The following is a 72,089-nucleotide window of genomic DNA, read 5'->3' on the forward strand; positions in this document are numbered from 1 at the left end:
ATGGGGGTATGAGAGATAGATGGGGAGTATCGCAAAGGTTGATAGTGTTGGGTGCTGGAGGGATGATGATTGATGATGATGATGATGATGATGATGATGATTTTACCCGTGCGGCCCAATTTTTTTTTCCTTGGATCAGTTCGGCCCTTCGCACTTTACGAGTTGTGCAGGCCTGGTTTAAACATTCAGAAATACATCGAGCTAATACATGATACTTATAAAACATATGGTTGGGATGAGCATAGTACAGATATGACAAGGGGATCAAGCGCAAATTGTCCTGTAACCCCATTTAAAACTTTGGGAATAAGAATATTCACCTATGGCGGCTGCGCATGATTACACCGGAAACATTGTCTCCCTTTAGGAAAGGGCTGGGTTGGCAGCCTTCCAGTCAACCACTGGGAAATGTCAAGAAAGGGGACTGCTGGGATTTTAACCTGAAATTATGCACAAGGGGAGGAGAATGTAAGTATGGCCACACAGGTTCAAATGGTGGCAGGAACGACGCAGCAACCAAATGTTTAAAAAATATTCCAAATGCGAATGCCACAACTGGAATCAACTTCAGATCTTTTACCTGCTTAATTGATGATGAAATAACGAAGGAATAGCCCACACCTGTCCATGAAACAGCTTGAGTCAATTGTCCAATTACTTTTGGTCCCTTGAAAAAGAGGGGGCTACATATTAAAGAGATGTAATTCCTAAACCCTTCCTCCAATTTGGATGTGAATACCTTCATTAAAGCTGATAGACTGCACTTTAAGCCCCATATTCATTATTTAACTGTAACTTGAATTTATTTTGGTACACAGCCGAAATAACAAGACTTGTATCGGTGTCCAATTATTTCTGGACCAAACTGTATATATATTTTGTGTGTGATTTAACAGTTTGCGCTCTATATTGTTTTTTTATGCCTCCGTCTCCACTTGTGGAGCAGGGGCTCAGTCCTGGAAGCAGACACTGAAACCTGTAATCAACATCTGGAGTGCGCACTCCTTCGCTGATATCATGCTCTCCTCGTCAGCTGTGCCGCCCGCCTCCCCCACCTAGTCCAGCTTCTGCTTAAAACAACATTTGGCTGCTTTGCTTTCTTTTGAAATTGAGTTTGGATTTATTTCTGTGTGGGAGCACTTGTTAATCAAGTGTTTATTTGTTTTGCCCACAGGCAGGGCTACAGATTAAGATAAGTGCGGCCTAAGGCTCAGTTATAGTGCCGGGTGCAGCGTCAAAGCAAGTAGATGTCATCCGCCTAGTGGGTGCTACCGCGACAAAAAATTGCTGAAATCAATAGATTGGTATTTACCGCGATGGCCACACCACGTGACTGCAATAAGCCAATCACAGACTCTACCTGACGTCACCACCCCTTGCAGCCAGCGACAATCGCAAAAACTCAATTACAGCTTTGGCGACGGGTGATGTCACCGGTCACGTCACCATCACTGTAGCCTGCACTATAAGCTCAGCCTTACATGTACAAACTCATTTTCGGCACAGTGTTTTCACAAAAGGTAGCAGATAAAGGAAATTAAATTCCCATGCGCTCTTATGTCAGTTTTACAAATTAACTTTACTGACTAAAAATCATTTCTGGTTTTTGCTTGTTGGTTTTTTTTTGTAATTATTACAATAGTATTGATGTAAAGCCCCTATAAGTCTCTTAATTTACACAGCCATGTTTCATTTGTAATCTTTTTCTTATTCTTTCACCCCCCATTGTACTGCCCTGCTGAATATTGTGAATCATATCCAGATATGTGGCAGCTAACAGCTCATTCTAGTCAATGGACAAACATTGCACACAGTCCCCTTTCTGGTGCTGGAAATAAAGATATTAGATTTTCGGGGGATGGGGGGTTGCGTTAAAACTAAAATGTTTAGTAGTACAAACTTTCATTAAATATGCTTATGTATGAATGCTTCACACAGTATTTGATTAATAATTTATTGATTGACACATTGCATCATGTTGAATAATTTAACAAAAAAAGTAACAATTGATACAATTTTTATTTAGTGTTGGTAAATAACATTAGTTTATAATAGCCGTACCGTGAAAGCAATACATTTTGTTAATCTCTGTAATGAAACATTGGTGCAGTGTCATGACATTTTGGTTCATGCATACCAACCGAATTGTACGCCAAGTTGAATTTTGCAGACTATTTTGATGCTACCGTTTATTTCTGTTACTCTTGAAAATATTTGTGAATACTAGACAAATATGGCAATTGAAATCATTTAAAAAAATTGCTAGGTTAACAAACTTAAGATGTCAAATGTGCAAGTCTACCATTAAAAATTTAATTTTGTTGTATTATTAGTCTATATGAAAAAGTAGTTCCAAGCTGTAAGAGTAGTTGCTTTGCCTATCTTCACACATCAGCTGTGTATAATATTTGTACATGGCAGGAGGCTAATAATTGAAGAAGTAGTGTGATGAGCAGTATCAGGCTAATGACTGATTATAATTACCCAGCACAGTGCAGCAAGCGATACACAGAACCTTCCTCAACTCTGGCAGTGAAGTCCTCATTCGGCTTTTCTTTTTCTCTACATTATGATGCTGGATGTATTTATAAAAATATATAACACTACTTGCTGATACACTGATGTTTAAATATACTGTAGTATAGTGTTCAGCTCAAACGAATAGTAAGTCACTGTGCTTCAGAAAAGCACACACCTGCTCTAATCAACCCAAATATTTTTTCCAAAAGCAAATCAGGCATATTTAGCAACATTCCCTACAACCAGGAGATGATTAAAAAAAGAGGCACTTCAATTCTTTGTTTAAATAATGTTGCACAGTTTGCAATCAAAATATCAGCACATTTATATTTGCATCAAACAATGTGAAAACGTGCCTGAATATTGGATGGTACTTCATGATACAGTACAAATCACAATAGCTTTTGGCAAAAATACATCAAGGGTGAAACCTTTTTTTTGGCTTTGATTACTTTTACGCAGGAGGCCGATCTTTTCTTGAGCCTTTATATGGGAGATGTGGCAGTAGACAAGGGGGTATATTTCAGCTTGTGATACTTTGTCCGTACTGTGATGTAAGGGCTTTTTCTAATTCAAGACTAAACTATTCCAGCACCCAACCTCAAGTTTATGAAAGCAAGTTTTTCTTACAATGTTCAGACTATGCCCGTTCATACACCAATTATTTTACCCCTTTAATTACTAGAAAAGCCACCATTTGTTTTGCAATGCATTGCTGACCTCCAGCCATTACGGTGCAAGTGTGTACAGCCAACACCAGGTAAGTATCAACTAGTCCTGTACTAGGTTCCCCTCAAGAAGCCGACCATGAACCTACAGTATCTGACATTTAAGTAGTGCAAGTAGTTCAGCGATTTGCCATGACAGAGAAGAGTAGCGTCTGGCAGCCTTAACATTCAGCACTGAACAATGTTTTTAAGCTGTCTGTGCCAAGAACTGAACATATTTTTCGCGAGCCTCGTGTTTGTCAGCAGGGCGGTTGTACGGTGTCCAGATGGGTTTCCCCACAAACAGCCTCATTGCTTTCACGTAGTCCTGCGAGAAGAAAAATAAATATAGCAGTTAGCAGAGCAGCAATAGGTAGCCATGCCTGCTGTGCAATTACACATGAACAGAAGGGAGCACCAGAGCCACGTTGCAGGTTATTTGCAAAGGTCTTCTGGCTGCAAAATAATTGCACAGGGTTTATCCGAGGAAACAACACCAATTGCTTGCAGTGGGATTCCTTTTCTTTTAGAAATATCATCGTGTTTCTTACACTCCTGTTTAAAACAAAAAATGGGTAGGAGGAGACTTTTATAAAACAAAATCAAACGGGGATAACTATTAAAAAGAAAAAAGGGAGAGATGCGCCCATTTTTTATTTTTTTTTAATTTTCATCCCCATTTGATTTTGGTTTACTATTATCAAGATCTATAGATAGACACATTCAATATAGCTGCCAACGCAGTTTAACCCTTTAATGTTAAACAATAAATAATTACAAACACTGGACATACATTTGTAGGGATAAAACAAACCGCCACTGCTGCAAGATGTGTGTCAGCTGGGAAGCGAACTGAGGAAGAGATATTGGTGCATATATGCAAGTTGCATTCATTTATTGCACAACTGACCCGCTGAACAATGAAAGAGAACATAAAATCAAGCATGAAGTGTGAAAATGACTTGGTCCACCTATTCTGGCCAATGTCCCCTATTACATGATGTTGGCTGCATTCCCCAATCCAGGTTACCTGGTTCCTATCGCAAGTATATTTTACATTCCTTTATTTATCCCAAAGGCCTCGGCATGAAGAAGATTACCCTGGGCCCCAACAATTATTTTAGAAAATTACTCCAATTAAACTTAACTGTGCCTCCTATCTGTCTAACTGGAGATGTGGCCCCGAAAACTAGTCCAGGTCATATTTGGCCAATTGTCTGCGAAGAAACAGCATTATCTTTAATATAACCTACTACTACATATTCAAGCAGTTAAACTAAGGCCAGGGCCATGGTTACAAATACAGCTCTGACGCTCATGCTCTCCTGCTCAAGCAGGAGCTTTTTTGTATCCTTGCAGGACAGTCAACGAGCACGCTTGTGAGGCAGGTGGGAGCCGGGGCTAGTGTGTCACGGCGCCGACGTCACAGACTGCCATTGTCTTTTGGCGGTCACGTGACCAGCCCTCCGCGTCAAAAATTAAATTGGCTGCCGGCTGCAATTCCACACGCCTCCTCAAGCGTCTACCAAAGCCCCACACATGCCGGATGAAGGAGATAATTTTCCTGTCTCAGCGCGGCTTAGCGCTGTATTTTTAACCATGGCCCCGGCCTAAGAATAAATGAAAATATTAAACAATTGAATAATCACAATAACCCACTTGAAAGTGCAATTAATAGTCTATGATGAGCACTTTTGGATACAAAGGACACATGCTTCCTGGGCCCTTTAATTTTGTATCTTTACCTGGCCATAAACAAGTGTACGTGTGTGTGTCATATATAGACTTGTATGCCAAGCACCTGATTACAATACAATTAACTGTACGTGATAATCAAGTTGATGCCATCAGTAAAAATACTCAAAACAACTTTAAGAGCATAAATAAAAAAGGCCCGTATACTTACATTTTCGTCCAGTGTGAAGCGGTGATAGATGCCGGCGGGTAGAGTTATCATGTCTCCTTTCTCCATGGAAATTCGGATCCATTTGTCCTCCTTGTCTCGTACATCAAAGTAACCACTTCCATCAAGGATATAGCGAATTTCATCATCTAGGTGTAAGTGTTCTTCATAAAATATTTTGAGCTAAGGAAAAAAAGTGTCAGTTTAAGAAAAATACATTAATTATTTGACTCAATTAGAAACTTGTTGCTTCTTAGATCATGTAAAACTAGTAAAAAAAAAAAAGAAGAAAAAAAAACTTTTTTTTTTTTAGCGGGTGTTGTGCGGTACTGGACATGGCCGACATTGAGAGACAGATACATAGAGTATCATAAGAGGTATATGTTTACACACTATTATATTAATGTAGCCAGGTCTCTCTGGGCTACTTTTCTTTGCCTTAAGTTCCACTGTAAGTCCCCATAGGTTGTGTGCAGGATTCCTAAAGGGGAATCCATCCTAATGTTCAGTGTGTGAAGTTACATTGTTCAGCAGGTATGAACAATAAAGTTATAGTGGCCTCTCACTAAAGTAAGGGGGGGCATATGACAAGAATAGGCTGCTTACTAGCCACTCCCCAGGGAAAGGAGGGTGAGCAGTCTCCACAGTGAAGGAGAAGAGTGAGGAGCATAGTAAGAGAGCTCCAGAGAGATCTTGAGCTAACAGACTGATCGTAGCCAACTACTACCCAGCATAAAAACAACAAAAAAGGTAGCGCTAACCAAAAGAAATGACAATAATAGCATGATGTGTAGTACCCTATGTAGAGACAGTTAATCACACATAGGGGGCTGCCTAATGATACAAAAAACTGACCCCCTGGTCAGAGCTAGAGCATGGAAAAAGATATGTATCTGGAGGCGCCTAGGATGACAATAAATGCAAAAAGGATATGTGAAAACCAAGCCTGTTGGCAGATGGAACGTAGCTCCTCACGATGTGCTTAAAAAAAGGGAGAAAGCACAACACATAGCATAATACTGTTGGTGTCTTAAGTGTTGTTTGTCTCATCACCAACAGTATTATGCTATGTGTTGTGCTTTCTCCCTTTTTTTAAGCACATCGTGAGGAGCTACGTTCCATCTGCCAACAGGCTTGGTTTTCACATATCCTTTTTGCATTTATTGTCATCCTAGGCGCCTCAAGATACATATCTTTTTCCAACTACTACCCAGCGCCACCGGGGGGTAGGAGCGCCCATGAAGGTATCATCATAAGTGCACCAACATTCACGTGGGTAGCACTGTCTCACACTTGTGAGTGGGAAAGACCTTTGGGGGTCTGGACACTGAGACTCCTGCACACAAGTACTCTGGGGCTATTCCGCGGGTTGGTATATATATTTCTATTGGTGTTCCCGTTATGATCATTGTTTAATATCGCCCAGTAAATACCGTTCCCCTTACTCAGTGTGTGTGTGTGTGTGTGTGTGTGTGTGTGTGTGTGTATTACTGGGCCTGTTGTCTTGGGAGGGGCTATCCTACTATGTGACACGGCATGCAAGTTCTCATTTCATGCACATTTTCCAGTCCCCTGGACACACGGCATAAAACTCCGCTCTAAATTACAATTCCAAGATACATATGAAAACATGGATTTTAAAAATACTTCTACTAAATTATTTTAAGGCAATTACAGTATAACAAGGACCTATTAAACATGTCACTGTTGTCAGGTCCATTTAGAGGTATGTGGGAAGGGATATTTTCCTAAAATATAGATTTACTTTATTGTTAGTACATCTGCATGTTACTCATGCTTTGACATTACTAATCTTCAGCCTCTTGAGAAGGCAAGTATGGCAATTTACCTTCTCCTCATAATTTGGCAGTGTGTCCTTATGTATGGTGATTATATCCATCCAAGAATAACTTCTTTCTTTGCGAATCTTGGCCAGTTCTGGATCAGTCTCATAATTATCAGGATTCAACTGTAGGGGGAAAAAAAAAAACACATTATAGATATACTGTACATACATATACCCGCAAATACACAAATAAGGTTTCTAAACAAATTGGCACTCATGGCCACCAATGAGAAGCACTGCAAGATTTACTGTAAAAGACGCATCCATAGAGCTATATTTAAGCTTTCTATAAGGCAGGGGTGCGCGGCAGTTACAGAGGTCCCGCGCTTCCCCGAAGGCATTTAAATGAAATGCCGAAGGACCGCGCAAGGTATCTGTAAATTTCCTTACCATGGCTTCCAGCGACGCGTCTACATAGCAACCCGGCATCAAATGACGTCATGAGGTCATTTGACATTGCGTTGCCATGGCAACGTGACGTCACATGACCCCGCGACGTCACTTGATGCCGGAGGCGATCAGGGGGAGAGCAGACTGAAAAGTTTGCACACCCTTGGTATAAGAGACTCTTTATGTAATACTACAGCTGCATTGTCATTACTTTGTTTTTCAATAGAAATACTCTCTAGACCAGGGGTGCTCAACTCCAGTCCTCAAGCCCCCAACAGTCAAAGACTGAGCCTTTGATTGAGCCACCTGTGCTGAAGCAGGGACTGAAAACCTCACCTGTTGGGGGGACCGGAGGACTGGAGTTTAGCACCACTGCTCTAGAAGGAACTTCAATAGAACTATAATTAGCAGAGTCATTTCCATTCGCTTTCATGATAAAAACAATGGATCTCTATTAGATCGCCTGAGAGATGCATCATGTGTTATTAATGTATATGTGCCATACATATATTAGAAAGCACATTTTATATATATATATATATATATATATATATATATATATATATATATATATATATATATATATATATATATATATATATATATATATATATATATATATATATATATATATATATATATATATATATATATATATATATAATAACATTCCGGACACGCAAGAAAAGAGCTGGCACCAGAGAGAGGATTGGCAAATATATTTGCCGTTAAATGGAGCGTAAATTACTGAACTCAACCCGTCTCTGCCTCCAGCAACGTCCACGTTCTCCAACCAAACGCACAAGGAAAACTGACAGCGCCAACAGTGAAAACCAGTGCAACATACAGAGAGCTAAAGAGGATATGGCATGTCTTACATAGATACATAGATTTTAATGAATCCATTTGATACCAGGTGGACCTGCAACATTTCAAGACAACGCAGTGCTGGGCATTCTGGCAGGGAACGATTCAATGGGCTGGACGTTGTCTCATAGCAGAAGACTGCTTAGTAAACATGGGCCTTAATCGTTTCGTGACATGGCCAGGAGTTATTGGGAGACGGCAACTGAATACAGAGAGCGGTGCAACAAAGATTCGCTACATGACCGAGACAACACCTGAACCAACTAAAAAGATAACTGAAATAATGTTTTCCCCCATTGATAATTCCAGAGCGGTTGTTGAGCATACTGCACTAGTTTAGCACAAAGGAATCTGATACAAAGGTTTTATAGTCTGATGGAAAAATGGGATGTGTGTGTCACCCATATACTGTATATACTATATATCTGCCTCCTCCCTTGAAGACCATTTTCCAACAATACCAATAATTCTTCAAAAAGCCCTAAAACGTGACTTGTTTTCTGGCACATTAGAATCTGGAGAGGAATGTTCTGCAATTATAAATTACATGTTTGCTGAAACTGAACAATTTAACAAGAATTACAAGTATCATATTAATATTTTACTGTTTTACTGTTGTGTCTCTTGCCCGCAGGCAATAAGCCATTATTCTCAACATGAGAGGGGCATTCATATCAGTGTTAAGTGAAAGGAGAACACGGCTTTTTTTTTTTTTTTTTTTTTTTTAAACTGGAAAAAAGGAAAAAAAAAAAAAAAGTGAAAAGCATGAAAGATCTCCGTCAAAATCCTATTGGGGTTGATGTCCCAATCCGCCTTGGAGACACATTTTATTTGTACATTTTATTTGAACAAATTGCAGAAGGAACGTCATCGGTAAATTATGCTGGTGCCAAGATGCCAGGTAACTGGGAACTTCAACTAATGAGGCATCAAAAAGGAAAGTCATTTATTACATTAGGTTTTCACAGTCAATTTACTTTCCCTCCTGCAGCAAAAGCAAGAAGGTTGTTATAAATGAAGTAGATTTTCCAAAATCGGATTTGTATTTCTCTCATGAAAGCAGATGTCCTAATTTATATGATCGAAATATATTCGCCTTCATTATGATGCAGTTCTATCAATGCTGAGTGAATATGCAAGACTGATCTTTGGCCCTTCTGACTCATGGGGGGGGGGTGTCAGCAATGTGATTGTGTCACACTCACAGAAAGGTGCCCTAATGTTCATACCGCCAGTTGTGTCAGAACCATTTAATATGCTAGATATATAGACCTGGCTTTTACACCTCTCAAATAAATAGTATTTTAAAGTCTATTATGGATTACACATGTAAGATTTAGAAGCTTTCATTGATCCACAAAACACATTTGCACTGCATTGTTCCTTGCACTCTCAACACAAGTCACATGCTAACTCTTTCTTGCACACTTCAACACCCTTCTAATGTGGTGTTTGCCACACAGCTACGTACCTTTCTTATGCCTATTTCTCTACTAATGGTTTTCTCCAGCATTTGTGACCTTGTGGCCTCCTCCTCACACAGCCTTCTCTGAATTGCTCCAGCTAATCCGGACACACATTTTTTCCCTACAAGGAAGGGACCAAGACACTCATGATAGCCATCTCCCATAGCCATCTCCCCCTCCCTCCTCTCTGAAAGGGTTAAACTATTACTAAAGCATTATAAGTCTTAAATAAATTGCTAGCTCACGCAGGTGTTACAAAAATTCTGGCCAAAATGCCAGTAATGTACAAAAATTCTGAGAAAAGGTTATTTTGACCCTTTCTCTTCCATGTTGTTTTTCTGGTACTTTGACCAGTGGCGCAAGATATGCTGATCCACATTTTTGTTGAAGGGACATTTACATTATATTCTAGCCAAAATCAATTTTAACTTCCTATGTTGTGTAACGGGAACGCCTCCTGCTCTGTGCATAAAACTGTCTCTCACGCTATAATAAATCGAAGTAAGGAAACGGAACAACTTGTCTGTGTCTAACCAGTGCTGTCAGAATCTCCCCCGGTAGAGTGGCATAAAAGGTGTTGCCGGTCCTACCAGAAACAGGAACCTTTCACTCTCTCTCACTCCTCAGGTGCATGACTCCAATACTGTATTGTATTGTATGTCTTTATTTATATAGCGCCATTAATGTACATAGCGCTTCACAGTAGTAATACACGGGGTAGTCAAATAAATAACAGATAATATAAATAACAGGTCATGGGAATAAGTGCTTCAGACATAAAAGTAACATTCAGGAAGAGGAGTCCCTGCTCCGAGGAGCTTACAATCTAATTACTGTACTATGCTTTGTATGACTTTTTAAAAAGCCATAACACACACACACACACTAAGTTATGGTAGGGTGAAAAAGGCAACAAGAAACCTCCACCGTATTGCATATAGCAAATAAAGAGATTACTTGTGAGCACATTTACTGCAACCCTGCCTTTCACCATTATCCCCAGCATACAGTGCTTCCACTGCAGCAAGGACTCTGGGAAATGACATGCAAATGAGTACACAATGTGTCACCTTGTGCTGGGTGATAATGGTGAAAGGCAGGGTTGTAGACCTGTCTAAGACTTGCAAATGAGCATACAGTAATATTTCCATTTGCTCTATGCTTTACTGTGGAGGGTTTGTCACTTTTTTTACCCACCATAACTTAACTAAGTGTGGTGAAACCAATAGTTAAAACGGCTTCTCGGCCTTTTAGCTAAGATCAGAGTTCACTTCTCGGCTTGTGGCTAAGACCAAGACCAAGTGCAATACTAATCCTACCTGGGGCTTAAGTAGGATGGTCAATTAATAATAATAATAGCATGTTCTTGTATAGCGCTGCTGATTGTACGCAGCGCTTTACAGAGACATTTTGCAGACACAGGTCCCTGCCCCGTAGAGCTTACAATCTATGTTTTTGGTGCCTGAGGTACAGGGAGATAAAGTGACTTGCCCAAGGTCACAAGGAGCCGACACCAGGAATTGAACCAGGCTCCCCTGCAGCAATCTCGGTGTCAGTCAGTGTCTTTACTCACTGATCCACTCCTTCTCCACTCAATTACACGCACTTGGTCTTAAAGTCAGTCGAGAGGTGGGATAAGCCCCAGGTCCACATCTCTCCTACGCCTTCTGGCTAAGGAGGGATGCTATTCTTACAACCGGCCCTTTTGGGCTGGGGTGCTCCGGCACAACCCACGGGCTAGTCACCATCCCTCGAAAGAGAGAAAACGAAATGACGTGAACTCCTTTGCGGTCCGGTTGGCCAGAGGGAGGAAGAGCCGGATGTCCTGAATCCTAATGGAGGAAGGCATCAATGTACCCGAGGACCTAGGCCTTCGGGCTGAAATCAAATCCTCGGGGAAACGAACGGAGGACCGGTCCGACTTCGGAAGGACGGTCCAAGGGCTTGCACCCTTGCCACTGAAGTGGCTTGGGTACTGAACGGGAGGGTACTGACCCCCCCCCCCCCCCCTCAAAAAAAAAAAAAGCCTGTCTGTGGGTGGGTTTACTGGCTATGCATCTTAACCCAGGCTGTGCTCAAAGCTGTGAAATGCAGCAAGCTTAAGCCTATAGCGGACCATGTTAAATGGTTTTGAAGCAAAGGGATATGATGGTGATGTGATGTGTATATACATACATACATACATACATACATACATACATACATACATACATACATACATACATACATACCATATCAAAGTACAAAAGGCAGCAACAATGGGTGAAATTTAACCATAGATCTCACTATAAAAAGTCAGTGGAGATCCCGCTGTATTAGGAGCTTGACAAAGGGCCACATGGTCCAACAGATCAGCAATTTTTACTGTATTGTGTTTTGATGGATTAAACAAACTTTATCTTTAAACTGTGAAGGAGTGCTGTAGAGTTTTTTCGGTTTATATACTACCTTGGGGCTGAGTTGGTGATTCTGGCCCTTCCACTTGCACCAGGCTAAGCTAAGTATTGCTACAAATCTATTTCTATTTTTGAGTGCCAAAGTCAATGTTTTTTGTATATAATGTACTGTATATAACCATTTGTGCTACCTAGTCATCTCACACATTGTTGAAAAAAAACACTTCCCAACAGTACATTTCAGGAATAGCGTTAGATTGTCTGATGTCTACAGATATTTTTCTGAAATTAATTCTGCTCGTATCACCTGCATTATAATCGCACACACAAAAAGGTCATTAATAAATGAAAAGAGGAGTTTGCAAGCCTATTCTTAGGACCACTTGTGTGAGGAACAACCAATACATATGTAAAAACAAAAATCGTGTGCGGGAGTATGCAGGTAAAGCAAGGAAAAGTGCCCCAGGGGGAGCACTAGAATTCTCACTCAGCCCAGCAATAAGGGGATGTATGTGCTAGCAGGGGTTATATAATGGTAGTAAGCAAAAGGGAGAAAGAAAACCCTGTAAATGCTGCACACTTAAAAGAGAAAATACAAGGAATGATAAGATCATAAAAATTAACTTTTAATATGTAATGTAAATAAAATAGGTATACTTATCAATTGAATATATACAACAAGCGTGTGTGTTGATACTATGCCATATATATTTATAGAAGGACAGGACATGCCAAAACTTGGTAGTTTAAATTAAGTCCCAAAGATTGTGGAAAAAAGTGGCTAAATGACACAATGAATATGGCAGTGGTTTGAACACATCATTAAAAAGTAGCAAAAAGCTTTTATAAAAGAATCCCAGTCTCGGGATGGTGGATAGCAGAGAGTCTGTAAAATACGGTAGAAAAAGATGTGTGATGTAAAATACGGTAGAAAAAGATGTGTGATGTAAAATACGGTAGAAAAAGATGTGTGATGTAAAATACGGTAGAAAAAGATGTGTGATGTAAAATACGGTAGGCAACAGACCTTATTGCTAAATACAACTGCAAGAATTATTTCCTTTGAGATACAATGGGTTAATCCTTAAATATCTTGTAGGGCAAGTAAGTGACCCGCCAGTATACCGTTATGCTACCGAGGGCTACACCTGACAGATCTGCTTATCCCTACTTTAGGGACCCTCCAGCTTTCTCTGTTTCATTTGTGCCAACATGTATCAAGATCAGTGGGTCAGTCCCAGCACCTCTCAACATTCTGTCTACCTGATCCGCTACCACCACAACCTTTCTTGTTCTCCAAGTGCCTCGAGTCCCTTCTGTGCTGGAACTATTCCCCTGGCTGCTAGAGGAACTAGTCTCCCCCAGCCTTGCCATTCCTGCCCTGACACTCCCAATATCTTCACTCAATCTGGCAAATCTATTGGGATGAGTCAGCTCAGAAGTGGCCTACCTCTTCCCCTTCTCATTCATAGCTCCACCCTCTGCACCACTAGTCCCAGCCTGGGCCTGCTCAGTGAGCACTAAACTCCTTTCAGGATTGTCAAGGTCCCTCAAAATTGCAGGTTTCCTCTTCAGATCCGCAATCTGAGCCTCCAAAGAGACCACCTGCTCACCTTCTCACAGCAGTATGCTCCCTGGAACAGCTGCTCCAAGTGCACTTACATATGGCAAGATGTGCATTGAGTGGCATTTTCAATCCTGCTCATTGTTGCACTATGGAGTATAAAGTGCTAACATTTTACTGTAGTTCTATATACCTTGTTTCACACCTTCCTTGTTCCAACTCCTGGTTCTAACTCCACACTTACTACAAACAGCACTTGAAATCAAACACTAATTTAGTCACACAGATCAGGACATGCCTATGATAAAGAAACACTGAATTATGGGAGATGGACATGGGAAAGAAGGGCCAGGTAGTAAAGAGACAAAAATTGTATAACTCAGAAGCAAAGAGAACCCCTTCTTGTACTGTACAATTAAGTTTCCATTCCAAGTCTCAGTGAGACTGCCTCAGACCTGTTATGCAGTGTGTGCATGTGTGTGTAATTACATTTAGTTTCCAGGGTCCAATAGGTCTGAGTTTACCCTCCAAGCTAAAAATTGCAGGTGTGTGTATAGGGGGTCAGTCGGCACGCTGTGTGTGTGTGCAGTCTATGTATGTGAGTGTGTGGCAGTGTGTGTGTGTGTGCGCGCGCATGTGCGTGAGGGGTCAGTGTGTGTGCGAGGGGCAGTGTGTGTGCGTAGGGGGGTGGGGGTCAGTGTCTGTGTGTATTTAAGGGAGCTGTGGGTGTATGTGCGCGCAGGTGCGTGTGGGGGGGTGTCAATGTGGGTGTGGGTGTGTCTGTGTGTGTATATGTATAAGTATAAGGGGGGCCAATGTGTGTGTATAAGGGGGGAAGTCAGTGTGTGTGTAGGGGTGGGCCAGTGAGTGTGTCAGTGGGGAGCAGTCGGTGTAACAGATCCAGTGACAGTCGCCAACAGGAGGGGGGAGAGGGGTAGGCGTAACGCCCCCAACCCCAAACAAAACACTGGCTGGCTCCTAAGGATTTTACCTTTTTGTCCACCCCTGTGTATGTGCCTCAGAGTAAATATGTATCAGTATGTATGGGTATCAGTGTATGCAGTATGTGATGTGTACATATAATGTACAGGTATCCTTAGCGCACACACACTTGTTAGGGAACGTGGAGGATCTGAGTTCCAGTATGCTGTGAAAAACTGCTACCCTGTGGCATTTTCCTACCAGTGAGAGCATTTCACAAACTAAGCTGTGAGAAAATGCCACCAGTGAGAAGGTCATAACGGGCCCGGCATCTCACAGGCAGCAATATCTTAACTGGCCAAGATGTGCAGAAATGTTACCTGTGAGAATGTCATACCCCAAACAGAATCTTTTGGCCTCGATTTTCTGCCTAGTCCACTGAAGTAAAAATGTCACAGATAGTGATGTCCAACAAGCACACTGTGAGAATGTCATACCGGGTCCAGCATCTCCTGCCCCTTAATTTCCTGTCTTTTCCAGGGTAGCAAAAAAGGTCACAGTAATGGTGTATAACAGATGAAAGCGGTGGTGAGAAAGAAAGAGGTGGTGAGAAAGAAAGAGGTGGTGAGAAAGAGGTGAGCAGACACTTCCATGGTCTTTCCCACACTGTTTTGTTTTACACATTCCCTTTCACCATTGTATCCGGCTACCTTTTTTAGTTACATTTGTTACCCTATTCCTATAATTGCTGTCCTCTGCCCCACTAACCTCCCCACTGCTTCCATGCTGGTCATCCCCACATTGCTGTACCCCAACTCTGGTCCCTGTGCTTCTAAATTCATCACTTGAATCTGCATAATCTCCGGCAATAACTGCTTCTAGCGAACTCTCTCAGAATACGAGGTGTGATAACGATCATTTCCCAGCTCTCTGTTTTTATTACCCATGAACCAAGTGAATCTCACCTCTAAACAGGGCCAGATGAAATGAGCATTCTGGCTGGGCACTTGCCTGGGGGCCAATCGAAAAGGAACCGCCAGGCACCTGGCGCACTCCAGCACCGTCTATAAATGTCCAAGTACTGTACAGCCTCATCAATGTCGAGGGAAATTTAAAGATGGCGCAGCAGGCGCGCAGAACTCTGAGCAGCAGCAAGGGAGATTGGCGAGGGCGCTAGGCCACGCGTACATTGACAGAGCGGCGGCGCAGGACCTGTCCCGCGCCACCGCTCCGTCAATGTCCCTTGCTGCTGCCACTCCGAGTGCCGCCAAGCCATCTTTAAATGTTCCTCGACAATGGCGATGGTGCGCAGGACTTGGACAGTTAAAGATGGTGCTGGGGTCGAGCGCGTGCAGCGGAACGCCGGTTTTAGAATGTTGCTGCACTTTCCTTTTTGCCGCCCTGGCCTCCTCCTCTTGCAGCATCCGGACATCATGTGGCGGCGCGTTTCCATGACAACGGGACGTTGCGGCCTCACGGTGTCATGGCAACGCATCGCAAGGTGGCGTTGAGATGCTGCAGGAGTTGGGGCGTCTAATATTTAATCTGCCATGGGGCGCAATAATGTCTCGGTCCAGCCCTGCCCACAAACAAACTATTCCACAAAGGACCCACAACCTCTCATTCTCAGGTCTCATCACAACACCTCTCGCACAATGAAAACTAGTACAGGTAGTCCTCGTTATCCAACGTTTCACTTTACAACGAATGGCATATCCATCGCTTTACAATGCAAGGACTATTTTTCGACGCCGGAATGCGCTATCCAACGCTCACCGATTAACATGGGACTCATTTTACAACGGTCCTTCTGTAAAGGAGAAATGAGTGCCTGGATGACGACTCTGCATTTAAAACAACTGAGGCGCTTTAGTGTCTTTTTTTAAAGACACAATACAAGTGAATATAAGCATTTAAAGCGTGAAGCTCCCATCGCCTCCTTTCCCCGAAAAAGCTACGCAGAGACTTTAGAACTTTTAACTCTGAACCTTATCACAAGACACTGTACACCCCGCAGCTCAAGACACCGTACACCCCGCAGCTCGATACACCGTGCACCCCGCAGCTCGATACACCGTGCACCCCTCGGCTCAATACACCGTGCACCCCTCGGCTCAATACACCGTGCACCCCACAGCTCAATACACCGTGCACCCCACAGCTCAATACACCGTGCACCCCACAGCTCAATACACCGTGCACCCCACAGCTCAATACACCGTGCACCCCACAGCTCAATACATCGTACACCCCACAGCTCAATAAATTGTACACCCCACAGCTCAATACATTGTACACCCCGCAGCTCAATACACTGTACACCCCACAGCTCAATACACTGTACACCCCACAGCTCAATACATTGTACACCCCACAGCTCAATACATTGTACACCCCGCAGCTCAATACATTGTACACCCCGCAGCTCAATACATTGTACACCCCGCAGCTCAATACATTGTACACCCCGCAGCTCAATACATTGTACACCCCACAGCTCAATATATTGTACACCCCCCAACTCAATACATTGGAACTTTCCTTACAGTTTTGACCTTTTTTTCCCCTTTTTAACAGCTTTATCAAGACTGTGATTGTTCCTGCATTTCCATTCAATCTTTGCTAGCGCTACAACTCATATAATATCTATGTATATTTGCATTACAAATTGGTGTGGCAATTGATAACACTGTTATAATATGGATGCTTTTTAGATAGTCATTTAGAGATCTATTATACACCCCCTACGCCCAAGCCGGATGTATACAGTGTCTGCTTCCTCCAGCCTCTTATTGAGTGGTAGGAGGGGAATGGTGGTGCTGATAGCTGGTGCTGATAGCTTCTCCTGAGCATGCTCAGCCCCAGCCAGCCAGGAATAACACTCACTTTCCAGGAGCACACCCCCAGCTCTCTCAGCTGCTGCGCGGGCACGCGCTGCTCGGGCTGCGCGCGGTGCGGCGTCTTCTGGTCCTCCTCAGACTGGTCCATGTACCAGGCCTGCACCATGCTGATTCCGAACGCACTAAGTCAGTTAGGGCACCTGAATAAGGGGAGGAGCCTCGTTCGAGGCCGTCCCCTTTTGCGTAACAGACACGCCTACAATCCAAACTGTCCGTCTTTACACAGAACGCCCGGTAGAAGACACGCCCCCTGCCGCACTTCCCACCCATTCAATCTGCTGGAAGCTCCGCCCCTCCCGCGCTGGGTATGTTATTGCTGGCAGCAAAGCGGATCATGCTGCTGTGCGTCTGTCACGCGCCAGACTCCATGTCAGCGTCAGCTGGGGACCCAGCCCACGTGTCCCTGCGCGCGCTCGATGCGATTCCCCCGGAGAGCAGCGGGTGGGAAAACCCGGACTGGCATTTAGCAGCTTATTACACCCAGAAGAGAGCCAGCGTCCCTGCTCCAGGGGACATGGGCATGTTCCGATGATGTGGCTCAGTCATTAAAACCCACCATTTATTATTGTATTTATTTTAAATACGGAATAAGCCAGGAGCTGCTTATTTGTCCCACCTCTCCTATGTACTGCTTGCCATAACGTTGTACTGTGAGGCTGCGCTTATAGTACTGGCCACGGCACGCAGCACCGTCACAAGTACTTTAAGTCCCTCGCGGGTGCCCATCGTGGGCGCGACGGCGCAGCGGCGTGACAACCAAAATCGCTGAAGCCAAGGATTTTTGTCTTGGGCAGAGTGATGTAAGCATCACGTAAGCGGTTCAGCCAATGAGGGTGAACCACTCGTGTGCCGTCACGGGGCCATGCCCCGTCGCCCTCCCGAGGGCTCCTGCACCAAGTGCAACAATCGCTATGGTGACGTGTGACATCACACGGTTGCGTCGCCATTACTATAAACTCAGCCATAATCACTATTAGATGTTGTATTTGTATTCATCCGATAGGACAAACATTCTGAGCTCAGATCAGTTGTAAGCTCCACGGCTGCATAGTAATGTGCCGCCACCAGTTACCCAGACACTGGGTGGGATGGGTGAATGACACTGGCATGACGTTTATATAGTGAGCTCCTTACCCTTTTTCCATAACGCAATGCTTGAGGTCCATTTCCTATTGGTTATATCTCAGAACCTTACATGAATCAGATCACAAGAATGAAAAGAAGCCCGCTTTGGGGAATTGGGGAATGACCACCTACCCTCCCCCCCCCCCCCCCCCGCCCCAATGTTGGGAATAAAATGGTGGGGTGTCTCCGCACACAAACCCGTTACTTTCAGCTCTTGAGACCCTCTGCTTCCCGAGATGGCAGCGCCTTTTTTCCCGGCCCTTCACTCGCACAGCACGCGGGCCAATAGAAAGCTGCGACAGATGACGTTGCAGCTTTATTGGCCAGCATGCCGCAGGGGATTTATTAAACCTCCATTATCTTTTCACAGTGGGCGGGTGGTACAAGGGGCACTTTCAGAGGTACTATTTTATTTTTTCCCCAAGAAGCAGGGGGCCCCACACAGGTACAATTACCCACTGGACTGATCAGTGAGACGAGCAAACCATAACAATCAGCTCTGATGTATCCTGGCTGTATATAGGAGGTAACGCGTGTATAGTGGCTAGAAGTGGGGTAATCATACTACCTGGTCTCCGTGCTCGTGTGCACCCGGTGTTAGGACTCGGCCAGGAAGGGAACGGGCGCGCTGGCGCTCATGCGCTGTGCCCTGCTCGGTCGGGCGATTCGTGGCTAGGCACGCGCTCGCCTGGGGGCGCGGCCACGACGTCACGGAGCTGGTTCGCCCTCATTGGGTGAACCGCTCACGTGACGCGCTTGCGAGCAGCAAAATCAAAATTGCTTGCTCTAAGCGCCGACCGGGCGCAGGCACTTGCTCACGCTGAAGAGAATAGTCCAGGCACACGGTCTTATCACAAAGTACAAAATGTGAGGGCCCTCACCTTGACAAAGGCTGCCTGTGTGCAGCCGAAACGTTGGATTTATGCTGGATTACATTTTCTACTTTGTGATAAGACCGTGTGCCTGGACTATTCTCATTACCCTGATACCACTTGGGGACCTGGTAGGATGACCCCGCTTGGTCTGTGGGCACCGGCAGGTGACATTATAGTGCTTCATTGATTGTGTGCCAGATCACCTTTCTATTGACTTGCTCACGCAGGCCACACACATTGCCGCAATGTGTTTCATCGCCGCCAGCGTGAGCGCGCCTGCCCAGCACCACCCTGGCCGAGGCCTTAAGCTCCGGAACTGATCTGCCTGCTCAGCGCAAGTGTGACCTATACTGTATTTACGGTGTTTACATCCACATACACCATCACTGTATATTATTTATCACGTACTTTTAATCTGTTTGATTAAAATTGTATTATTTTGGATTCTCAATGCTTTTGTGTGACCTTTTAGTGGTCTACCCTATTTGGAGGGTCAGCTCTTCATAGCGTTAACTGCGGCCATATACCTACCGTTATGTTGGCCTACCATGAGTGCAGCTACTAGGGGCTTTGGTGACCTTCTGTCGTCACTGTCTTTAGTGTTTTGTTGGTTTTGGTTCCCCATTCCCTATGCACCAGGTACCCTTCTCTGTATTCATTTGAGCGATTTGTATGGGGAGTCGTCGGATTTGTATGGGCAGTCCACGGAATCCGTTCTGGAAGTAGCATTGGATAGTGAAACCATTGTAAAGTGAGTCACATGTTAATCAGTGGCGGTGAGCGTTGGATAACACATTCCGGCGTAGAAAAAAACGTACCATTCATTGTAAAGTGAAACATTGGATAACGAGGTCTACCTGTAGTTCTAGTTGGCAAGTAACAAATATTTGACTACCAATGCTAAAGAACTTTAACGTTTATGTGGTCAGTGGATAGAGCAATGGCTTCCAACCTTTTACTGCTTAAGGCAGAGGATTTGTCCCTGCACCCCCTGCCGGCTGTTCCCCTCTCTGCGCCCCCACCCCCATAACTTGGCTCCGGCGTCATGAGGCCGCGTTACCATCTCTAATAGCAACTCTAGATCAGGGGTTATAGGAAAACTGGTTGAAAAACACTGGGATAGCGCTTTGGAAAATTCAGATACATTCTTTTTAGACATTGTACACACAAACCTGCTTTTAAGCTCAAATGTACAGTACGTGTGGTCACGTTGCAAGTACAGTACTCCACTGATCCCACAGCAGTTGTTTGTAGATACTGAAATAGGACTTGTCAGCTGGAAAATCCTCCAACACCAAATACAGCTAAACCCCGTTATAACGCGCCTCGTTATACCGCGATTCGGTTATAACGCGGTTTTCCTGTGGCTCCCGTTTTTAAAAAAAAAAAAATTTAAAAAAAAAATTTTTTTTTTCATTTTTTTTTTTTGCACACTGCACACACTGCACACACTGCACACACACTGCTCATTGCTCACACTGCCACACTGCACACACACTGCTCATTGCTCACACTGCACACACACTGCACACACACTGCTCATTGCTCACACTGCACACACTGCACACACACTGCACACTGCACACACTGCACACACACTGCTCATTGGACACACTGCACACTGCACACACACTGCACACACACTACTCATTGCTCACACTGCACACACTGACACACACTGCTCATTGCTCACACTGCACACACTGACACACTGCACACACACTGCTCATTGGACACACTGCACACACACTGCACACTGCACACACACTGCACACACACTGCACACTGCACACACACTGCTCATTGCTCACACTGCACACACTGACACACTGCACACACACTGCTCATTGGACACACTGCACACTGCACACACACTGCTCATTGCTCACACTGCACACACTGACACACTGCACACACACTGTACACTGCACACACACTCCTCATTGCTCACACTGCACACACACTCACGCACACGCACACACACGCAGACACACTCACACACACTCACACACACTCCCACGCACACTTACGCACACTCACAGACACTCACAGACACTCACACACACTCACAGACACTCACACACACTCACACACACTCACAGACACTCACAGACACTCACACACACTCTTACACACACTTACACACTTACACACCCACACACCCATATACACACACACACTTTCTCTCCCATATATACATACACACACACACACTCTCTCACTCTACACAGACGGGGGGTGGGGTCGGAGCACAGGAAAGGCCGCGACCAGCACCACCACCCGCTCCCCCCCCCTCCTCCCGCGCAGGCAGCGGGAGCGCCAGGGACAGCGGTGGGGAGAAGAAACCCCCCGCTACCACCTCCATGCAGGCAGCGGGATCTGAGGTAAGCGGCGACCTGAGGGACATCCCCACTCTCATCTCCTGCCCCGCGGGCTGTCACGCGGTGACAGGGGGAAGCGGGGACAGGAGGGACATCCCGCTCCCATCTCCTGCCCCGCGGCCTGTCACACGGTGACAGGGGGAAGCGGGGACAGGAGGGACATCCCCGCTCCCATCTCCTGCCCCGCGGCCTGTCCCGCGGTGACAGGGGGAAGCGGGGACAGGAGGGACATCCCCGCTCCCATCTCCTGCCCCGCGGCCTGTCCCGCGGTGACAGGGGGAAGCGGGGAGCGGAGGGACATGCCCGCTCCCATCTCCTGTCCCGCGGGATGAATATGCGCTAAAGCGCGGCGGCCATTTTTTTTCTCGCGACCCCGTTAGTAACGCGGTGGTCTCGGGGTGGACCCCGAGACCCGCGTTATAACGGGGTTTAGCTGTATTATGCAAGCAAAAGTCTACATCAATATCTTGACACCCCCCCCCCCTCCCAGTTACAGCTTGCATCTTTTTCTAAAAAGGTGCTTTTAGCCTTTACAAATAGATTTATTATTTTTCCTTTTACAATGATTTTTAATGCATGAGCAAATTAAATTCTTTTTTTTGGTTAAAGGTGCTTTTATTTTAGCATTTAAAATGTATTTTATTTTGTGTTTACAAAAAAAATTGAATTCATAAGCACAGTAACTAGTTCAATACTATGCACTATGACAATGTTTTCATTGCCCTGGGGTAGGACTGAGAATCAGACCAGTTTCCCCCCCCTCCCCCCCTCCTATTACACACCATTATCACACTGTATGTGGTGAATAAGGGACAGGTCCGAGGAAATTCATAGGTATAATTAGCGTGGGTGTAGATGTTCACACATTGGCATCAATGGAACAAACTCAGAATTGGCCTCAGGGAACTACAATATTGCCTTCTCCATAACTACTTAAAAATCAGCCCTAAAGTTTGATCTGCCATAGGTTCATGTTGCATAACACAACCCATACTGTGTAAGCACACATTTCTCAGTGCTCACTGCCATTAACCCTCGAGTGCTCCAGCCTGGACAGTCACTAAATCATGGTGACTGGAACTCTGGGGGCCACATTATGCTCAAAAGGGCTTATTTTTCTGGGTTTGAGCACATCCTGTGTTGCATGGCACACAGAACGTGATCTAACCTGTGAGGTAGCAGAGGATCATCTCTCCACCGTTTCCTCCAAAACAGCCCCCGCTTGTCACATGACCTCTCCAGCACTTACAGGGTTAATATATTGGAAAGACCTAATGCTTTTTAATGCTGCTACACAAATTCACCATCATACACATCTCAGTTGTTTACTTGTTAGTGTTGCCAAATATCACATTCTTTGGACTTTGTCATGCAAAATCAGATCCCAATAATGTGCTGTCAAATTTTCTTCCCAGAAGTGTCCCTTCTGAATAACTTGACTGATGCATTCATAATTCTGAAAAAACTGAAAGGCATCCAAATGTACATGCAAGATGATAGATATACACATACTGAAAAGAACTGCACCATAGAAGTTTGTGCAAGAGATTTAGGTCCCTATGGTATGTGGTCTAAAGCGGCCAATCAAAACGGCTATTGCTAGCAATTGTTTGCATCGGCCAATCGTTTCAGTTTATCCAGTCATCACCCCAATATTTATGTGTGTGTGCCTGTATTGTGGAGGTGTTTCACGTACATTAGTGATTATGCTCTACAGGAGCTAGCAAGCATTGCCAAACCCTGCAATACAGGTATTAGTTGCCACAGATCTTGTTTGCCTCCTGCCCTCCAGTACGACCGCAAGTTCTTCCAGGATTAGTACTTTTTTTTTTTATACCTCGAAGCATCCACCTGGCCTTTTTTTTGAGCCCAAACTGCCACTTCTTTGCATACAGAATATTCCCCTTGTTTGATTCCAACAAGATCAGTTGTACTATTCATGGGTGCACCCATTTACTGCTTTACTATGGTTGTAGCCATTTTGAGTGATGGTTTAAAAATCTTTCCATATTGCTCATCTAGGTTGTAACCCCACCACCATTGCTCTTCCCCAGTTGCTATTATTTCTGATAACCATCTTACCTACAGTGCACGAGATAAGAGTTTGCTACCATGGCTCTCACAATAAAAAGGAGGTCTGACACAAGTATAATCCAGGAAGGCAGTAAGGTTTATTCAGAAATGATACGTAACTAAAAACACAAACCTTAAAATGTACGTCAAATGAAGTATACTATATTGAAGAAAATACGCCTGCCAACTTGGCAGTAGTAGGCAATGTGAGCAATACATATATAACTTTGGTATAAAATACATTTAACAATGTTAATACTAGTTTAGTTGCATAGTAAAAGCAAAACTCAGAACTACAAAATAAAACATGTTCATGCAAAGTCTGGTACAGCAAGCTATAGGGTTTGATATACTTTTGAGAAATTGCAAGATGGCATTTCAAGAGTTTTGGGCTCACAAAATAGCCATTCCCTTTAAGGCTGGTATCCTTTAAGCAGCGATGCCCTTGGCAGAAGTCCCCCCTTTTTAAGGGAAGGTCCAATTCAATGGTTCTCCAAAACGGTGTACACTAAATATAGAAAAACCAAAAAATTCTAGCACTACTCTATTATATAGACAATATTTGTCTTCAGTGAAAAATTGTATATTTAAGTGTAATCTAGGGATTAAAATTCTCCCCAATTCCAGCAACCAACAGGTGTGAGGGAAAAAAAAAAAAAAAGCTACAATTTGTGAAAAATGTCCAAAAATGTGTGAAGGTGTGGTATTTTGTATTTTCCGGTTTCTGGGGGCTCCCCATAGTGGTAGCCCTGCTTGCCGAGACACCCAATCAAGCTACATTTATTTTGTTTTTAAAGGGGGTATTGTGCTTGAAGCCGATATTACTGAACTCCGGAAATGTCCCCATCTGACAAGTACAGCTGCTGCTCGGTTCCAGACTAAGGCTTTGGCTCCTAACTCATTTTCTTGCTCCTTCTCTGGCCAGCTGATCAGCCCTTTCATTCCCCACAATACCGGAGTGTCCTGGGACGTGTTTCTGTTCAAAACAAACAAGGATAGGAGGGGAGGGAGGCCATTTTTAGTTTTTCATTTAAACAGGGCACTGCAAGTGTACACTGCTCTCTACATGGGAAAGCAAGGGCAGTATGAGCTCAGTCTCATGTTTACTTTATGGTTGTACAGAAATCTCAGGTGCTTTAGATGTATCCAACTAGGAACTCTCCCACTTGGAATGTCATGGCCTTAATCGTGCAGCCAAGCAGAGCTAACCAAGATTGCGCTCTATGTAATCTAATAGCTTGGTTCACTATACAATCTACATATGTGGCATTCACACGTATGACCCCATTTCTCATTATGTACTAATGGAGAACACTGCAAACAGCTAAGTTGCCCTCACAAACATACAAGGTAAAATGGTTGTTAGATGCTTCAAAGTGCAAGGTCTCTTCTCAAAGAAAGAACTCACAACCTGACAGACTTGTAAATGTAGCAGTAACTGTATTGAGCATTGGATAATAGCATTTATTTCACACATACCCAAGTGATGTCCATGCCATCAGCCAGCCGGTCAAGCTTCTGAAATTCTGTTTTGTTGACAACATCTCTGCCAGTACTTGTTTTCCAGCCATTCTCCTTCCACGCGGGAACCCACTTAGTGATACCTCAATAATGCAGAGATGTCAGCGTTATAACAATGGCTTAGTTTATTTTCCCAGGAATGTTTCATAATTTTTCATTACAGATGAAAATAACAAATTATACTGTTAAGTGTCGCATGTTAGCAGCATAAAATAAAACAGCAACCAGTGACAGCATTTAAAGTACCAATTGTTTTATAAGTAACCAGATGTAGTGGATCTCTAAATCTATTAATTTTGTGTGCGTTTCACATTGACAGGTAAATCAGCGAAATGAAAGGCGTTTTGACAATAGACCGATATTGCACACCTTCTCCTTTCCTACAATGGAGAAGTGGTTCGGTAAACATTGACAGTTTGAATCAGGGGAACCTAGTTTAATTTCTAGTGTCAGCTCCTTGTGACCTTGGGCAAGTCTCTGCCTGTGCGTCAAGCACCAAAAACAGATTGTAAGCTCTACGGGGCAGGGACTGTCTGTAAAAACTCCTGTGCGCTGTTTAACACGCACTATGCTATAATTGTGAAGCGCTTTGAGTTGCATAGGCAGAAAAGTGCAATATGAAATAAAGTGATTAACAATTCTAAATAGAATGCAGTTCCACAGAAGAACAAACTGAATTAATGAGTGTGACATGTTTAACCCTTTTGCCTCCAGATAGGGTTGGCAACTCATTGTAAACGTGTTCAGAAATTAAAACTAGGTTCATTTTAGAGTTTTTTTTATTTTATTAAACAGTTTAGTATTTTGAGAAATGTTGAAAGTCTGGATATTCTCTCCATTGTTTTCAGTGGCAGTAAGAACTTGCAAAGGGGGACTGGTGTTTGACAATCTTATTTGACCAATAACAGACTCGCACCCATGCATGTCAAATAGCCAACTATGTCACGAAACACATAGGGGTTGGGTTGTGTCTAAGGCCTCCTTCAAACAGAACGTGATGCAACGTGTGCGCACGCTCGCCACGCTTTCAGAAAACGACCCCCGGCGGCGAAGTGCTGCGTTTTCGCGGCTGTAGCTCAAGCTTTCAACTGAAGTTGAAATTTCAAGCGGCAGCCGCGTCACTTGCACTTCTCCAGCCAGCCAATCACAAACACACATTAAAAAAAAAAAAAAAGTTACGCCCCCAATCTTGTCATTCTGTCTGCGGGGGATGTTCCCACATCGCCCAGCAGGCAGAGGCTCGCGGACGCGCGTCCGTGTAGCAGTCCGTTTGATCGCGGCCCAAGGCTGACTCCTCCTGCTTGTGTTGCACAGGTGTTTGAATAAACGTTTTTATTTTTACATCCACAACCCTGGAGCGGATCCGTCTGTTTATACTCTAGAGCTTTTCTGACTTATTAAATGCTCGTGAAGTGTGGAAGCTACTCTGTTCTTGCTATAAAACAGTGTCAGACACGTTTAAACCTACTATTTTTCTATATTGTTTTAAACAAAGCTTCAAATCGTCTATTTAACCAATTTACCTCATCACTGCAATTAGTTTCATTTTGTTTTTGGATTGCACCTTTAACGATAATGTTTTGCGTTCTGATAGCTCGCCATCCTTCTAAACCAGCTTTCCCAGGAATAGCAAAGGCCTGACTGTTAAAAACCATTTTACGGTTAGAGGGGCCTGCAGTGCGTTGCAGGCTCCCGACAGCGAAAAGGTTCAAACAAGGGCAACAGGCCCAAGTATCCCAAATAAGGCTGCAGCATGGGCCTTGGTTTTATTACTCAAGAGTGAGTATTAGGCCTTGACCCCGCTGCCTACTACAGCGTCCGCACGCACGAGAGCCCTCCCCTCAATGGCGCCGGGCCCGCTGCGAGGGGGGGCCGCAGCGCTGGGGCGAGAGTTGCTCCTGCTCTCAATAGAATTGAGAGCAGGACTCGCGACGAGCGATACGGCACGCCCCCCGGCGGATCAGCCAATTAGGGCGAACCTGCCGGGTGACGTCATGGCCGCACCCCCGTCACTCCCCCGCTACGCCCCCCCGGTCTCTTCCTGCAGTGAGCTGCAGACCAGGGAATCGGCTGCACGCGCCGCCAATCTCGCGGGCGCGCGTTGCAGCTGAGTTACCGGGGCCTTAGCCTTAGTCATGCAGAAGCTACAGTTGCATCATGTTTCATTTGTATTGAAAGGTCTAAAAAAAGGTAAATAGCCCTCACAATGTAAATATATTTTGGGACTGTGGATCTGATAAAAAGGCTATTTTATCTGGAGGCAAATTATCCCTGTATGCATTCCACAATATACTAAAATGTCGGTTATAAAATATATATTTGGGGTGTGTTATCTATTTATTTTTTTGTTGCTTTCTTGAGAAAGCTACTGTGATGAATACAAAATGTTACAAATATTCAGCAAGCACATGTGAAAGGTATTTGATGGCTTCTTACAACAGAACAAAACCCTTTTCAGTAAATTATATACACTTCAAACATTTACAAAAAAAGACCAATTATTATCAAGTTCTGACATGGAAAAGGAGAATATTTCAAAAGTATCTTAGCACAAAAATGAATTCTATGCACACTTCAATAGCTCCCACGATTCACAAGCTGCATGCACCTTCATATTCTTAACAGCTACAATTTCAAACCCTGTACCAGCCGCCTTTTTAAATAGGCTATACAAGACTCATATTATACACCATGTGAAAGGCAAATAATCATTGGTCCAATATGACCAAACACTGGACACATAAAACACGTTTAAACATGTGCCTTGGAAATGCAATAACTTACCATCTGTCGTAAACTTGCTGTCAGTATGAATTTCAAGTTTTGTTATATTGTGACCTCTGGCTTGTTCCAATGCTTTACTTGCCGCCTGATTAAAAAAAAAAAAGTTTATTATGAGGCAAAAAGACACAAAAGTACCAAAATCACATCCTCTTTACAATATACCAGGATATAAAATCATACATTCACAAGTCAAAACGCTATATATTATTACACAGAGATAGTCAATGATCCTTATGAAAATCCACATCCCACTAATGTTTTTTGCCAGATTTTATTGTATTTAATATGCAGAAACATGAGAAAAAAATGCTACCTCTATTTCAGCTCTTTGGTTAGTCTGTCTCCCTTCAAGTCTAGTGGAAACATTTCTGTGGGGGAAAAAAATACGGTTATAAATCAGCAGCAGCCCTCGTCGATGCTGGATGAAGGCCCCCCCCCCCCCCCCCGGTTGATCATCCAGATACTGCTGTTGTAAGGCCGCGGTCCCAGTGTACACTGTAGCACACGCATCCAGCGGGGGGCAGCGCGTGCACAGCGCTTCACCGCGATCTTTGGAGTCAGATTGCGACGGGAGGGGGCATGGCGTTTGCAGGGGTGTGGCCATGACCTCACGCGGGTGGTTCGCCCTCATTGGCTTAACTGTCGGGGGGGCATGGACATGCCTTCGTCGCAAGTACAATTTTTTTTGTATTTGCAAAAAAACTTGCAGTAGAGCGCGGCTGCACCTTCCACGACAAGGTAATTACTGGGACTGGACTGATGGGGGGCGGTGATTGTACGCACCGCGCACGCCGAGGCGTGTGCTGTAGAAGGCACTGGGACTGCGGCCTTAGCCTCCCTTCTCCAAGTCACTCCATTCCAAGTCTCATTACATGGCAACACAGAACTTACAGAACCGTGCTCAGTGCGCTCCTAAATAGCACAAACAAAAGCGTACACCTTCTGTTCAGATCCCATTTAATTCTCCAGGAGAGCGAGGCGAGCGTGACCCCACAAGAAAGTGACTGAAAATGCAATGACATTCACTAATCATCATAAGGACCCACTGGCGTCTCTTGTTCACGAAAGAGGTTACTTTTTCCACATTTTTGTGGGACTGTCCTCTCATTGAACCACCATTATATTATGTATGTCTCAGATCACTTACAGAGGGTGGTCTGGTCCCCAGTAAACACCAGCCCCAGCACGTGCTCCCTCCTGGCCATTCTGGGTACAGCAGCCGTCAGTGTATACCACAGGAGCACCTCCTGCAGGGGAAGGAGCACAAGAGACAGAGAAAAGGTTTTTATTTCTATAGGGAGCCCGTATGGTCGAAGTTACGTAAACTATACATATACTTCATGTAAAAATTGACTGCCTCTGCTTCTGATGTTCAAAACATTTGCTTCTTAATGCAAGATATATTTAGGTTTCTAAAACACAAAAAAAATAAACTCACCCCATACCGACAACAGATTTATTTTCGTAATGTATTTAATGTATTTTTCTTATTAGGTTGGAGGCACAGGGTCTCCGAAGCTAGACCGCATTCATTTCAGCTCCGGGGACCCTTAGTACTTCCCTCCGTAGATAGCTTCAGTAGCGTACCTGGCTGGGCTAACAATATGGAGGCTTAAATCTCCCACAAGGCAGTCAATAAGGGCTGTTCTATACTGTGCGCGCTCGGCAGTTTTAGTTGGCTGAGGTTAGCCAGCCATTCCATAATGGTGCCACGCACGGCAGGGAGCATGGAACCAGCAGACAGGTGGGGGGGGAGGGGTGTACGAGGAAAATAAAGAATTTGCGCTGCTACCGCCGCCGAAATGTATGTATGTGTATGACAAGTTAAATAAAATAAAAAAAATACCGTGCAACTTTTTTTGTGCGAAAAATATTATGTAATACATTATTCACACACACGCGCGCACGCACGCACGCACGCACGCAGCTCACCGTATAGACACAAAAAGCATGCGTCATGTGCACACACGTTCGCACAGGCAGGCAGGCGCGCGCATGGCTGCACACTATAGAACAGCGGTGCGCAAAGTGGGGGGCGCGACCCCCAGGGGGGGCGGGAGATTGTGCTGGGGGGGCGCGGGCAGTTGCAGAGGCCCCGCGCTCTTCCCCCAGGCATTTAAATTAAATGCCGGGGGATCGCGTGAGGCCCCTGCAACTGTTTACTTACCGGGATTCAGCCGTCTGTGTTGCGTCGCCATGGCAACGCGGCGTCAATAGACGCCGCGGCACCATGTGACCTGACGTCACACGCCCACGCAGCGTCATCTGACGCGTCTGAAGGAAGGCAGGGGGGCGCGAGAGCCGGGGGCAGAGAGACAGGGGGGCGCAGCACAAAAAGTTTGCGCTCCCCTGCTATAGAAGATCACTAAGAAGCCACGGCAGAAGACACTATGTGACGCGGAGTATTTATACCTCCGCCAACGGAGGCAAGTATCTTGTGAAGCAGGGGGCGCTTCAATTAACACTATTTAACTCTGGGAGACACCCACCCCCCCCCCAGGAATTTAAACATGGAATGCTTTAGGTCAGGGTGTTTTCTGGGAGGGGCGCAGGCGGTTGCAAAGGCCCCGCCCTGTTCCCCAAGGCATTAAAATTAAATGCCGGAGGAGCGCGTGTGAGGCCTCTGGAACCTCCACTTACCGTGATATAGCCATCTTTCATTTATCAGAATGCGTTTGTAGAGGAAAATTGAAAATAAATACTGACCTTTTAATATCCCCTTTACCAATATGAAAATAACACTTTTCATCGATTTACACTTTGTAATGTCAAGTGAGGTTACAGTGGTCATTTGCTGCATGGAGTGACAGGACTGGGACACAGGCCTCAATATTCAGCTGCATGCCAGTCTGCCAGATATGTGGACACAATAGGCACAGCTGATCAGTGTTATACATTATAACTGTAAATCGGAGCACTCATTCATTTCAGCCACCTTGTAGTCTAGATTTAGCCTGCAAACTTTGCCTTTTGCCCTACCCCTTTATTTAAAAAAAAAAAGTAATTTCTTAAATTGCAGAATATTAAACTTTTCCAATCAATGGGATATAAATCAGGTTTTTTATTTGTTTGTTTTGTTTTTTAACAGTGGATGTATGGAACAGTTTCTCGGACGTGCTGACCTCTGTAACACGAATAGGTTGGTGCAAACCTTCCTCACAACGAGCGCTCCAATGCTCTATTTCTGCAACAGTGCAATACAAACCAAAACACCACTGACGGCACACTTCACCGCGATGTCCGCTACTGCAACCGACCCAACAAGCCAAGTTTGCAGCTCCGACAAATGTATGTTTAAACGTCCCGCACGGGACCGCCACACAGCGCCGACAGGCAGCTTTAACACGCCATCTTTAGATGTCCGACAGGACATTTAACGATGGCGTGTCAGAGCCGCCTGTTATTTGTGTCCTGGAACAGGATTGTTTCTTTCTGTTCTCCCCTTTGCAGCTCTCTCACTGCCAGCTTTCTACATTTCAGTTGCATGCTTTGCTCTGAAACAGTGCCTGTGGAACGGATACATTTTGTTACATGTCCCCTCTCCACACAGCCTGTAGCTGGTTGCCCTGGCAACCTACCAATTCTCCTAGCTGAGATTGGGTCATTGCACCCCACCCGTCCTTGCTGACCAGTTAGTTTGGTCCCGAGACTATTCCTGTCTCCCAGGAATCCCTCACTTCCTTTTCCATCCAGGCAGGCTGAGTGAGTACACCTATCTTACCTACTCCCTGGCAAAGCAATTTGTTTGACCTTCCCTTGATACAAAAGCACCTTCACAGAGAAGCACTCATCTACAAGCACCCTTTATTTTGCTGTGACTTTCTCAATAAAGTTAAAAATATACTAAAGGACGTGGTGTGCTTTCAAAGAGGGACGAGTTCAGCTATCTGGCCATACTTATATCTTGCATATAACCCTGTGGCTGCAGAATAAGGTCATTTGTTTAGTTCCCCTCCCCCCCCCCAAAAAGACATAAATGACTTTATGAATATTTTGGCCATTTTACCCTAATCACATTTTCCGAAAACGGTTGCTTCGTGTGTCAGGTCTTCCCACTGCGGTTTTGGCATCAACAGAAAAATATTCTCAGTTAGAAGTTCGCCAGACTTATTGTACATTACATGTAATGTGTTGTCATGCAGTTTAGTTTTGTGCTTTCAAGCAGCATGTCATTCAGAGCCCTACTGTATATGTGGTAGTGGGGAGGTTAATATATCTGTTGAATATTAGATAATACCATCTGCATTCTCCCCCACTCTTTATGCCCAATTTGATGAATTAAACTTACTTGGGTTGCTGTAGCTACTCCGGGTACCCGGAAATTACCTGGACCAGGGGGCTGGAACCAGGGGGCGGGTAATTTGTTTAAGCTCTGCTCCCCCGGTCCTCCACTTGGAGAACGGCAGGAGCAGAAGACTTACCTGCAGCAGAGGATGAGGAAGACCACGGCGACATCCTGGTGGCGGTGGAAGCAGACATCATTCTTCAACCGGTGGGTGCAGCAGAAGACATCCTTAACAAGCCGGTGCGAGCAGGGGGAACATGTGACCGGAGAGGGAGCAACTTGCGGCACAGCTCCCCAGCTGTCCAATTGTAACGCTCCTCCTCCGGTCACGTTCCCATGCTCCCACCAGCACCGGCTGTGAAGGATGTCTTCAGCTGCTCCCATCTGCAAGAATTACGTCATCTGCTGCTACCGCCACCACCAGGATGTCTTCCGCTGATCCCACCACCACCAGGATGTCTTCCGCTGATCCCACCACCACCAGGATGTCTTCCGCTGATCCCACCACCACCAGGATGTCGCCACCACAGGTAAGCCAAAACTACCAAGTATTTATTTTTTTCGGGTACCCAGAACCGGTTACCCGGTCATTTTTGGTACCCGGTACAACACTAGTGGCTATTAAGAAAGCCACCGCACTTCCTCTTTTGAAATAGGTGTCTAAATTGCATTGGAAGCAGGATCTTCACATTGTAGTAACAGCTGCATTTATTTTAAAACCAAAAAAAAAACGGGCTAGAGAAAATGCTCTCTTTAGGCCTAAATGTGAAAAGTTTTAATAGCTAAATTAATGGTGCAATCTCTGGTAGGCTACCCAAAAATTTCTATCTTTTGTAAATCACTTAACAATACAATTGGACCTTAGTAATGGAAACATGTGAGGAAAAAGATAACACCTTAAAACATAGAAAGCATTGCATGTTTGGCACTCTGAATTAGTTGACCATATCCGGATTGACATAATGTGTTCACCCCAGAAATGTAGCCCGGGCACCAGATCCTGTCAGTATTCAGCAGCTGGAGCGCTGTAAGGGCAGAGAAGTGAACTGTGACAAACCCTCCATCCATCGTTCTCTTAGCAGATCTGACAGTACAAGGAATAGGCCAGGATAAAGACTACAGGCGACAGCCGCAATAAATACTTGTTTTTTTTCCCTGAAGTGTGAAACGGCAAAATAAAGATAAATCATTCATGCACATTTGTTTGCACTTATTTTGTTATGGTGCCGTGCGCGTCTGCGTGGTCCAGCATGATGACGCCGCGACAGCAACGAAGCTACAATAGTGACCCTGTCACAGGGGAAGCCACACTTGGGGTATGTACATGTGTATATATCCATCACTGATCCATGTGGAAAGAAAAATAACAAAAAAAAACTACAGCATATTTGATATCTCCCATAATGCCAATATCTACATTATATGTTATATTACTGGCTAAATTGTTGAAAATATGAGAATTTATCGGTGTTCTTGCAAACCCATGTTTCTTTAATACTGATAGAGATATATCTCTATCTCTAGATGTTCATTATTATTTATCTTTTGTACATAGAACGTACAAAGTACCTGCCTAAACAAGTAAGAGAACCCCTTTTCAACAAGCACTCATATTGGGATTGATACAAGAAAGTTAATTAAAAATACCTTTATTAGTGTATATGGGTAAAATAAGTGAAGTACATAAACACTCAACACAATTAAAATACGTATTAAACTAAATGTCTCTAAGTCTGAATCGTAGACTACTAGAGGTTGGTATTTGAAGGAATATGATGTATCTGGCACCATGTGCAATAAAGAGTTTTGATATCGCAGTGTAAATTGGATAGGGTGCCTCAGTGTGATGTGTGTATTGTTGTTGAAAGGGTCTGGTGTGTGTTACATAAGTAGAGGTGTCAATCACACCGCTTTCAAATCACATCTGATTAATATGTGGTTCAATGGTAGTCTGTAAAGTGTAATATAGCTAGTACATTACTGGCCAGACCAACATTGTATATGCTGATTATGGCCTAGTGGGAGTCGATTGTTAAAGAGACCACCAAAGGGTTAATATATCCTTCAATGGGTAGAGACACTAAGAAAGTGGCCACCTTGAGAAAGCGTCAGTGTGACGCGAAACGTACGTCGGTGGGCGGTCCTCTGTGACGTCAGCACGTGCACTGGTGCGGCGACGTCTGTCTAGAGAGCGCGGACAATAGCCGCAGCTTCACTCCGAGCTCCACCCGGCAACTTTACTCACAGCGGTGTTCATGAATACACCATGCCGGGCGGAAACTCAACAAATGTCGCCACTCATGAGCAGAGATTAAACGCTCCGAGATAGCAGCCCCCAACAGCACCCCTGTATTGTAGGGGGTACTTTACCGAGCGGCTGCAGGGCACCATCTCTATAATACCTTAGTGTCTCTACCCAGCAGACAGGGCACACTCGCCCTATAAGATAAATGTGAAACCATCCACATAAGTCTGCAGAGATAGAGTGCTTTTTGTCCTATAGGCAGCTGAAGTAAACCGTTTATAATTGGCCAGTTTTTTCTATCTGTATACCAGCAAGCCTATTCAGATACACACTTGCCACCTTCACAGGGGATACGAGCAGTGATTCATTTCATTATGTATTTATCTATTTACTACATTAATTTGGTTTGAACACATGTGAGGCTATTATAACCTTGGAAAAATTACTGACCAGGGGGAACCAACTATAACATTGATACACAGTAATAGTTCCCACAATATAGCCTCACCACCCCTAGCTACATAGTAGCCTTTTTCTTTGACATTTTAATTTATCCAGCGTTGCATTGAAGGATATATATTAACCCTTTGGTGGTCTCTTTAACAATCGACTCCCACTAGGCCATAATCAGCATATACAATGTTGGTCTGGCCAGTAATGTACTAGCTATATTACACTTTACAGACTACCATTGAACCACATATTAATCAGATGTGATTTGAAAGCGGTGTGATTGACACCTCTACTTATGTAACACACACCAGACCCTTTCAACAACAATACACACATCACACTGAGGCACCCTATCCAATTTACACTGCGATATTAAAACTCTTTATTGCACATGGTGCCAGATACATCATATTCCTTCAAATACCAACCTCTAGTAGTCTACGATTCAGACTTAGAGACATTTAGTTTAATACGTATTTTAATTGTGTTGAGTGTTTATGTACTTCACTTATTTTACCCATATACACTAATAAAGGTATTTTTAATTAACTTTCTTGTATCAATCCCAATATGAGTGCTTGTTGAAAAGGGGTTCTCTTACTTGTTTAGGCAGGTACTTTGTACGTTCAATGATCCTCTCACCCCTGGCACCGTATCACAGACAGTAGCTAGAGCTTACCATCCTTTCCCCCCTTCACTCCCTATTATTACATCTTTTGTACATAGAATCATATACAATATTTATAGATATTACTTTTTATATATTATTGGTTATTTATTTGATAACATGACTTATTCATGGATCATTATATTAATAATGAACTTGTGCAATATCAATAGTTAACATCATTGTAAATATTATGTTTTAAAAGGTTTATCTTCTGCAGCTTGGTATACGTGTAGACCCAAGTATTACAGGGTTTGGGACTGGTTCAGTCAACCTGGGATATATGCACATTACAGTTGTTTTCAGTAATTATAAGCTCGACATTGTTTATCTTTGGTACCACGTTCCTTTTCTATTGGGACGTTCATGTATATACACTTTTTGTGTGCACTACCGGAGTGTTGAAAGCGTTAATAAAGTTTTGTTGTTCAATGTGCATGCTGACATGCTGACGTCACGTGCCGTAAGTTTGTGGGAGGATCACCCAGTCGGCACTGGGTTGGTGGCACGAGTGTATCTAGAGTGTACATAAACACTCCGGTAAGCATCGTCTTTTTTTACCTTGATAAAGAGCCTTTGGGCTTGAAACATGTTGGTGTTTATCCTATGATCCAATAAATGTTGCATTTTTACAACCTTTTGGGACATGCATCTCTCGGTTTACCTTCGCATGGGTAGTGCTGTTTTTTTCCTCTTTATTGCTTCCAGTCCTACCTTGTTGGCGAATCGCACACCAGCTACCTCAGAACACCAGGATATTGATTTGGACACCGAAAGACTACATGAGTCCTATACTATATCAATACTGATTTTAGTCAGGCCTTGACCCTCTTAATATACACGCCATTTTTTTTGGACACCAAGATTGTGGTTGCATCTTCACTGCAGGGGTGCGGCCTTGACATCACCAGAAAAGCACGCGGAGGCCACCCCTCACAGCGGGCCCGAGCCCATTGAGGGGTGGCTCTTGTCCTATGGCGGGTGCTGCAGTAGCCAGCAGGGACCAAGCCTTACCGATTACCTTATACAAGCATTGAATGGGCTAAACAACCAAGTTCTAGGAGCTTGCCAATTTAAAAAGCATTGATGTGTCCGTGTTACTCACCGTCAGAAGAATATGAAGAGGAGCGGCTACTTCTCCCTCCGTGGCCACTGCTCTCTACAAAGTCCTGTGCCTGCCCATGTGTTGGAAATTTCTGGTATCTTGCAGAAGGAAAGCGATCCACTTGTTCTCTGCATTCATCCCTGAAGGAGCAGAAACAGGTATTGAGGGGGTTTAAATCGCATTCATTAAACACTGCTGCTGTGGTCAGAATAGCATTATGCTGTGAGGCGGCTTTCCCTGTGCCGGAGATTTTCGTCCAATCCATTGGAATACAGCAGAGCCCTTGAGAAACCTGTGTCTATAACACTGGTTGGAGCTATATATATCCTATGTCCCTATAGTGACATCACTGGTCACAAGACATACAAAGGAGGGGCTATCCCTTTCTGCACAATAATCCGAGGGAGGGGAATAACCAGAGTGATCCCAGTTAACCCATAAAGGTTGTTAACCCCTTTTACAAACTAGCCGTCCCCAAAGGGGGGCTACAGCCCTTAACCCCCCTTGAGTGCCGGACGATAGGCAGTACTGCATGACCACCACCCCTCCAGCAACACGCTCCATGTGATCGCTCCGGAGCGGTGATGTGAATGGTAGGGGAGGGGCCACTACTTCCGTTAAGATCGCATTCAGCGATCCAAAGCAACCTGCAGTTATGTATGGGAATAAGGCAATCATGGGTTAACTCCTAATCAAATGAATGGAAATGAAAGGAGCATCTCAAGTTAAACGCACCCCTGTTCCTCCACGTGTTAATTTCAGCTCTGGGACCCTATACTTCCCGGCAAGGTGCCGCCGGTACCTCATGGAATGTTTAAATCCAACGCATCCGACGTGCCAATAGGAAGTCGTGACGGATAACATTGCTACTTACCATTGATCCACAAGACACAGACAAGACTTTATCCTTCTACAACCCGTTCTGAAATGTTCTACTACCATGTGCACAGCGCTACACCGCGATAGGCGGTCTGAGGGGAGAGGGGAGGTTTGCGACTGGAGAGGGCGTGCCTGTAGGTTTGCGGGGGCGTGGCCATGACGTTCCGCGGCTGGTTCGCCCTTATTGGCTGAACCGCCGGCGGGGGCGTGGCCACGCCTCCGTCGCAGATGTTGATTTCAAATTCTCCTGCCTCCCTGAAAACCTGCCGCGCACCGCTGGGGAAAGGTGCGCGACAAGGTAGGGACTGGGACCGGCCGTACTGGGTGGGCGGGGCTTGATAGCACAGCGCACGCCGAGCGCTGTGGCAGTGACCGCAGCCTAAGCCACGAAGCCATCGCTTGCAGCTCCCTATTTGCCCACGGGATCTTTTTAAACAGATGTGAGAGACCAGCATCATTTTCACATGTAAGAATCTCAGGGAACAGTGGGTCACTACTGAAATGAACACAGTCCAGCTCCGGAGACACCCTGCTTCCCACCTAGGGTGGAAATAATTTATTGTTAAATGGTGCAATGATGTGCGGGGCGTGGGAAAAGGGAATGTAGGTGGGATGGGTAGTGGGTGTGGAGTGAGCGAGCGGGGGGGTGGGGGAGGGAGGCAGAGAGGGGAGTGTGGAAGAGGCAGGGGGAGGGGGAGTGAGGGAGTGTGGGTTGAGGCAGGGAGTGTGGGTGGTGCGGGAGAAGGCGGGAGCGAGAGGGGCGGGCGAGAGAGAGAGAGAGAGGAGAGAGAGGGCGGGAGAGAGGACGGGAGAGAGAGAGGACGGGAGAGAGAGAGGGAGGGGCGGGCGAGAGGGAGGGGCAGGCGAGAGGGAGGGAGGGGCAGGCGAGAGGGAGGGAGGGGCAGGCGAGAGGGAGGGAGGGGCAGGCGAGAGGGAGGGAGGGGCAGGCGACAGGGAGGGGCAGGCGAGAGGGAGGGGCAGGCGAGAGGGAGGGGCAGGCGAGAGGGAGGGGCAGGCGAGAGGGAGGGGCAGGTGAGAGGGAGGGGCAGGCGAGAGGGAGGGGCAGGCGAGAGGGAGGGAGGGAGGGGCAGGCGAGAGGGAGGGAGGGAGGGGCAGGCGGGAGGGAGGGGCAGGCGGGAGGGAGGGGCAGGCGAGAGGGAGGGAGGGGCAGGCGAGAGGGAGGGAGGGAGGGGCAGGCGGGGAGGGAGGGGCAGGCGAGAGGGAGGGAGGGGCAGGCGAGAGGGAGGGGCAGGCGAGAGGGAGGGAGGGAGGGGCAGGCGGGAGGGGCAGGCGAGAGGGAGGGAGGGCAGAAGGTGACTGAGGGTGAGAGGGCGGGAGAGAGGGCAAGAGGGAGGGAGGGGGAGAGGGGGAGGGAGGGGGAGAAGGGGAGGGAGAGAGAGGCGAGAGAGGGAGGGGGCGAGAGAGGGCGGGAGGGAGAGAGGGGAGGGAGAGAGGGAGGGAGGGGAGGGAGAGAGGGAGGGGGTCGAGAGAGGGAGGGAGGGGGTCGAGAGAGGGAGGGAGGGGGGCGAGAGAGGGAGGGGGGCGAGAGAGGGAGGGGGGCGAGAGAGGGAGGGAGGGGGCGAGAGAGGGAGGGAGGGGGGCGAGAGAGGGAGGGAGGGGGCGAGAGAGGGAGGGAGGGGGGCGAGAGAGGGAGGCAAGGCCAGAGGGAGGGAGGGCGGGAGAGAGAGAGGGGAGAGAGGGATGGGGGGGAGAGAGAGGGAGGGGGGGGAGAGAGAGGGAGGGGGGGAGAGAGAGGGGGGGGGAGGGAGAGAGAGAGAGGGAGGGGGAGAGAGGGAGGGAGGGGGAGGGAGGGGGAGAGAGGGGGAGAGAGAGAGGGAGGGGGGAGAGAGGGAGGAGGGAGAGGGAGTGAGGGAGGGAGGGAGGGGGAGTGAGGGAGGGAGGGAGGGGGAGGGAGGGAGGGGGAGAGAGGGAGGGGGAGAGGGCGGGCAAGAGGGAGGAAGGGCAGGCGAGAGGGGAGGAAGGGCAGGCGAGAGGGGGAGGGCGAGGGGGCAAGAGGGGGAGGGTGGGCGAGAGGGGGAGGGTGGGCGAGAGGGGGAGGGTGGGCGAGATGGCGGGGTGAGAGGGCGGGGGGCGAGAGGGAGGGGGGCAAGGGAGGGAGGGGGGGCGAGGGAGGGCAGGCAGGAGGGGACTGAAGGCGGGAGAGAGGGAGGGAGGGAGAGAGAGAGGGAGAGGGAGGGGGAGAGAGAGAGGGAGGGGGAGGGAGAGAGGGGAGGGGGGAGGGAGAGAGGGGAGGGGGAGGGAGAGAGGGGAGGGGGGCGAGAGAGGGAGGGGAGGGGGGGCGAGAGAGGGAGGGGAGGGGGGGCGAGAGAGGGAGGGAGGGGGGGCGAGAGAGGGAGGGAGGGGGGGCGAGCAGTAGGGGGACTGAGGGCGAGAGGGGCGGGCGAGAGAGAGTTGGGGAGAGAGGGGGGGAGGGTGGGAGAGAGGGTGAGGGAGGGAGAGGGGAGGGGGAGCGAGAGGGAGGGCGGACGGGCGAGAGGGAGGGCGGACGGGCGGAGAGGGAGGGCGGACGGGCGAGAGGGAGGGCGGGCGATAGGGCGGACGGGCGGGCGAGAGGCAGGGAGGGAGGGCGAGAGGCAGGGAGGGAGGGAGGGCGAGAGGCAGGGAGGGCGAGAGGCAGGGAGGGAGGCAGGGAGGGAGGGAGGGCGAGAGGCAGGGAGGGAGGGAGGGCGAGAGGCAGGGAGGGAGGGCAAGAGGCAGGGAGGGCAAGAGGCAGGGAGGGAGGGAGGGCAAGAGGCAGGGAGGGAGGGAGGGCAAGAGGCAGGGAGGGAGGGAGGGCAAGAGGCAGGGAGGGAGGGAGGGCGAGAGGGAGGGAGGGCGAGAGGCAGGGAGGCAGGGAGGGAGGGCGAGAGGCAGGGAGGGAGGGAGGGTGGGCGAGAGGCAGGGAGGGTGGGCGAGAGGCAGGGAGGGAGGGAGGGTGGGCGAGAGGCAGGGAGGGAGGGAGGGTGGGCGAGAGGCAGGGAGGGAGGGAGGGTGGACGAGAGGCGGGGAGGGAGGGCGAGAGGCAGTGAGGGAGGGAGGGCGAGAGGCAGGGAGGGAGGGCGAGAGGCAGGGAGGGCGGACGAGTGGCAGGGAGGGAGGATGAGAGGCAGGGAGGGCGAGAGGCAGGGCGAGAGGCAGGGAGGGCGAGAGGCAGGGCGAGAGGCAGGGAGGGCGAGAGGCAGGGCGAGAGGCAGGGAGGGAGGGCGAGAGGCAGGGAGGGAGGGCGAGAGGCAGGGAGGGAGGGCGAGAGGGAGGGCGAGAGGGGAGGGAGGAGGGCGAGAGGCAGGGAGGGCGAGAGGAAGGGCGAGAGAGGAGAGGCAGGAAGGGCGAGAGGCAAGGAGGGGAGGAGGGCGAGAGGCAGGGAGGGGAGGAGGGCGAGAGGCAGGAGGGGAGGAGGCGAGAGGCAGGGAGGGAGGGAGGGCGAGAGGCAGGGAGGGAGGGAGGGCGAGAGGCAGGGAGGGAGGGAGGGCGAGAGGCAGGGAGGAAGGGAGGGCGAGAGGCAGGGAGGAAGGGAGGGCGAGAGGCAGGGAGGGCGAGAGGCAGGGAGGGCGAGAGGCAGGGAGGGAGCGAGGGCGAGAGGCAGGGAGGGAGCGAGGGCGAGAGGCAGGGAGGGCGAGGCAGGAGGGGAGCGAGGGCAGGGCGGGAGCGAGGGCGGGGCAGGAGGGGAGCGAGGGCGGGGCAGGAGGGGAGCGAGGGCGGGGCAGGAGGGGAGCGAGTGGCGGGGCAGGAAGGGAGTAGGGGGGAGTGAGGGTGGGGCAGGAGGGGCGTGAGGGTGGGGCAGGAGGGACGTCAGGGTGGGAGGAGGGTTGGGAATGTAGGTGGGGGAGCGAGGGTTTGGAATGTAGGTGGGACAGGTAGTGTGGGTGGAGTGGGGGAGTGAGGAGTGTAGGTTGGGGCAGGGAGTGTAGGTTAGGGCAGGGAGTGTGGGTGGGGGCAGGGAGTGTGGGTGGGGGCAGGGAGTGTGGGTGGGGGCAGGGAGTGTGGGTGGGGGCAGGGAGTGTGGGTTAGGGCAGTAAGTGTGGAGTGGGGGCAGGAAGTGTGGGTGGGGGCAGGGCAAGGGATGGGGGTAAATTCAACATAACTGTGCCCCCTTACACCCCCACCCCTATCTAACCCAATGATAGAACCATATATATTATGGGCCAGGTGTAAAAAGGAGAAGTGTTATCCTAGACCTAGGAGAGTACTACTGTGTTATTACATACAAGTCTTCGGCGAAAGTGAATTAGTGAACACGTGGGTGAATGTATATGTAACTCACTGGGATTACCCTTCAGAAAGTCCCAAATCACACAACGGATTGCAGACATTGAAAGCTGAAGCGTTACAATGATACCTATGGCAGTTACTAGTACTAAGGGGTAGAGACCATGCAATCCCGCCCGTTACTACAGGGGAGACCATGCACCCCCGCCCATTACTAGAGAAGCCACACACACCTTAATGACCCGAGGTACCGCAAAGTTCGCGGGGACTATGTTGGACCTCGGGTACCGCTCTGCGCGGGTCGCACACGTGTCCTACTCACCAGGTCTCGTAAACGCCAGTCTGGCGACCATTGCGCACTCCGTAAGGCATCGGGACTGGAGCTCGGGACTGGAGCTCAGGACACACGGCAGCACAGGGAGAGGTGAGAGCTCTCAGGACACAGCAGCACAGGGAGGAGGTGAGAGCTCTCAGGACACAGCAGCACAGGGAGGAGGTGAGAGCTCTCAGGACACACGGCAGCACAGGGAGAGGTGAGAGCTCTCAGGACACAGCAGCACAGGGAGGAGGTGAGAGCTCCCTCAGGACACACAGCAGCACAGGGAGGAGGTGAGAGCTCTCAGGGCACAGGCAGGAGGTGAGAGCTCTCAGGACACGGCAGGAGGCAGGCAGGAGGTGAGAGCTCTCAATGCGAAGATCACACTGCACGGGGGTACCAGTGCTGGCGGGATAAAGGATACCTGTGTGGGCGTGGCCTGGGGAAGGGCGGGATAAATGATACTTGCGTGGGCGAGGCCTGAAGAAGGGCGGGATAGTGCCCAGCAGGGAAGTTCTGCCCAGCCCCCCCACAGTGTTATTGCAAACTCCACGTGCACACGGTGTGACACAGCACAGACCCTTCACGTGTATATTGTTAAAAAACATACACACATATACACAGCACCGACCTGATATATGCAGTGATAATTACCCAATGTTATACACCAGACCTAAACTGCTATATACCTACAATCCTATAACACAGATCATACGCACCGAGCTCCCATATATTGAACACTATTATACAGTGTAGACCTGGATCAGACACAGTATATACACCTTTCAGGTACAGGTACATACACAGCACAGGCCTTGATCTTGAAGTAACCAACACTATTAGGCCGAGCTTACGGTGGTTGGCGTCGCTACGTGCACGCACTTGCGTCCGCGCGCACTTCAAGGACTCTTACCTGATTGTCTTAAGGTAGTTCCTGAAGTGCCCGCTGCGCACGTCGACGCAGCTGCATTTTGCCGCCACAACAGAAATTGAAATGGCGTGCTGCAGCCGTGTGACAGCGTCACGTGAGCTGGTTCAGTCAATGAGGGCAAACCAGTTCCGTGGCGCATTCACCACGTCCCCGATCACCGCGACCCATCTCCTGCAACTAGCGCACACATCGCTGGGGCTGCAGGAGTGTGCACACGAAAGTGCATGCGAACACCACTACCGTGAGCTAGGCCTTAGGCTTCATCCATAGTGGAACGTGCTAGCTTCTGCGCTCTCAGACGTCCCGGCGTCACGCTTACAAAACAAACTTGTTTGTGTTGTGAAGGGACGCTCTCCCTGTAGCGCATGTGCACGTGCTAGCGCGCACGCACTATGCACTAACTACATTGCTGTCCTAGTGTTTGTTTCGGCACAAACTATGTAGCTCGCGCCGTGGCCTGCACTACGGATGAAACCTTATATATCCTGTAGCTTGCAAGCCCTCATGAGCAGGGACCTCATTATCTTTTGTATCTTTGTACATGTTTGTCATTATTTAGTATGTAACTAGGTTTATGTAATTTACATCGCTGTGACCCCATTGTACTGCGCTGCGGCATATGTTGGCACTCTACAGATAAAAGATAATAGTATATACAAACACATATGTAAGCACCCTACTAGGAATTTCCTTTTACCCTTGTCAAAGGGCGTAAAATAATATCAATAAACTGGGTTAGCAGAATAATCAGGTGAGTTTTAGGCCTCGTTCAGGGTGCCTGCTTCGCGACGTGTGCGCGCTTACGTGCGCGCGCAAGTTCGAAACAAAGTATTTAAAGTAAATAGCAGTTGTCAGGGTAGAAGCTACCCTGTCGCCGAAGTATGGAGTTGACGCTTGCTACAATTTGCATAAACAACTCAAGTTGTTTTTTCAAGCTGCAGCAGCGTCACTGGTACTTCGGCACTATATTGCCTCCTTTGTCGGAGGGTTTAATGGTGATATTACCATCATTTTGTAGATCTTCCAAACCTGACGTTCCAAAGGAGACAAATTATCAGGCATTTGTTTAGGGGTAAGATTCTCCAGATCTTTGATCATCAGCCTCATGAACATCTCAACATTTGGACTAGTCCCTAGAGGGGGTGTAAATGTATACCTTGGTGTCAGGTCTGAAAAAGGACCTTCACCTTCAATCCTATTTGACTCTTCAAGGAGTGCAGTTAGGTCCCTCATATCATCAATATGTAGTTGATCAAGATGATCCAGGCCGTCGTTTTGGAGTTTAAACACTTCCCTCCGTTTAAAGAATTTATGGAGTAGGAGTTTCCTCCCAAACAGATTGGTATCCTTTACCCAGTCGAAAATACGAAAGTTTTCTGACGGGGAAAATGACAAGCCTTTATTCAATGCACTGATTTGGTCTATGGTTAGTGATTTACTGATTATCATTGGATGCAGTAATATCTATCTGCGTCTCCTGAAGCGACGCCTTGATCTTTTGTTTGTCTTAAGGGGCTATAAATTGATACAGACTCTGATTCGTGCCTCTAGGCATCTATACACATTTTGTGTGCCTATACAAAATAGCTATCACATATGGTAATTACAGATTTCTGGAGGAACAATTATACGTCATACTATTTATACATTAATATCAGTCTCCACGCTACCTGTTCACTATATACAGGTTTCTTTTAATTTTCACTACTAGTGCTGTACCCAAGGATTATCAATGATTACCTGTGACCTATTTAGGTCTTATATATTATCAGGAGTACCTTCAATCATTATCTAGATGTCCCTTGGTTTTTAGTTTTTGACATTTATGTACACAGCGTCTTTCTTGTTTTATATGTTTGGTCACCACAGTGATTTATTCACTTTAATACACTTTAGGTGTATTATAATTCACCTATTAACTTAATATATTTTTGACTTTAATATCATTAAAATTGATTTTAAATTAACTACCATATCAAACTATACATTGAGTGCTTGCAGAAGGGTGTGCTTTCTCTAGTCTTCACCATTACTCCTTATCCCGTTTTGCACCTTTGTGTTCAATATAATATATCATTTTCTTTATTAAGCTGAAGCGAGAGTTTTTTCCTTTCCTTTTCCCCTTCCCTTTATTTTCAAATATGCAGCTGTGAGGTAAGGGAAGTGGTGCGTTTCTCAGTAATCCCACAAACTGTGAGAACGACTGTAAAATAACTTTCTCTGCGAGTCCAAGAAGAATTATTGGGAGATATTCTTTGCCAGGAGCGATGCTCTGCACGATCTCTCTGCACGTAACTCACATACATACAAGCAAACAGACAACATGGCTTTATGAAACAAAAGGGTGGTGATGAAAGCCCACTTTCATATAGCCTGAGCCACACCCCTCATATCCAAACTTCACACCCTGCATGTCAGTCCTGGAATTTGCTGGCAGTGCAGGGGTTAAGTCCTCACAAGGCTCAGACATGTGAGTTAGACACACATTGTTACTATAGTGTTGCATTTCCAATACACATGTCTAGGCATGGCCTTAGGAAGGAAGTTGCCAGACTGTCACATGTACATGGTGAGGCCTTCTGCAACATATATTCTGCCCAGTAACTGAGGCCTCGTTCAGGGTGCCGGCTTCGGAGGGGGGGCGTGCTTACGTGGGGTCGGACGTTCGATACAAACTGTTTAAACTGAATAGCAGTTGTCAGGGTAGCAGCTGCCCTGTCACCGCCGAAGTACGGAGTTCACGCTTGCTACAGTTTCAATAAACAACCCAAGTTGTTTTTTGAAGCTGCAGCAGCGTCACTGGTACTTCGGCAGCCAATTAAATCATTCTTGAAAATGATTTCAACACAGCAACACCGATCCCTAAGCTGCTGTTTATCGCCCTGCCTCCTGAAAGCTTGAAAAGGTCTACTGGAGATGATGTGCACACATCGCCCAGCAGACTGACGTGCACACACACGAACGCGCGCCCTCCAACTCCTGCCTCTAGCACCCTGAACTCGGCCTAAGGGTGGGGTTATACCCCTACCAAGGTTATAAAAGAGGCATACATGTGTTTTCCCTCAGATCTCTTTGACTCCAGGAGGGATCTCACATGTATATAGTTTTTAAGTATTCCTCCCCTGTTATTGTTTTCTTAGTTAGGGAAGTGCCCTATAAGGCCGCGTCCATACTTAGCGCCTAAGGCAGGCCATAGAGGAAGCGCGACCGCGCGCGCCATTGCCGAGTAGACAAAATAATTAGATTTTGTCACGCGACGGCCGGGTCACGTGTGCTGTTCAGCCAATGAGGGTACACCGCTCACGTGACGTCACGGGCACGTCTCCCTGTTGCGCCTCCCCCTAGGCCACAAATTGCCACTGCGGCAGGTGCACGTGACATCACGCACGCCTAGTATAGCCTCAGCCTATGAATAGGTAACTGGACAGACAGGCTCTCATAAGGAGAGGCCGGTATTCAGCTAAGAACATCCCTACAGTTATACGCTGGTCGTATCCTACACCAGGGGTGTGCAAGATTTTTCTAGGGGGGCGCTGCGGTTGCAGAGGCCCCACACTCTTCTCCAAGGCATTTAAATTAAATCGTGTGAGGCCTCTGCACCTTCCCTTACCTTGATTAAGACGGCTGGTGCGATGCGTCGCCATGGCAACACGGTGTAAAATGACGCCGCGGGGGTGATGTGACATCACATGACCCGCGGCGTCACTTGACACCATATCGCCATGGTATCGCGGCGTCAAATGACGTTGCAAGGTCACGTGATGTCACATGACCCTGCAGTTTGCACACTCCTGTCCTACACCACAGTAGCAGGTAGTGGGACTAGGCAGAGACCTGGGTGGACTGCAGGTGATTTCCAGTTAAGTTTGGATCTGTATCCTGGCAGGGCAAGAGGCTCTTTCATGAGATGCGCCATTACCTGTCTCATGGTGGGAGGGAAGGTGTCGCCCTGTGTGTGCTGAAAACCTGTCCTGTTCACAATGCATTGGGTATGCTGAAGAAGTACCTACTGTTCTAATAAATACTAAAAAGATCCTGGCGCCCTCTTTATGGCACTACTCCTCATACAAGCCGGCCCGGATTCACTACATCTACCCTGAGGTGGGATAAGGTACAGTATGACTGAGCACCTACGCCCATAATCAGCTACCAATCTTCATAAGGAAGGGGAAGCCTGCTTTACAGCATATTCTATAGGGGATGGGGCTCACACACTGAAAACATGTATTAGCACATGTTCCTGGGGGCACCCTGTTGTCACCCCCCATTATAGGAAATAAGTCAGCATGTTAACAGATGTACATATTTTGTCAGTTCTCAAACATCTCAAGGAACGGAATCCTGGCCACATTTTAGGAATAACCAATGAAATACCAATTGCACATGTATGTACCTATATATGAATGTGTGATAGGTTGATTAAAAAAGGGGTGCACAATTTTTCCCTGCTGCGCCCCCCTGCCTGCGTCCGCCCCTCCCTTACAGGCTCTCCGTTGTCAAATGACACCGCGGGGTCACGTGCCGTCACATGGCCCTGCGGCGTCATTTGACACCGCCTTGCCATGGCGACACGTCGCCAAAGAGAAGGTAAGTGAAGTTGGAGAGGCCTCACGCATTAATTTAAATGCCTCGAGGGATGAGCGCAGGGGCGTCCGCAACCTCCGCGCCCCCCAATTTGCGCACCGCTGCATTTAAACATGGCCTGGGAGCAGTGGTTCAAGTAAGATGGGGGGGAGGGAAGAGGGTGCGCTTCTATTTTTGTTATTTTTATTTACAGACTCACAGGACTCCTACTTTTTAAACGGTTTCACTTTTTATCCATTTTTAAATTGGGAAGCTTCTCATGTTCTGCTTTCTAGCAAACCTTTCTAAAGTCTGACTAGCCGCTTCACACTGCTGATGAATTTATGGTCCTACAAGCTCTGCACATTTGTCACTATCCCTTTCATCCATTTATTGCACTGCACTGCCATTTCCTTCTCTACCTCATCTGCCTTAGATTAAGAACTTCGGTTTTTACATCTGTCTTAAATTCATGGAATATTTTGTAAATCAGTATTGCTAACCTGAGCAAGAGAACTCTTGAAAGCTGGTTTTATAATATCAATTGTGAAACCAAAGAAAAAAGGTATCACTTAATAATGAAGTACTCATTTACTCTGCACTAAAATAGTGTAAATAGCTTTTCTCCAATCCTGAGCCAAATCTATTTTATTTTTTTATTATGTAGCGCACTTTCCCCCCACCCCCTTGGAGATATGGCGGCTACGGTGTGTGTGGTGCGTTACCTGCTGCTCACAGGAGGCCTGAACCTCCGCTGCTGGGAGCCTGGGGTGTACCTGATCCGTCGGTTGACAGCGCCTCAACCTGTGCGGGATCCTAACAGTGTGGGATAACCCCGGGCAGGACAACATAAGAAATACACACTGGTATGATGTAACTGGTTTACTGAGCACAAGTGAATAATAGTGATAATAGCAATACAGAACCACTCAGGCCTCGCAAGGCAGTGCCCCCCAACACCGTGTCCACACCCCGGTGGGGTTTACCCCCAAAGTACAGAGGTGCCCCTGGGCACCCAACCACCCTGGTGTCCACAGAGTCAACCCACCCCAAAGTGTGAGACAGCACTGCCCCACTAGAACTGAAGGTGTATAGTTTGTGCACTTGGTGAGATGAGGTACCTGCCGGGTGATCCCACACCCGGTAATGCCACAGCCGAAGATAGGATCCACTGATCCAGCGACGGTTGTGATCAGTGACAAGTCCGCCTCCGCGTTGGGTGGTATCCAGCTGGAGATTCCCACACTGAAGAGAGTCCCTGGTAGTAGTAGATGGTCTGGTGCCAGACCACTTGATGTCAGGATGCAGCTGCGTTGTTATGGATTACAGGTAGCACAGGTTCATAGCATACATATGACTTAAGTACAGCTTTGGGCATACTGTCGCATATTCACTAGTTTGTTGCTTTGGGATAAGTACATAAGATATCTGAAGTTTGCAAACAGAATTTTGCTGATGAGATAAGAAATCTTAGCAGAGCAGGTGTTCACGCCTTTTCAATGCATGAGCTTACGATAAACGGCACGGATATAAGACCACAAACATCTTGTGGTTAATTTGCTACGCAGATAGAAATGAGTTAGGAAACTTTGCTAGTTTTTGGGTTATTTCCCTTGTTTTTCACGAAGACAATCATGACGTATGACAAGGGCAATAAAGGTTTGTGTGAGGCTAAACCAGACTTCAGAACCGGGTGGCGAGCCACAGTATGTATGTATGTATGTATGTCTTTATTTGTATAGCGCCATAAAATGTACATAGTGCTTCACAGTAGTAATACATGTCATATAAATAACAAATATAAATAACAGATCATGGGAATAAGTGCTTCAGACATACTGTAAAAGTAACATTAAGGAAGGAGTCCCTGCTCCGAGGAGCTTACAATCTAATTGGTAGGTAGGGAGAACGTACAGAGACAGTAGGAGGGAATACTAGTAAGTGCGTCTGCAGGGGGCCAAGCTTTGTGTCATGTGTCCATGATTATCCAGTGCTACTCATATGCTTCTTTAAGCAGATGTGTCTTAAGGTGGGTCTTAAAGGTGGATAGCGAGGGGGCTAGTCGGGTATTGAGGGGAAGGGCATTCCAGAGGTGTGGGGCAGAAAGTGCGAAAGGTTTAAGGCGGGAGAGAGCTTTAGATACAAAGGGGGTAGAAAGAAGACATCCTTGAGAAGAACGCAAGAGTCGTGATGGTGCATAGCGAGAAATTAGGGCTGAGATGTAATGAGGGGTAGAAGAATGTAAAGCTTTAAAAGTGAGCAGTAGAATTGAGTGTGAGATACGCGATTTAATCGGAAGCCAGGAGAGGGATTTCAGCAGGGGAGACGCTGAGCAGCAGACGAGACCTATCGAGACTGGCATGACATATCGTAATACCTAGTTGGTTTGTGAGTATGACAGCATACCCAGTAAATAATCTCTGCATAGAAAGATTAATAAAAGTATTGGATTATTAACAATTTTGCTTATTGTTTCTTATTATCATGTTGTATCTCAATAAACATGAGTCTTATCTTATACAACTCTGAGTGACCTTTCTTAATAACATCCTCACGATACCCCTAACACAGAGGGTGTGAGGCCGTTTCTCTGCAGGATAAGAAATTGTGATACAGTGCTTCTGCTTAGATCAGAAAATAATGTGTCGCAAGACGTTGCCTGGGAGAAGGAGGTATGGCATAACTGACCCCATGATAGCGTCCTGTCTGTGTCCCTCACGCTGGTTCTACAGGCACTGTCCCTATCTATGGGCCTGTCCCTGCAGCAACCACAAGCTCAAAGGTGTCGGGCCCAGCTCGGGCCTAAGTGGGTCTCTGGCCTAGCGCAAGGGTCACTGACACCCTGCACACGCACACTCTACCCTTCTCCTGTCCATGCTACGACTGGCGTGGTCTGCAGCGCGCCAAATGTATCCATTCTAGAAGCAGGGGAATGCTACAGCCTTATTGGCTGGTTCGTGCCATGTGATCTCTTGCCCCTGTTCAGTCTGGCGGCTGTAGTTTCTGCGGAGCCCTCTCTCAATTGGCCGCAGCTTGCGCTGTTGCACTGCGCATGCGCAAGTATGACCGCCAGACTGTGGAGTGGCACTGCGCATGTGTGCGCAATTCAAGATGGCGACCCCCGCTAGCCGGGTGCGCCGCAAAGCTCCCGGCGACCGTCTCGCCTCTCCAGCCCCCACCGCAACACCCTTGTGCACCTGCGCCCCTTCCGCAGCGGATCGAAACGTAAGGGGGGCCGAGGGGAAGCCAAGAGGGAGACATGGCCACAATTAAATAACTTTGACCAGGCTGACCTTTATACACACACAAACACTCACTGGAATATGTGAAGCCTGTCAAATCTTACACTTCGGATACAGTAGGCGCGTGACGGAGCGCATGGCATCGCACGCTCCTGCTGCAGAGGCGATCCGAGGCCTCAGGATCTGGAGGAGACACGATGGGGAGGCCCGTGAGCGGTTTGCCCTCATTGGCTGAACCGCTCACGTGACCCGTCCGCGTGTCGCACAGCAAAATCGGCCGCGCGCGCGCGTGTTCTATGGCTGTCCTCATTGAGGCGCGGTCGCGCTAAGCATGGACGCGGCCTTACTCGCTGGAAGTGTTTACTTCTTCCATTACATAACATGGTTGAACGAAATGGTATCCCAATCACTGGAGTAAGGCTGCGTCCATAGTGCAGTACACAGAGCAAGCTACGTAGCTCGCGCCAAAACAAACACTAGGGCGCCAATGCATATGCGCATAGTGCGCGTTTACATGCGCTACAGGGAGACCGGCGCTTCGAGATACAAACAGGTTTGTATTTTCCCCGTGACGCCGGGTCACGTGAGCGGTTCGCCCAATGAGGGAGAATCAGCTCCGTGACATCCTGGACGCGCCCCCGACACACGTCCCTGTCGACTGCCTGCAGGACAAGAAATATCTCCTGCTCAGGTAAGCGTGCGCTGCACCGAGGAGTGAGGACGCTAGCGCGTTCCACTATGGACGCAGCCTAAGGCCCGTAATATAGTAGGCGCGGCACTTATAGTTGGCTGTGGTTAGCCAGCCATTGCATGCTAAGGCCGTGCACGCGCATGGCCGCGAGCGTGGAGCCGGCCGACGGGGGAAGATTCAGAAAAGTATGTATTCGCGCCGCTACCGCCGCTGTAATGTATGTATGTGTATATGTGTGTATGTATGTATGTATATATATCAACCTGGCACAATAAAAATAATTTTTATTCATACTGTACAACATTATTTTTATTGTGCAACATGTTTTTTTTATTTTAAAAATATTATTTAATAAATTATTAACTCACACAATCTATACACAAACATATATACACACACACACACACACACACACACACACACGCGATCATCACATAAAAAAAATCTAATCATTTGTCTCTTCATAATTCTGCCACGCGGTCCGTCTTCGTCGGCACTAAACAGAGGCACTTTAGAGGCTAAAATCAATAGCTGTAACACTGTCCATGATCACTTCGGAAACCCCTGTGACACCAGAATGAGTCTACAGCAATATAATGTGGTACTTGCTTTCTCATGCCAGTCTCCGGTATACAGCGGAGTGTATAGGACTCTGGTATAGTGAGCATGGCAATCAGACTGCAATAATATACCCTGCAATACAATTCCAGTGCGCTCACTTCCCCCATTCTCCTATCTTCCCCACGGCATCACAACGTGCTAAGCTACTGTACAGTGGTGGCTGCAGTAAACAAAGCCCTGGGGTCATAAGAAATAAAAGCAAATTATAATCTTAACCTGCCATTTATGTGTTCTGTTACATACTGTAACTGCAGACATTTAAACTCAGAGCAGGCTGATTGCTGTACAAGTTTATATAAAAAGTGAAAAAAATAGGGAGCGCAGATACATGGGGAGGCAAGGGGAACAATGGCATCCCAGAAGCCTGATGCATCTGGGGGGAGGGTTGCGGGGGAGGGGTTGCGGGGGGGGGGGGGGGGGGAATCACAGTAAGCCAAAACCACAATTGTAGTTGCAACAGAATCAACCAAAAGCAGCAGTCATATTATATTAAAATTATTGCAGTACGTAGATGTCCAACTCAAATCAATTTTGAATCTCCCAAGGGGTATCAGCAGTGAATAGCTTGGTTGATATAATAATATTTATTTGCTTGCAATATAAGTACTCCATAGTTGTTAGGCAGCTTCAGTTATAGTTGATTCATTGTATATAAAAGACAATATTCGTCTTTAGGGTGGAAATATCCAAAGTTGAGATTCTCATTCAGGCCACGTGGTGAAACCGAACTGAGCGTGAGTATCCATTTTGTCCCAAGTCGCCTTTGTGGTGCAGTTACATGGTCAATCATCATATGACCTAAGGTGGGTAACTGATGTTCAAGTGCTGGAAAGTGGCCATATGTTGCTCAGAAGTACCATTTTTAATGGCCGCTAGTTAAAGGTTGTGGAAGGATTCGTGTTATTAGGGTCAAAATAACTTCATTTCTTGCAAGGATTATATTCTTGTGTAGTGACATTTTTCTTGAAAAAAAATGCGTTATTTTAAGATTTCGATTAAATTTAAACATCCAGATCTTCTAATCAAATGGTTTAATTTGGCAAGTTGGGACAAATGAAAGAACCTTTGCTAGAGAGGATTCTTCAGATTTGGTAATATGTCTAGAGTGATGGTTAATCAGGTCTTTCTGTATCTCGTGGTCTTTGTGTTATGTGCTCATACACCTCTACGGTTGTGTGTGTGTAATTTTTGTGTGTACTCTTTGAACCGTGTTCATGTCTCGAGGGCTCTGGTCTGAGAGCTATGGGAGTATGAGTATCACTATAGGAAGGTGCATTTTGTAATATTTGATATATATATATATATATATATATATATATATATATATATAGATCACAGCCAGCACTCCAGTAGCATTCAAATAAAGGTTGGTGCACATCCCATAAAGAATAGACAAATGTACGATGCCTTTTTCATGAAATCAGCAGACAGTAAGTAAAGTAAATAGGTTTGTAATAAACAGAGCACGAAATTCCAACATTTCGGTCCCAACGTGAGACCTTCTTTAGGGAAGAGAAGTGGAGGAATGAACATACACAACATAAATACCCCTAAACCCAGGTGAGGCTAATCTGATTAGCAGCAGACAATAAAAAAAAAAAAAATTAAAACGGGCAAAAGCCCGCCAGTTATATATATATATATATATATATATATATATATATATATATATATATATATATATATATTCATGTAGAGGTATCAGTACCGTGTTAGCCGAGCTTCAATAATCAAAAAATAAATAGATGATACCGTTCTGTGGCTAACAAAATGCTTTTATTTGTATATTATAAATAAGCTCTCCCTATCTCATGGTGCCTATAGTCTAAAGCAGGGGTGCACAATCTTTCCCCCGTGCGCCCCCCTGCCTGCTCTCCTTCCCTGCTCGCCCCCCCCTCCCCTCTCGGCTCTGGCGTCTCTGGCGTTACCATGACGACCAGTCGCTGGAAGCCAAGGTAAGTTAGTTACAGAGGCTTCGCGCAGTCCCCCAGCATTTAATTTAAATGCATTGGGGGGAGAGCTCGGGACCTCTGCAACCGCCGAGCCCTCCCCCAGAAAATCTTGCGCCCCCCAGTTTGCACACCACTGGTCTAAAGGACCCCACATTGAATCTTTTTGGAAATATGTCTATCTCTATCGATATCTATATACCTGTGCTTGGGTGTAAAAAATAAAATGTTATAGATACATATATACACACTGTATATAATGATGGATGTGTTGATTTGTAGGTATATGTTTGAATGTGTGGATGCAGTCAGTCTTCTTCCCTCCTGCCCAGACTCCAGGTTGTCTGGAGGGTCTGTGCTCTTCACACATTCTTGATTCCCACCCCCTCCAGACTCTGTAGTTTAATTACATAACAATAGCAGTAATCATGTATTCCTCCTTGGAAAATGTCCACACATAACTACAAGGAACATATGTTCCTATATTGCATATCCTTTCCCCGTTCCCTCTGTAAATCATCATAATACCAATTGTATACAATATCGGACTTGCTGTACAACTACTACACTTAACCTTTGTTGGTCCAATAAAAGTGGTATTTTCCTATTTGTGTCTTTTCCTTTTTCCCCTGAAAGCTCTGAGGCAGATTACCTCCTCCATGCAACACTGGCTCTAACAATGTGTCAGTGGGTTTCTATCTGACGTACAGCAGGGCCCCGGGTATACGGCGGGTTCCGTTCCAGGGGCCCCGGGTATACGGCGGGTTCCATTCCAGGGGCCCCGGGTATACGGCAGGTACCGTTCCAGGGGCCCCGGGTATACGGCGGGTTCCGTTCCAGGGGCCCCGGGTATACGGCGGGTTCCGTTCCAGGGGCCCGCCGTATAGTGAAAATCGCCTGAAAGCGGATCCGGCGATTTTCAGTTCTGTGCATGCACGGAACGGCGTTTTCGCCGTTCTGCACATGCGCGGCCTATGGTCTGCGCGCGCAAACTACGGTATGCGCGTGCAGAAAACGGTCTGCGCATGTGCGCCGGGCACAACCGTCCATTCTTCGCATGCGCGACTGAGGATCAAAGATGGCGGCCCCCTTCTCGGTATCGGCGGCTTGCCGAAAAGCGAAGCGCCGAGAAGCGGGGCCCTGCTGTACACATGAAATACACAGCACTGAACATACAAAGATAGTCACACAATGTTATACACAGAAAGGACATGGATCGAATGGATATATATATATATATATATATATACATACACACACACTAAGTCAGGGCTGCGCAAACTCTTCTCCCTGCGACCCCTACCTCATCTCAGCCCCTGCTTGCCCCCCCCCCCCCCTCGCTCGGCTCTGGCGTGACCCCGTAGCGTCAGTTGATGCCGGGTTTCCATGGAAAGTTAAGGTAAGTAAAGGTACAGAGACGTTGTGTGACTAACTGTTACACTACCCCCCAACCCAGAAAAACTTGCGCCGTCCCCCAGTTTGTGCACCCCTGTTCTAAGGCCAGGTCCCCGGTGGTGATGGCGGCGCTCGCCGTACAGCAGTCACTCACCTCTGTAGTGGCAGGCCCCAGTACCTCCTTCCGTGTCGGGACTCACAAGGCGCTGTGGCGCGTCAACCAGCAGGGGATACAACAAGATTGAGTTCCCGTGCGGCGACACGGTCACATGGTGTGCTGGGAGCCAATACGAGGGGAGATAGCTTGTGAGAGGGAAAAACTGTGTGTGTAGTAATTGAGTTCTATGTGCTCCAACCCTGCATCTTTTGGTTTGTTTACTGCCTGCTGCTTGCTTAATTTATTATAATAAAAACATTATTACTATGGCCGCACCCCCCCCCCCTCTCTCCCGTTTTGGCCACGACCCCCCCCCCGTGCATCCGATCGCTTCCTACAGACCGCAGATCGCGGGTTTAAGCTGTGCACGTGCTGCCAGGGTACCAGGCGCGTGTGCAGCAGCCTCCACCAGGGACTAAGCCTAAGGCTGAGTCCATGGTCAGCGCTTAGGCGCTGACCCGTGCTGAGGCGCGCTGACGCTTGTCAGTGAGCCCCTGCAGCCGCAATGAGAGCGGCTGTAGCAGGGGCTCCCGCACGCGTCCGCAGGCATGCGGAGGCGTAGGTCTTAAAAAAATTCTAGTTTGAGCGGTCACGGGAGCGGTTCGCCCAATGAGGGCGAACCAGCTCTGTGATGTCACTGGCCCGCCCCCCGACACGCCCCCGGACGGCGCGTGAACTAAGGCCAGGGAAAGCACCCGCTTTCCCTCAGCCTCAGCGCGCCTCCGCACGGCTGCAGTTACCATGGACTCACGCTGTCCACGCTGCTGCTGAGCTCGCTGAGGCCTCGTTCAGGGTGCCTGCTTTGGGATATGGAGGGTGCGCGTCTGCGAGAGCGCGCGTTACTTTTCTAGGAGACGTCCGATCATCCCCTGCCGACAGCCCCAGCGTTCTGTCGTTCAGTGGGCGTGTCTTTGATGTCACATGCTAATCCTCCCGGTCACAGACAGAGAGCAGGGATCAGTGTTGCAGTCTTGAAATCATTCTGAAGAATGATTTCATTGGCTGCCTGGGTCCCTGTGACGCTGCTGCAGTTCCAAAAAACTAAATTTTCGTTCATGCTTGGAGTGCAGTGATGGGGGGGGCGTGGCTATTACAGTGGGGGGGCGTGGCTATTACGGGAGGGGGGGTGTCATTCGCTGTATAGGGGCTGTCTGTGTTTCTGTGTGTGTCTGTCTCTCCCCCCATTGCTCTCTCTCTCCCTTCTCCCCCCCCCCTCACTCTCTCCTCCCCCCTCCCTTCTCCCCCTCTCTCTCTCCCTTCTCCCCCCCACCCCAGCAGTAGTCCGTTTGCCCCCCCACCCCAGCACCAGCCCGTTTGCCCCCCCACCACCAGCCCGTTTGCCCCCCCACCACCCGAGCAGTAGCCTGTTTGCCCCCCCATCCCAGCATCAGTCCGTTTGCCCCCCCATCCCAGCAGCAGTCCGTTTGCCCCCCCATCCCAGCAGCAGTCCGTTTGCCCCTCCACCCCAGCAGCAGTCTGTTTCCCCCCCACCCCAGCAGCAGTCCGTTTGCCCTCCCACCCCAACAGCAGCCCGTTTGCCCCCCCACCGCAGCAGCAGTCTGTTTGCCCCCCCACCCCAGCAGCAGCCCATTTGCCCCCCCACCCCAGCAGCAGTCCATTTGCCCCCCCACCCCAGCAGCAGACTGTTTGCCCCCCCACCCCAGCAGTAGTCCGTTTTCCCCCCCACCACCCCAGCAGCAGCCCGTTTGCCCCCCACCCCAGCAGCAGTCCGTTTGCCCCCCCCACCACCCCAGCAGCAGCCCGTTTGCCCCCCCACCCCAGCAATAGTCCGTTTGCCCCCCCACCCCAGCAGCAGCCCGTTTGCCCCACCACCCCAGCAACAGCCCATTTGCCCCTCCACCCCAGCAGCAGTCCGTTTGCCCCCCCCACCCCAGCAGCAGTCCGTTTGCCCCCCCCACCCCAACAGCAGTCCGTTTGCCCCCCCCACCCAAGCAGCAGTCCGTTTGCCCCCCCACCCCAGCAGCAGTCCGTTTGCCCCCCCACCCCAGCAGCAGTCCGTTTGCCCCCCCACCCCAGCAGCAGTCCGTTTGCCCCCCCACCCCAGCAGCAGTCCGTTTGCCCCCCCACCCCAGCAGCAGTCCGTTTGCCCCCCCACCCCAGCAGCAGTCCGTTTGCCCCCCCACCCCAGCAGCAGTCCGTTTGCCCCCCACCCCAGGAGCAGTCCATTTGCCCCCCACCACCCCAGCAGCAGCCCGTTTGCCCCCCACCCCAGCAGCAGTCCGTTTGCCCCCCCAACCCAGCAGCAGTCCGCTTGCCCCTCCCACCCCAGAAGCAGTCCGTTTGCCCCCCCATTCCAGCAGCAGCCCGGTTAATATCTGCATTTGCTTAATGCTCTGTTTTATCAGCCCCACCCTCTGGAATGTTAATGACCCAAGAGGACAAAGGACTCTGAAAACACAGCTGCATTCAATCTGAACACCTTCAACCTACATCTGCGTCGCCCCAAAGGCGGACAGACTTTGGCGCAACCGAAGGGCAGCTAAAGGGTGTGAGCCGTTTGCTAATGTTTGCTGATGTTAAAGCTTCTCTATTTCAATCTCAACTCACCAATTCTTTTATCCCCGGTACCCAATTTTCCAACTCTAACTGTCCATGAAATGTCTGTGAATTGACTGTATAACCTCTGTTCATTTAATGTAACCATATATTGTTCATAACTCTATGCCCAGGACATACTTGAAAACGAGAGGTAACTCTCAATGTATTACTTCCTGGTAAAACATTTTATAAATAAATACAATTATTATTTGTGTGTTTTTTTTGCGATTGATTAAAGATAATTACTTTAACACATTAGTGACTGCTTTCATTCATGATGCGAGCGTGCTGCAATGCATTGTTTCGCCAGTCAGTGATTTGGTGGCAAGCTGGTTGGTACCAGCTGGTTGGTACTTTTTTTTATATCTTGGACCGCAAGCCCCCCTCCTGTCTTTGGAGAGAGCAGAACCCATTTGGGCATTCTGGGTCACTTATTTCCGCATATGAACTGAAATATACAATTCTGAATATCCTTAAAATATCTTGAGGGAATTGCTACTGGTAAAGATTGGAAATAGTAAAGTAATCTCAGCAAGATATTCACCTTGACCGCTGTGATACAGCCTAGCCAGGAAATCGGAAATTTGTTCCAGTCTAGGAGGTCCTTATTAATTTGTGAAAACAGTCTCAGAAAATGTTGCCGAAGTGTAACCCCCCTTTGGAATTACTATGGCATTAGATGATTAGAGAGTTAACTGCGCGGGCTCACACACGGTGATGTCCTTTTCCCTTCACATGGTGCTGGGGTGACTCAGTGGAAGTTAAAGATACACCCCTATCTGCCTGGAGACAGTGACGTTGAAGATTACACTGCTTTGTATATCGTGTGGATGTTGTATTGTATGTATTGTATGGCTTTATTTATATAGCGCCATAAATGTACATAGCGCTTCACAGTAGGGATACATGTTGTAATCATATAAATAACAAATAATATAAATAACAGGTCATGGGAATAAGTGCTTCAGACATAAGAGTAACATTCAGGAAGAGTTGTCAAATAAAGGAGAATGTTTGTACCGTACAAGTTCAAGGGGCCCATCATTGCTTACCAACGCCCAACCTGCACGAATCCAGTAACCTGATGAAGGTAACCACAAATGAGCACTGCCATGTATATAGACTAATGATGTAAACTCCATAAGAGCTGGACAAGGAGGGTTACATAAACTACTCCTGATCATTTTTAGTAAGGAAAATACCAAAATACTTGATCTGCGTTTCCCTCCATTTATAGTTAAAATTAAATTGTTATAGCGTCACCTCAAATGTTTAGCAGGGTCAGGCTCCGGGCCTCAGATTTGTCAAGGTTGGTTGTATAGCCTGATAAAGCTCCAAACTCCCAGTTAACTGGCCTCTTCCCTCTTTATGAATAATGGCAATGTTAGCACTTGCCATGCGCTCATCTGTTTGCCTTCTAGAAAAGAGTTAACAAGATTTAGTAAATATGAGGATCATATTTTCATATACTTTTTATAGTATAGGTTGGAAAAGCCATCGGGGTCGGGTCCTGGAGCTTTATTATATTTCAGCTCTTTTGATAACAGCCATCAGTTCCAGTGTTGTAATTTTGGAATTGAATAATCTTTAGTCAGTTTAAGAATGTATCCATCTTAACATTTGAAGATTCGGTCTGCACGGCCTTGTCCTTCAGATTATAAAAATTAGAACAATAATTCATTACTCCTTAGCAATCAGAGGGGCGTTGTACGTAATGTCACAATTTTTGCATTTAATTGCATTGATCCGAGTTCTCGACTGTGTCCCTGTCAATTTGCTATCAAATATGCGGTCAGCTTTATTGCCCTAATCGTAGAACTGTTGTTTTGTCTATTTCAACTTACCAGCGTCTTCCAATTGGATCTGCTTCAGATCCTCCCTAGCTCGGAGGGCCCTATAAAGCTTTTTAGATGGGTCATTTTTATAGTCCATCTTGAAGATTAAGATTCCCTCTTCAAGGCCCTTGAAGGCGATCATTTTGGATTGTTTTTGTGGGAAGCTATTGAGATGTGTCCCTCTAATTGTTGCTTTATGCGCCTCCTATAAAGTGAACCCCGATTCTACTGAACCCTCATTCAAACTGAAAAAGTCCTCGAGCAAGTCTTTGATTCTAGCCTCAATTTCTGGGAAGTTTAAGAGGGATCTGTTAAGTTTCCACTGGCCGCCTCTTGGGAGGGTAAAAGGTGTTCTGAGGAGTATCTCTACTCGAGCGTGGTCCGACCACGTAATTGGGCTAATATTTGATTGGGAGACTCCCTGTAGAATGTCTGCTGTGATTAAGATATGCTCGATTTTGGGGTATGAATTGTGTGGGTGTGTGTGTGTGTGTGGGGGGGGGGGGGGGGGGAATGACGTATAATTCCTCTGGCCTTGATTTCGTGTTCTCTGTGCATCACTTGGTGTACTCCCTCATTAGTTCTCTGAAAAGTTTAACATTCTTATATAGTTAGGCAGGGTGAGTCTTACCCGCTGTGCTGGATTTATCCACATCTGGGTTTTGGACCATGTCCAATTCACCTGCCATCATCAAAGAGGATGAAGAGTTGCCTTCTATAGATTAGAGCGGCGTTTGTTTAGAAAACTTACTTGGTTATCATTGGAGGCATACAGTAGATGTTTACTAAAGTAGCTTCAATCCCTGAAAATAAGCCGTGAACTATAATAAATCTCCCCTCTGGGTCCCATTTTATTTTCCCACTCTGGAATGGAACATCATGTTTTGTAAATATAGCAACCTCACGTTTCTTGCTTAGGCATGAAGTGTAAAATGCTACTGTGTGTCACGGGAGACCAGGTACTTACACCTTTATCCTGGGATCATATCATTAAGCAAAATCAAAATGTAAAATACCTTTTGTTTATTTCTTGGAAACAGACATACACACAGTGAATTACAATAATACAGGAGAAAACACACTTGCTGGGGTTTTGGGCTGAAAAACTAAACTTCCTTGACCGAAATAAAGTCTATAACAAGTCCGTTGGAAATGGTGCTGAAAGTAGGACTTAGAAAATATTCTGCTCTGCAGTCCTGCAGCCGTTTCCTTGCTAGCTCCGCAAGGCTCTTTTGGGCTTGGAGTCACAACTTGGATCTGTTTTGGGATCTCTTCCCTGGGCTGGCTACTAACTTTTTTTCTAACATTTGCAAAGTGGGAACTTAACTGCTAGCCATTCACATGTTTGCCAGTCTTGAAACGCCTGGCACCTGAGCTTCAGCATGGCAAAGGAGCATGTGCGAAAATCACCATCTTCCTACTTATCATGCAGACGTCAGGTGCCTCTCAGTCCAGGGAGGTGACTACTTGCCGGAATGGCCTGTAATCATCCGAGGATTTAGCACTTAACTCAGCCATCCTGCACATATGGCTGTTCACACTCCTGTCCGGACTTAGTGGCACCACACCCTGGTACCTCATCAGCCCCCTGTGGAGTCCTGCAGTAAAAGGACCCAGCTTATGTTACAATGTATGAGTATACTACATTTTAAACCTATCAGTTTAATAAAATATACTTGATACATTTTCTTATTAAAATGTCCTAAATCTATTGGTGTGAGGGATAGATTGAAAACCTGGGCTGTTTTATCCCCACTAACCATATCCCTTATTCTCTGCAAACGTAGACTTTTTATTTGAATAAAAGCTTCACAGTCTTATACCTGACTGGAGTACGCCCCTGAACCCCTTATACCAGGGTTAGGGTTATCTGGGCATCCCCCTGGGACTACTAGGGACCCCTGTACTGTTCTGGGGATACCTTGACCCCTGTACATGTACAACAGGCAGCTCCAAGAGCTAACACTCTTGGACCCCCAAACTTTTTTTGAAGTGGACTTCATGGTGACGGAAGCGACGACACTGCTAGCAGAAGAGGCCATCAGCGACGTCGGTGTTGCTGGCTTGCAACAGCACCAGGAGGGAGGCAGTGCTGGATCCATGGGGGGGGGGGGGGGAAGGCGCACACACACACAAACACTCTCTGCCCCCACACACTGAGCACACGGCGCCTTGGTCACCCACCTCCCCACAGAATCCACGAAGACCGGTCCGGTACCGAGCTTGTGCCCCGGCTCACCTTCTCTTCGGCCGGTAGATGTGCCGTGTCCCCGCAGCTCCACCGGAGAGATATGAGGGGGGGGGGGGGGGCTGCTCTGAGCTGGGGTGCGGGACTCTGACAGCTCGTCCTCCATGTCCGGTAACGAGGAGGAAGGCGGCGAGTCGGTGGAGCTGGATCCCCTGTAGGCTGAGCTCATGCCAGGGCCGCTGGGAGAGCCTGCAGGACATGCTGAGCACACCCACGACCACACTGACTAGCACACACACAAGGGATTCACAGTTACTATAAATATAGTAGTGCAAATAACTAAAACATGCATTCTAAGTTAAACTTCTTTGCGTTTTGGCACTGAAATTGTGTTTTGATTTTTTAAATTAAAATCACCATCACAAATAGAATTTCTGCGACAAAACAGTGACAAAAGACAAATATGTTTCACTTAAAATGCCCGTGCTCGGCCCACACACCCTTTTTTTCTATTATTGGAAGAGGGGGTGATTCATCCCCCAAGACTATGGGTGCCAGGCTCGGAGGGTGAAAGTCCACGGGGTAATTACAGCCTTTAAATTGTAACTGGCAATCTGACTTAATTGTGCTCATATAAACATTTCAGGAATAAAACTTTTGCAAGTGGCACATCCTAAAATCTTATTCCTGGAGGAGTCCGAAGAGACCGTCTCTACCCGTGCTTCCGTCATCTGTTTGGCTACCAGGAGGTCTGAGCCTCCGCCACTGGGAGCCTGGGGTACTTATCACCTCTGTGCAGAGCCGCCACCGGTGTTGGATCCCAGCGTAGTGGGAGGATCCCCTCACCGGAACCAATATACACACAGGTATATTATAACAGTGTTTACAAAGTATATATATATATATACACACATATACACACACACAATCATCCAATATAACACAGCCCTGCAAGGCCTTCCACAACCAACAACACCTCCCTGGTGGAACCCCCAAAATCCTGGAGTCCCTGGGCACTTAATTGTAGTGTCCACAAGCCAGTCCCTCCCCCGTTGGTGCACGTGGATAATACCTCCCTGGTCTCAGTTCAGACCAGGTCAACTTAGTGGGAGACTCTGTGGATCTGCAACGTGGTCCTATACCGCAATCCACAGGCCCCTATGCCGAATGGATCCTTGGGTAGATGCCCCTGGAGGGGCTTCCAGCTGGAATGTACCCCTTTAAAATAGTCTCTGCTGGAGTGTCCTTGCTTTGCTCACAGGCAGAAGGCCACACTTCACCTTCAGAGATAATGTCCTGCAGCTGATGCCTCTCACTGACACACTACTGGGGACAGATCCCTATCTAAGGCCTTTCCCTTCAGCATACACCAACTATAGTGACTCAGGGGATCTACCTTAAACCTGGGGGGGGAATCTGGTCTAGTCCAGGGAAGCACTGCTCCCTGGACATTAAATAAATGTATCTATTCTTCCTCTCCGCATTTCCAGGAGCCCTATTGGTCCTCCTGCAACACATGTACAGCCTTCCCTAAGGCTGCTGGGGCTTGTAGTCCCTTGGCAGTGCTGTTTCCTATCAGCAGCCGGGCGCTTGCTGCCACTGCGCGAGCTTCCCTAACATGGCAGCGCCCTTAACCACCGCTCACGGCGGGTCTCTGGCAACCTGCTCGCCTCCCTAACAACCCGCCACTGTCCCCGCAGCAACCGGAGGTACGAGGAGGGGGTGAGGAAGCGCTGAGGAACCGGGGGACCAGGTTACATATACATTATTTGTAATTCAACAAAATGTGACATTATTGGTAGGGGTGAATACTTCTGTAAACCACTGTAAACCACACAGACTAAAGTATTTACAATAACAAAAAAACACACACCAAGAGATTTATTTAAACATTTTATAGCATATGCCTGGTAACGTAATAAGTGCTGCAATAGTGTGGCACTATTAAATCTTTCACATGCTGATGGCAAAATTAATTTGTTTTAAAGGTATAGTCCGATTTTGTAACATATATTGAAGTCGCAATAAAATGAAAATACTCAGCCAATAAAACAGCATTAGTTTCACAACCGTTTCATGTTTCAACATTAAACCATAGCTGAACAGCGCAATTATATAGACTACTGCAGGGATGGCCAACCTGACTGGGAGTGTGAGCCAGAATTTACTTGCCTCATTGTCAAAGGGCCAATATAAGAAAAAAAATAATCTAATAAATACCTGTATAACACAGCATAACCTGACCGTGTCAGTGTATATATAGTGCTGTCTTGCTACATACAGTACTGTGTCAGTGTATAGCTTAACTTGATGGCACTATACACCGACACAGGAAATAGCCCAACCGAGTACATGTGTGGGGGAGGGAAGAGAGAAGAGGGGGTGACACATTGGATGGGGTAGAAGAGGTGCGACAAATGAGATCTGGGACCGGGGGGGGGGGGGGGGAAAGAGGGTTACACATGTGGAAGGGGAGGAGGGTGTGACACATGGAGGAGTGGGGAGAAGAGGGGGTGACATGAAAATGGGGCAGTTGGGGCGGGGGGATGGTGACAAGCGGGCAGTTGGGTGATTGAAGAGCAAGGTTGGAACAGTCTCCACCGCCAGTACCACCACATGGAGCTCTCAGCAGACAGAATGTATATTCACTGTACCCTGTGCTGCTTGAGAGCCCACCAGAGGCGAGAGGCGCTAGTTAGGGGCGCTTTGGCTTGTCCTCTTCCATGTCTCTATGGTCTCTCTGCACTGTCTGCAGTCAGAGTCCCACCTTTTTCCCTCCACACCCCCCATGGCTGCATGTGGCCCCTGGGCCACAGTATATCAAAAATACATGCTACTTTCATCAAGTGTCACTTGGGGGCTTTTACCTTATTGAGAAAATAATGCTGCAATTCATTTTAAGTGAACAGAGTTATACAAGTCGTCTTAAAATAGTTTCCTGTGTACATTTCTCCGTTTATAAAATACTGTATATCTTTTTATTTTATTTTTAACTCATTAATTTCAAGAGCAAAACATAAAAAAAAATATCTCCAGATTAATTTTTTACATTTAGAGAGTTTATTTCACTTGCAAACGGTCACAACTTAAATTTAATATGAAAGGCACTTTAGAGACTAAAATCAATAGCTGTAACACTGTCCATGATCACTTCGGAAACCCCTGTGACACCAGAATGAGTCTACAGCAAAATATAATGTGGTACTTGCTTTCTCATGCCAGTCTCCGGTATACAGAGGAGTGTATAGGACTCTGGTATAGTGAGCATGGCAATCAGACTGCAATAATATACCCTGCAATACAATTCCAGTGCTCTCACTTCCCCCATTCTCCTATCTTCCCCACGGTATCACAACGTGCTAAGCTACTGTACAGTGGTGGCTGCAGTAAACAAAGCCCTGGGGTCATAAGAAATAAAAGCAAATTATAATCTTAACCTGCCATTTATGTGTTCTGTTACATACTGTAACTGCAGACATTTAAACACAGAGCAAGCTGATTGCTGTACACGTTTATATAAAAAAGGTGAAGAAACAGAACTAAAAAGCCATTTATTACTGTCTTTTACCATTACATGTAACAGTACACCCGCATGTTAATTCGGGTTTTATGTTCACAAAAAGACCAAGTTCATGGGAAGACGTTACTGGTTTTAAGGTAATTTCCCAGCTCCTTCTCTAGCTAGTCTATCGGCTTCTTCATTTCCTGCGAAACCAGCGTGTCCTGGGATGTGCATCTAAACAGCAAAACAAAATGGAGAGCAAGTTGCTTTAGTTGTTGGTCTGCAAAAGATACAAGCAGCTCGGAGGAGCAAGTAATTGAGTCGGACACCAACGATCGTTGTCAAAAACCTCTCCTGTTTATTAATAGTCACAGTCAGGCTTTTATAGCCAAGCGAAAGTGTGTACGTGTAAAGCTTACTTCCCTTTACATTACATGCTTATCTGGAAAGTTACAGTTAGTTCAGTCTTCGCTGCGAGCCGCAAGCGAAATCATAATTCTTGCTTGAAGTGCTGAGACAGGACATAAATTTAGACTATGCATACTTGGCTAAACTTCCTGTTTTTCGTTCCGAAACTATGTCTGAACATACGTAGTCCAGGAGTTCTGCCAACATTAATTGGGTAAAAGGTCAGTCCACAACATAAAACATAATGGCAGTGTTAGTATAGAATGCTTACAGCAGACAAAATGGAGTCCCCCCACTGACATATACATTATCAACGGGCTAAGAAGGAAAGATAAGCTCGCTGTGAGGACCCGCTTTTATAAAGTGTTGGCTGATGCCAACAGCCATTACATTCAATGCGGCAAAGCAGCACCCTGTGCACTTCTTTCTTTTTCGCCGAGTGGGCGTACTCAGTGGGTAATTACATAACACCTCACTCACTACTTGTCTTGAGAAAGTAAAATGATGAGCACACTAGACAGTGTACTCAAAAGAAAATTCACTTACATACACACCACTGAAAATTAAAATGTAACTTTTAATGTTATAATCGGTAATATGTTTTAAGTAATAAGTGTAACAGTAATTAAAAAAATGTGTTAAACAGAATAGCTATATCCCCTACTAAATAAACACTCAGACACAGTATACTACTTGTCAAGTAGTAGGGAATATTTGGTTGAGATTAGCGCTGATGGAAATACCCAACAGAGATCAGAGATATAAACTCCGTTAAAGCACCTATTAATGCAGCGGTACTAAGAGCCAAACTCAATTGGTTGGTAAATATAATAAGGTGCAACTGATTGTGACCAGATTCCATACACAACCCTCTATGTCCAAAAGGGGAAAGGTATATGGTAAGCACAAAACACTTCCATAAGGGAATGCTAGTATGTAAATATATCTATAGTAACTAAAAGTAACCATATCTACCAATCACCACACCACACTCCACTCGGTAAGGAGATATATTAGTGCACAGTTTAAACTACTGTTACACTTATAAAAATCGGTAATATATGTTTTAAGTAACAACATTAAAAGTTACATTTTAATTTTCAGTGGTGTGCACGTAAGTGAATTTTCTTGAGTACACTGTCTCATGTGCTCATCATTTTACTGATTCACTTTCAGTTCACAGTTTGCACCCACTTCACAATTATCGACTTATTCATTTTGTTAATTAGTATGGTTTATAGTTGATCACTCCCTAATCCCACCCTCTTCTTCTCAATTGTCTTGAGAAAGGTTCATGTTTGAACCAAAACATTGATCGAATAATAAAATACCTTATTTCATTTTAAAGACTTGCAAGGGCCTGACCTATTTTGCCATTATCACTTTCTCCATTTTGGAGCACATGTTTGTGTGTGTGTTCCCAGGTACTTGGAATTAATAAAAGGATTTATTGAACACATCAATTGTTCAGTCATATTCCAAGATCTGTCTCAAGATACAAAAAGGTGTACAGTGAAACCCTTACATAAACAAATACAACTCCCTTGCAGCTACAAAACCACGCCAGAAAATGCATTGCTGAAACCAACAGCCTCCAGAGTGTAGCCAAAGCATCCGTGATAGCAAATAAGTAAACACAAATAAATGACAAAAGTTATTATGTGGCATGTTCCGATTCCAGTAACTACGAAATAACACACATACCTGTAAGATCAAAACAATGGCATGTGAAGCAAATAATAAAAATACTAATGAACGCGTTAAACAGGGCGTGTGTGTAAACGCTGTTATTATCTACGGTGTTTCAAGTGTAAGCAATCGGTTAGCCAGATTTCACAACAAAGGGGTGGCAGTTAGATGTTCAATAAACGGCGTATGGTGGATAACTGATGTCCAAGTGCTGTGAAGTAGTTGGCCACAGGTTGTTCAGAAGTAAAAAATGTAATGGCCGCTCCAATAGCCGATCTATGAAGAGATTCTTTCACACAACATTCTTATGGTTTTTCCCACATATAGTGGTCCACATGGGCACCGGGCAATGTAAAACCACACATTTTGGGAGTTGTAGGAGTTAATGCTTTCCACGAATTGTAATATATTCATTTATGTATCATCTATGTAGTGACCATACAATGACATATACGTCCCTTGGCAAAGGGGTTAGAGGTAAAAAAAAAATAATAAAGGTAGATATAGGCATTTGCAAATGCGGGGGAACATGAGCCCATTGCAGTACCAGAAATTTGCACAAAATAATGATATGTCAGAATCCATTCAAAAGGTGTACAAAATAATTCGGGAGGTGCATCAGTGTCTAGTGGATTGTTACTGATTAACTGTTTCACTGCAACTCCCTCAGCACGTGGGACGACTTGTATACAGACAATACATCCAGGGTTGCGAAGGTCATTTCACTGCCAATATATTTAAATTATACGTCACTTTTTTTCCAATAAACAAATTCATATCCTTAATGCAAGTAGGTAGTGTCTGTATGCAGGGTTGGAAGTAAAAATCTAAATACTGTGAAATTCATTGACATATGGAGATTATAGTGTAAAATAATCAGCTGCCCAGGCAATTGGACACAGATTTATGTATTTTAAGAAGAGGGTACATTAATGCGGTTTATTTTTGGAAACGGTGGAGTAAAATAGTTTGGGTAGAGATCCAGGAGTTTGTGTGTGCCAAATTCAAAAGTAATTTCAATATCTTTTTGATAATTTAATGTAGGGTCAGTATCCACCAAAACATAAGTATCAGTATGCAGACTAAAAAAAAAAACCTCTCACGTTTACCAAGTCCTGAAGCACAATGAAGCCTCCTCTCTCAGCTAATGGTCAAGTCTTTACATCATCTTAGTGATTTCAATGCCTGCTATTCTGCCTAAGGCTAAGGCCCCGGTATCTCCTCTGCAACGCGCGCCCGCGGGATTGGCGGCGCGTGCAGCCGATTCCCTGGTCTGCAGCTCACTGCAGGAAGAGAGACCGGGGGGGGGGGGGGGCGTGGCGGGGGAGTGACGGGAGCGCGGCCATGAGGTCACCCGGCAGGTTCGCCCTCATTGGCTGATCCGCCGGGGGGGGCGTGCCGTATCGCTCGACGCGAGTCCTGCTCTCAATTCTATTGAGAGCAGGAGCAGCTCTCACCCCAGCGCTGCGGCCCCCCCTCGCAGCAGGCCCGGCGCCACTGAGGGGAGGGCTCTCGTCCGTGCAGCGTCCGCCACAGTGGACGCTGCAGTAGGCAGCGGGGTCAAGGCCTTAGTGAGAATATTGTAAGATTTATGTGATTTCTGGTGAAGGAATTGTCTAGAAAGAGAGGGGGGGGGGGGGGGTCCCTTGCTCAGCTAGGTAAATTAACTTACTAGAGAGGTGCTATCAAGGACGGAAAATGTACAATGGTAATGGAGAGAGAGAAGCCCTAATTGATGCACACTACTCTACTGAATCAAAATAAATACTTTTTTATTAGAATAAACGTAAATCACAAACACATCTATTTAAAACCTAAAAGAAGCGCTTCTGGTGGCCTACCTTTGAAGGCTACCCTCTAATCCAAATGTTGTTTGGTGTAAATCACCATACAAAGCCTACTATGCAGAATAACTCTTAGTAACAAGCTTGAATATATAGGCTTCTAACCAAAAGTTAGGACTTAGATGGAAATGTTAGCACGGTGTAGTGTCAGACATGCCTCAAATGTAACCATACATAGGACTATAAATACACCTTGGTAACTCCTACGTGTTACTTCAAGTAAATACTCTGAGGTAACAGTGACCAACCTGAAAGGTTATCAGAGTACTTATAACAGTCAGAAAATCTAGCTTCGCTAAACTGAACGATCCAGTGACTGTATGATCTGGGGTGTACACTCAGACCCACATACAATCAATTGTCTAGGCTTAAATGATTGATACTATGTATCTGTGATGCAATGATTGGGTCTGGTGGAAATAGCCCCTGGTGTTATGCAGAGACATGCTTGCTATCTGCTAGGGCGCATATGTCCTGAGTTGTAAACATATATGAAGGCTAAAAGCTAGAGATGTACAAATGTACAGGCGCTCTGTAGTGTAATTTTAAGTCAGCTGCTGAGGTTGTATGTGGTTATAGCTATCCTTTATTGGAGAAGCAATCAATATATACCATACACACAAACCGCAGACCATTTATAAGCTGCTACTGCCAGCGTGTCATTCCCCTTTGGTAAACTCAAACTTTGACTGATTGAGTATGGCTTACAATAATCAGACCCACACACAGGTTAACAGAGATAATACTCCGTGTGCATGCTAAATAGTCACTACATGTAGTTTGGGATTACTGCACCTGGGAGTCACTGCTGTGTATAGCTATTACCAAGCTTCTTCCTAAATGGAAACACTGAGTGCTAGGTATGGGTTAACCGAGATAATACTCCTTGTGCATGCCAGATAATCACTGCATGCAGTTTGGAATTACCATACCTGGGAGTCACTACTGTGTATAGCTATTACCAAACTTCCTCCTAATGGAGACACTGAGTGCTGGGCATGTGCACACGCTGGCTGGTGATTGCTGCAAAACAGGTAACACTACCATAGCCCTCGCTCTAGCTAATGGGATCCACATATGGCCCACATCTTAATTATCTGTAGCTTAGACCCAACACCGTGCTAAATCGGAGAGAGACCAAACAACTGTATGTTGGTCGCGCTACTGACGTCACGCTGACGTCACCCCGACGCACGTTTCATTCCTGTAACACAGAACTTCTTCGGGGGTTTTGTCTAACCTGATGGTCAATCATTCTAGTAAAGGTATGGAAGGATTCTTGTTATTAGGGTCAAATGAACTTAATTTCTTGAAAGGATTATATTTTTGTGTAGTGACATTTTTGTTGAAAAAAATGCTTACATTTTAAGATTTTGATCAAACCCTCAGATTTAGTTATGGCTAGACAGATTGTAAATCAGGTCTTTCTGTATCTTGTGGTCGTCGTCTTATGTGCTCGCTCCCCTCTACGGATGTGTCTTTTGTGTGTGTATCTGTATACTTTGGTATCAGTATCACTACAGGAAGATGGTGTGTGTTCTTAGGTGTCTTAATATATACATACATAGGGTTTCACATATATAAGTCTGTATGTACGTGCTAGATGTGTGCATATGTTTTAATAACTGGATGCTTCAGTCTTCTTCCCATGACTCCAGGTTGTCTGGAGGGTCTGTGACTTCACGCATTCCTGATCCCTCCAGACTATAAAATGATATATAATCTGACAACTACCGTACTACACAACTTTTATTGGACCAACAAAAGTTATCATATTAGCCATTTTCCTTTTCTTCCGCTCGAAGCTCTGAGGCAGAGATAAACTCCTCCATGTAACATCCGCTCTACCATTTTGTCAGTGGTTTTATCATTTCAATGTGCTCATTTGTATGGGAATATCAGCAATTTAAACACTCTGCCGTTTTAGAAACCTGTATGGGATGTGCAGATACAGCTTGTAGTGTTTCCTGTATGAAACGTGGGCTCAAGAGTCCAACCGTGATAAGCCCATTAACAAATATATCCCTTAATGTGCACTCCTTTTGTCGGTATATAGTTAGAGGATCATACCGAAGGAAAACATGCAGCAGTGAAAGAGAGTCAGAGTTGTAATGCAGGAT

At 46.7% G+C, this 72,089-nt stretch overlaps 2 protein-coding genes and 2 long non-coding RNA genes across 5 annotated transcripts in view; all 4 read right to left on the bottom strand.

The window, feature by feature from the left end:
• Positions 1-1,938: 1,938 nt before the first annotated feature.
• On the bottom strand, positions 1,939-17,657 carry ADI1 (acireductone dioxygenase 1). Its single transcript, XM_075598285.1, has 4 exons — positions 17,467-17,657; positions 6,980-7,099; positions 5,134-5,313; positions 1,939-3,555 (listed from the first exon to the last, which is right to left on the bottom strand). The coding sequence occupies exons 1-4, from the start codon at positions 17,584-17,586 to the stop codon at positions 3,436-3,438; spliced, it is 540 nt and encodes a 179-aa protein (XP_075454400.1). The 5' UTR covers positions 17,587-17,657; the 3' UTR covers positions 1,939-3,435.
• Positions 17,658-24,010: 6,353 nt separating this feature from the next.
• On the bottom strand, positions 24,011-42,823 carry LOC142493747 (ribonuclease H1-like). 2 transcript variants are annotated; one of them, XM_075598293.1, is made up of 8 exons: positions 42,613-42,697; positions 42,402-42,575; positions 36,995-37,134; positions 29,387-29,486; positions 28,553-28,607; positions 28,240-28,324; positions 25,414-25,538; positions 24,011-24,910 (listed from the first exon to the last, which is right to left on the bottom strand). In XM_075598293.1, the coding sequence occupies exons 2-8, from the start codon at positions 42,449-42,451 to the stop codon at positions 24,833-24,835; spliced, it is 633 nt and encodes a 210-aa protein (XP_075454408.1). In that variant the 5' UTR covers positions 42,452-42,575; positions 42,613-42,697; the 3' UTR covers positions 24,011-24,832. The 2 variants fall into 2 exon arrangements, with proteins under 2 accessions (XP_075454408.1, XP_075454407.1); XM_075598292.1 differs by having other exon boundaries at positions 42,402-42,823.
• A 9,895-nt stretch (positions 42,824-52,718) lies between these two features.
• LOC142492153 (uncharacterized) lies at positions 52,719-56,202 on the bottom strand. The gene is made up of 2 exons (XR_012800781.1): positions 55,942-56,202; positions 52,719-53,315 (listed from the first exon to the last, which is right to left on the bottom strand). It is a non-coding gene; the product is annotated as an uncharacterized LOC142492153 (long non-coding RNA).
• A 9,851-nt stretch (positions 56,203-66,053) lies between these two features.
• Positions 66,054-72,089, bottom strand: part of LOC142493744 (uncharacterized) — an 8,791-nt gene continuing 2,755 nt past the window's right edge. The window contains exon 3 of the long non-coding RNA XR_012801197.1: positions 66,054-66,262. This is a non-coding gene — a long non-coding RNA (uncharacterized LOC142493744). The remainder of the gene's footprint in view (positions 66,263-72,089) is intronic.

Source organism: Ascaphus truei, chromosome 4 (genome assembly GCF_040206685.1).
Source record: "Ascaphus truei isolate aAscTru1 chromosome 4, aAscTru1.hap1, whole genome shotgun sequence".
NCBI lineage: Eukaryota > Metazoa > Chordata > Amphibia > Anura > Ascaphidae > Ascaphus > Ascaphus truei.

What these genes read in the sequence shown, in the direction of transcription:
- ADI1 (XM_075598285.1), bottom strand. Translation starts at nt 17,586, where the DNA reads ATGGTGCAGGCCTGGTACATGGACCAGTCTGAGGAGGACCAGAAGACG. An exon ending in TGCCAAATTATGAGGAGAAG is followed by an intron (nt 5,314 to 6,979) that starts GTAAATTGCCAT and finishes TTTTTTCCTTAG; the next exon opens with CTCAAAATATTTTATGAAGA. An exon ending in GCTTCACACTGGACGAAAAT is followed by an intron (nt 3,556 to 5,133) that starts GTAAGTATACGG and finishes TTCTTCTCGCAG; the next exon opens with GACTACGTGAAAGCAATGAG.
- LOC142493747 (XM_075598292.1), bottom strand. Translation starts at nt 42,451, where the DNA reads ATGCCTTACGGAGTGCGCAATGGTCGCCAGACTGGCGTTTACGAGACC. An exon ending in TGGGGACCAGACCACCCTCT is followed by an intron (nt 28,608 to 29,386) that starts GTAAGTGATCTG and finishes TTTCCCCCACAG; the next exon opens with AAATGTTTCCACTAGACTTG. An exon ending in ACCAAAGAGCTGAAATAGAG is followed by an intron (nt 28,325 to 28,552) that starts GTAGCATTTTTT and finishes TTTTTTAATCAG; the next exon opens with GCGGCAAGTAAAGCATTGGA.